Consider the following 72,089-nt stretch of genomic DNA (forward strand, 5'->3'; position numbering starts at 1 on the left):
CCCTTTTCACTTTTCTTAGGCCATACAGACTGATATTTTAGTGTCTTTACTGTAATTTGGGATGGACTGCTGAAGACCTCACTTCCAAGTGAAGAAAGGGGAGCAGTTTTCAAAATGACATTTTGCCATGGGCAACAAAAAGTATTTATATGCACTAATTAGCAGCCACTTTTTAAATGAGCACTGTGATATCATTTATTACTGTAGCAGACACTTCTGTCATTGTTCTCTGCATTTGTGTTTTTAGCAACTGCTTAATAAGTAATATATAAACATATGTGTAAATGGCTGGATAGCTTCCAAATCAGAAATCTTTCTTTTCAAAACAAAACCAAACTAAAACAAATTGACCTGGTTATCACTGAGATAGCTTTTGATTTTCAGATATGATTAAGCTCCTTTATTCTGCTGAATGAATCCTGGCTCCAATTGTCTTTGAAGCAGATGGGAATTTAGACACTCTTCCTGATAAAAGCATTGTTGAACTCCAAGTGTTTGAAACACTCTGAAAAAATTTCACTCCTCACCATGAATGTTGCTCAAGCTGATGTCTTGGACAACATTTTTACACAGTTGACAACTTACAGAGTTTGCAGTAAAATCAGTTGTTCGCAAATCTACTTTTGTATTTGGTGCAGCACAGCTCACACTGCTACAGTTTGGCAGGTTCAGTGTTTGTGCCCCTGTCAAAGTAATGGAAAGTGAGCCTCTAGATGTAGTTATACACCTGAGCATTGGATAGAACTGTGACCTAAAGATGACCCTCGTAACATCAGAAAGCACTCATTTTATAGTCTTTATGATCTTCGATTTTGTTGACTTTATATGAAGCTGCACTGACTTTTGTTTTTCTTCCTCCCTGATTTTCATAGCAACAAAAATCTTTACCCCAATTACTCCATATTTAAAAAGTAAGACTTAGGGCAATTGGGAAAGATAAATACCACTGAAGGCTATGAGTTCACTATTCGTGACAAATACTGAAAAAAATTTTGAGGAACTGCTTTGTATCTTGTAAATTCATTTTATCAACTCGTGTACATGTTAAGGGAATACCTTCTCTCCCCTGTCTTCATTGCAAAGATTTAAATATAATATGCATTTTAATGAGTCACATTTTCATACACATTGAGGTTAGACATTTTTGTATAGAGTGAATTGAATAAGTGAGAAACCAATCTGAGGTGGGATTTTTGCTTTAACATATCCAAGTAGTGCTAATCACTGATTTTCAGATTTTAGAAAGTGGGTGTGGGAAGGTTATGGAGTGTCCTTCAATAGAGCTTTATAAAAGCTGCCAGGACATGTTCCTGGGCAACTTCCTCTGGATGGCAGGGGCTGGACAAGAAGGCCTTCAGAAGTCTGTTCCAACTTAAACTATTCTGTATCCTGTGAAATTTTGTTAGTAAATTCTTCCCCCCCCCCCATTCTCACACAGCTATTAATAGCATCAAGCATGAATGCAAAGTTTACCTTCACATCAGGTCATTTGTTGGGCCATTTGAGAAGCTGGGCAGAGTTCTGTACTCGTACAAGGGCTAAAATAACCAACTGGTAATAATGTTGTTGCTAATCAATTGTTCCATGTTTGCTAAAGTGTGGTCAAAATCTAGACCCACCAGGGCACTGTACATGTAGTGGGCATCCTCTGTATTGTTAAAAGAGTTTGCCTAGTGCAATAAAATCACAGAATCACAGAACTGTAGGGGTTGGAAGGGACCTCCAGAGATCGAGTCCAACCCCCCAAAATAATATTAAGCAATGCTGAGTTTGATGTGAACTTGGAAACAAATCAGATGTTTCTCAGTAGTTTGAGTTCATTAGCATGAAAAATAAGTCTATCATATTTAAATTCATCTTAGAAGTTTGTAATGAAGGAATATAAAAAGGAAACATTTAAAACCCTTCTGGATGGCAGGACAATACCAGTTAAATACAATATAATGATCACAACTATCTAGACTCATATGCTAATTAGAATGGCTTTCTGTTCCCCATTTGATCTAAGATCTGAGTTACTTATTCTAGTGAACAAATACAGTTGGGCAAGGGCAAATAAATTTCTATGTCTATTCATCTGCCAGAGTGTTTTCACATGTGATGGTCATTGGCCACCCAAGTTGAACATTTCATTCAGTTTTTAAGCACCTAAATAAATTATTTAATTATTGAAGATGTAAAGCATTTATCCTTCTTACTAGTAGTAACCATTCTTTTGAGTAATATTTCCATTTTAGCATTTTACATAGGAACAGATACTGAAAAAAGCAGTCACTGAGGTATTGAATGCAGTGTACCAGAGCTGTAGGCAGGCATTAAATGCAGTTGTTTATACTATTTTTAGCATGAAACAGGCAGAAAAAGAAAGTAAAAAGACAGCCTCTAATGTAGGTTCGACGTTTTTTTCCCCCCCACTTTCATCACTTACACAATAACAGCATATTCTATTGTTACGGCTTCAGAAACCTAGGACCAGATGTTCTGTTGTTGAACTAATCAGCTTAGTTTAACCTTAGTGACTTTAGAGGCATTAGTCAGAATTGCAACAGTATTGTCTGGTGCATAGGTCAGGCTACTGCCAAGATATCAGAATATTTTTGTCAGCAGCACAGCGAATAGGTAGTATACCACAGTGTATCCTAAGGACTTTCCAACACATTATAATACTTACAGCTCCACTTGCAGTTGAAGAAAAATAATATAAAAAAGGGCCAAAAGTCTTAGAAGGGCCTCTCCCAGCTGGTATCATTAAATATGTTTTTTGTAGTTTTCTGAATCATCTGCCACACTTTAACACCGAAAACTTCATTAAAGTGCTTTTGCTATGGAAGGAACTGTCATCCTGTTTTATTTGATAGTTAACTAAAGTGTACAGTTTACCTTTCTTCTCTTTCATGGCCAATTAATTTTCCTTATAAACTCAATCAATTCTGTAACCGCTAACCAATGTTTCTCCATTAGACCAAGAGTTAGAAGGTGTTCCCAATCCGTCTCTGTGAACTCCAGTAATAAAATGTTCTTTCTTAGCTCCAATGAGGACCAGTCAGCTAAGGGGCTCCTGTTCATTTAAAGTGAATCAAAGTTGAGTAATTTTGCATGCAAACTATGGAGGGTGTATGTTCAAGTGTTACTGCCAGCTTTTTCAGAATAGCTGTGTGGTGCACAAGACACTATCTGCTTCCGAACTGGCTCTGAGGACTGCACTTTATCACACTAAGGCTTCTGTAAATCTGCTCCAAGACTGAGGGATTGATGTAGTGCAAGGACCTGTGCTGTACATCAGTCTGCATCAGAAAGTTAGAAACCAGGATTACTGAAACTGATGCCCCAAGAAAATGGTGCAAGTTTCATCGTGCTGGTAAGGTGGGAAGCTCCCCAAAAGAGAAAAACAGACTGCATTTCGAACTACAGAATGTTTTTGACTCAAGGATTGGTAATAACTGTCAGATAATTACAGAGGCTGTAGTAACATTATGATGTAGGGGAAAAAAAATATGAGCTGTTATCTGGTGAGGAGTTGCACCTCTTCTCTCTTCTAGGTGGTAACTTCTACTAAGAAATGAAGGAACATAGAGGTGAGGTTCCTGTGCATGAGAGTCAGATGTGAATTTTCTCGGAAAGCATGCTGTGGTTTTTGTTTGCTCTGTAAAATATCTAGTCATCAAAGCCCAAGAACTTCCATATGTATTTATGTATCACACTTCAGTGGACCTGGATCTGTGAATTGAGAAATGACTAGGGACTCAGACTAGGCTATTGCTTAATGCTCCGATGTCTAAAATATTTACTTGATAGATGACAGAATCATATTTGGGATGCCTTAAAACACAAGCTTAAACCAATTACATTTGTTTCAAGTCATGTTTCTATTAGGCTCCTGATCATCACAGAGTAAAATCTGCTTATTCATCTTTGTGTGATATTTTAAACTTCTAATTGAGGGCATGATGAAATTCTGAAATGTCTGGTCTTGAATTTTCATCCTTCTGACATCACTTGGGAAGCTGTACCGATCTCTCTTCCTATTCTCCCTTTTTTGAAATTTTCATGAGGATTTGTAGTAGTTTCAAATCATGGAAGTGATTTATGAACTTGCTTTGGCAGGCATGATTTTTCTTTTTCATAGATTCACTTAACTGGTAGGGCCAAAAAATATAATCAGAGAGCTGGAGTATGTCTTCTATGTAAACAGGCAGAAGAAGCTGGGCTTGTTCGGTCTGGAGAAGAGAAGGCTGTGGGGAGAGCACATTGTGGCCTTCCAATGTTTAAAGGGAGATAATAAACATGAATGGCTAGATACCGATAGGCCAAAGGGGAATGGTTTTAAACTAAAAGAGGGAAGATTCAGATTAGATGTCAGGGGGAAAATGGGTGGTGAGGTTCTGGAACAGAATGCCCAAAGAGGTTGTAGATGCCCCATCCCTTGGAGGCGTTCAAGGCCAGGCTGGATGGGGCCATGGGGGACATCATCTAGTGACTGGCAACCCTGACTGCAATAGGGATCTTGAAATCTGATAATCTTTGGGGTCTCTGCCAATCCTAGCCACTCTATGATCTTTTGATATGTAAAATAGGAATTTGTCTCTGAATCTCTGTTCAGAATATTTATCTAGGAATTGCCTAGCTGCATAACGAAAAGGGATAGAGACAACAGTGGAATCTTCTCAAATTAATCAAATTAACATATTTACTGACCTAAGAGCTAGTATCTGAACAAACGGATTTGATAACATTGAGCAGGTGAATTTTGAATACACAAGTTTCAGCGGTGGTAAAATTGCCAAGGATTAGTCCAACTTCAGATAAAAAGAAATTTCTACTGGTATTGAGATAGTTCATACATAGAAATCACGTCCTGAGCCTGTTGCAAAATGGTTAAGTTTAGAGGACTAGTACCTCAATCATGTACAAAAAAGTATAAATTTTTTCATGTGTGTGTTTTATCAACTCAAACTTCTCAGTGATCCAGTATGGACACACCTTTCTTTGCACAGTTCCCCCATGAAAATTCATGCAGACTCTGTTCACAGAAATATTTGGAGAAGAGCTTTTATGCATGTGAATAATTTTACTGGAGCATGAATTGTCTTATTTATGTGCAAAAAGGGGTATTCATGCTGAAGTTTCCTAGCTAGCTCCGTGTATAAACGTGCTTTGTCTATCTTTGTGTTAGGAATTGTCAGAAAGAGACAAAGAACATTTTAAAATACAACAAACTGTTGTGAGCTTACATGAGCAGAAAAGTTGGGATTAGAGAATCATTGGCCCATAACAGCAATGAAGAATCACTAAAAGAGCCATTTTGTGCTTCTATGAACTGTTTGAGGAAAACAGTACTATTCTGAAACATTTGGTTGGTAAACCACAACTTGATTTCCAAGAAGATGAGGAAGCAAGTAATCCTGGAAACCCTTTCCAGGTACGTGAAGGGCAAGAAGGTGAGCAGGAATAGGCAGCATGGATTCAAAAAGGGGAAATCAAATTTGACCAAACTGATAACTTTTTACAGTGAAATGGCTGGCTTGCTATAGTAATGGATATTGTTTACCTAGACTTCAATAATGCTTTTGGCACAGTCTCTCTTAAAATCCTCTCAGAGAAGCTGTTGAAGCAGGTTGAGGATAACCAGACAGTAAGGTTAACTGAGAAGTGATTAAAAAGCTGGACCTAGAAGATAGTGATCAGTGGTACAAAGTCTAGACAGTGGCCAGCAAGTAGTAGTGTACCCTGGGGCTCAGTACTGGATCCAATCCTGTTCAATATTTTCATTAATGATCTGATTAACTACTGATGACATACAACAGAGAGGAGTGGTTCAGAAACCAGAGAGCTGTGATGCCACTTATAGGAACCTCAACAGGCTGGAGAAATGGGCTACAGGATGTCAGGAGCTTATGAAGTTCAACAAGGGAAAGAGCAAAGTCATCCACTTGGTGAGAAACAAATCCAGACACCAGAATATTTTCTCTTAAAAAAACACATCATATAAATTTCAGATTCAAGAATAAAACACTAGGTTTCAAGACCTATGCCTTGAACAGAAGTTAGTAATGTCAAGCAAAGCGAAGGGAGGAAAAGGGTATAATAACTTGCTTATATTAACACAAACCTTCCAGTATAATGTCACATCTCTGGGATCTGGACTCACGTTGTGATTTTGAACTTTCTAGTCATACCTGATGCAGAGATCAAGTGATCATAATTAAAATATACATTTTAATGTTTGCCTGAATCACGATAGTCTAAAGTACTGAACTTTATACCCATATTTCAGACAGATCTACCATAGTTAATAAGCTAATCGTAGTTACTAACAGATGCAGTTGTACATAACTTGTCTCTGCTTTTCTTAGTTCATTTGCAGTTCTTTTAACCAATCCATTATAATGCTGAAAAATGTCACTGTTCCACAGGGCTAGCAACTCCTTTATTGTCTAAATCAGTGTTTTTTCAGATGAATGTTAACATTTACTAAGTAATCAATAAATGTTCACTTAAACATTTAAGCCTGCAAATACTTGAACCTATAACATGCACAATACCTTACTCAGAATGAATGTTTTTTGGAAGTGAATGCTGGAGTATTGTACATTTATTGTCACAGTTATTGTATTCTCATTTTGGTTCAATTTGAACGTGTTGGAAAATGAATTACGAATAGGTTTACATTTCCCAGAGGCTCTTCACACATATCTAGGCCAAGGTCAAGTAAATATTGTGACAATTAGAAAACGAGCACACTTCCAAAGGCTTTCAGGCTCCAGATAATTTACATAGCTTACAGAAAAATTAATGCAAATTTATATAACTTTTCTGTGTAAAGATTAGACTTCTTCAAAGCTGAAGTGAGAGTTTGAGGGGAGTTTGGCAGGATTCACTTAAAATCAGCAGCAAGAGTAAAAGGAACTGAGACATCAACACAATGGCAAGGAAGACTAATTCAGCAGCAAAGCTGCCTGCCTAGAGGAGGCAGCAGGCATGTAGTCTACTGATAATCAGCAGAAGTCAAAGGACAGCTGAGACAGCAAGTCACATCTCAAGGAGAAAATAAATAAATAATAATAAATGGAAAATAGCCAAGCTAAAAAGCTCAAGACCCCATAGACCTAATGAAAATGCTTCTATGGTGTAGTTTTGATCAGATTGTGGAATTACATAATTAAAGGAGAAAGATGTGAGACAAGCCTACCAAGGAAGATGCCATAAAATCATATGGGGTCAGAAGCTGTTGCTCATCTCTTTTCCTGTCAGTTGTGCCTGTGTACCTTAAGAGTGGGCTCAGACTCAGCATTTACATTAAATATATTGCTGATCTGATTCAGTTACTAAGAACGTCAGCACATATTCTTTTTGCCAGGCACATCTACAGCGATGTTAACTAATTCAGGAATGTATAGCATATATCCAGCTGAACTGCTATGAAATATTCCTGTTTCTGTTCCTTTGCAGCTTCTGCTACTTTTTCTTTGGTATATAGGGCTATATTTTTGGAGGGCTAACTCTGAAAATTTCAATAGTTTATCTACTTGTTATCAAGACTTGGTAACAGGAATCTCATCTTCAGGTTTCTGTACTTCACAGAAATGTGCAGTGACCTCTAAAAGCTATGATCTCTTAAAGTTCATGAAATACCTATGTAAAAATGGTTACAAATTGATTTCATACTGCAGGATCCCTGTCATATCATGCCTCTTTTGTGTCTTTATCAGTTTTTCTCGCTGCAAATTACAATTTGTTCTACTGTCTACCGCAGGTTTGCTAAATTGAGAATCTGCTTTCCCCTGCTAAACACAATTTCAATGGCAATTTACTGTGCTGTAAAGGTGATGCCCTTAAGTTGGCACAGCTGAACCCATTCAACCTCAGTATCTTTTCGAAAAACATTTAACTGACTTAATTTCTGTGTTCATCAAACTGTTCTAACACATACCTGTGATGTTAAAAGTAGAAGTACAGTCTCCAAAAAAAGAAATTTAAACTGTTTGTAGGAGATACTGTCTCTTTTCTTCACTGAACTGTGAACCACTACCAAACAAAAGCTTCTGGAATTTAAAGTTCTGTAAGTATTAGTTTAACATACACAAGGACTACACCTTTTTGACATTACAAATTTACACATGTACACTCATACCAACAGGTGAGGTTCTCTAAGCATGCAATCTCAAGTAAATGTGAATATTAACGCAGCATTAAACTGTTTTAGACATCTGTAACTGCAGAACAATTTTGCATCACAGCTTCAAGTTCTCCCTTTGTCTATTGAATTAAGCCAGCTGGTAAATGCTTAGCCTATTTATATGCTTAGCATTTACAACTTGTTACCTTGCAACTAACAAAATGAATTGCATTAATTCTGAAGCGATCAGGCAGTTGCACTGGATTATCTCTGCGTTCTAACTGAACTATTCCATTCCTCTCCACTTTTCCTTATTCATTATCCACTTCTGATTTTCAGTTCAAGATGTTGTTATTCTTCTGCATGAACTGCTTTTCCCTCTCAGAAGTGTTTTTGACGGGTCTTGTGCTTTCCCCTCAAAAGCTCACATCTTTATTTTCTCGTCTCATATTCATTCAGGTGTCTATATCCTATGTATAATTCAGAAATATTCCCCACTGCTTAGTGTCTTAAGCTTCTGTCCCTCTCTTCAGTTTTTGAAAGTTCTACCTCTAAAAATCCTCTTCAGTCATTTGAATGCTTATTCTCATGGTACAGAACAATGATCTGCTTGTTAAATTGCAGAAAAAGTTGCAAACTTTGCAGTTTTTAAGCTGATGGCATTTAAATGAAGTTGTTGGATGTTGGAATCAGTGCATGTTTCTGTAGCTAGTTTTCTTTCCATTACAGCTTCTTGCTTTTCTGTGAAGTTTCCTGCTTCATTTTGTCTTTGCATTTTTCAAGTTTCTCCTTGTGATAATCTGCTGAACCAGAGTAACTTCAGCTTGCTTTTTTTTTCTAGCATCTTTTTTGGCATGTTCTTACTACTTTTCCTGATTTAGGTTTCTATCTTGTAGCTGTCACTCCATTAGCTTTGTATCTATGATTCCCATCACTATTTGATCTCTTCTAATGGATCAGTCAGTACGCCATAATTACATGGCTGACTTTCTAAGTGAGTGTCAGTCAAGCGTTCCTCAAACTTAGAGAAATGAAAGAAATCCTGTTCTTTCAGAAATGTATGTGATGACAATGATATCCTTCAAAAGTTTCACTTTTCTTAGGAGTACAATATTTTTCCTACAAACTCAGAGACAGTTGCTCCAGTCTCTTGTAGTATCATACTAATAAGGAGTGGAGAGCTTCAGGTACTGCTGTACTGAACATCAGCTAGCTTTTGTGACTGCTTTTGAGTACAACTTCTTACGTGTGGATTCAAAAGCTTGTCTGAATCTTCTAAGACCATTCAGAATTGCTAGAGAGAACTAGGTACTTCTAACTTCCACTAGCACTCTTTTCTCTGTCCTTATGCCTTTAAAACTGACAGTTTCGAGAGCTCACTTTGATTTGGTGCAATAGGTGTAAGAAGTCAAGTGTGAGAGCGACGACTGTGAGGTCAGAAACACTGCTTATGTTTTATAAAAGTTTCTTCGTGTATGTAACCAATAAGCAACGCACTAAACGCTTTCAAAAAACTACTGGGGAGGGAAATAAAACTGACTTCTTGCAAGTGCAAGTGTTAAGATCCGAACCACAGCTCCGATCAGACTTGCATACCAGAGGCTGAATGTTTTTCCTCAATATTGCTTCCCCATCTCTTGCCCTTGGACAGTTCCAAGACTGTAGTCTTCTCGTGATGCCAGTTTGTCTGAATGCCAGTTTACCTCAATATACATACTGAAATGATAGTATTGTTGAATGTATGCTGTGATACTGATGTCCAACTGAAGCCAAAACTGTAGTCAGAGACCATGTTGAAGTCAGAGCTATAGACTCATGCAAGATTGTATAGTTACAGGCCACAATGGGTTAAACTGCATCACCGGTTTGGATTGCTGGACATCATGGCTGTCATTTGAGATGGTATGATTTATTATGCCATCTCTATCCATATTTATTTTAATAAGGGCATTTATTGAGCTTGAACTCTAAAGAGCCAAGCAAGTTCTGAAGTAAAGCTTAGAAGAAAAAAAATCTAGGGATAATTGCAGTGTTACCATTACATAACAGAGGGTTGTTCAGTTTGACATCGTGGCCTTGAATAACAAATTGGATCAAATTTAATTGGGATATCTACAGGATTTACTGACTGGAGTCACCTTGCTGACCTGAGCTGGAAAATTTTGTCATCAGTTCACACAGTTTGAGAGCAAAGTAACAAAAAGGTCTTTTCTAAGAATATTAGGACCTTCTTTCACCTTTTCTCTGAATCCCTCAGAGATGAGAGGAAGTCTAGCATATTAGGAATTTGCTTTGGACTGCATTGGCTACCCCACTCGAGCTTAGGTAGTGTCTAAGCTTCCCTGACAATAAAGAGATAACAGTCTTTTTGGTGTGCTTGGTTGTAGAACTGTGTGAGGAGGCTTGCCAGCTGCACTGCTGTGCAGGAGCCTCCCCACAGCACCTGGATGCAATGCAGAAATCTTGCCATCACTGCTATGCAGATGGAATGCTCTGTCCTCAGATGCAGTACACACTGCTGTCTCAGAGATGGCTCAAATTTATTTCATGTATATTCATTCAGCATGAAATGTTCAAAGTTTTAACAGGAAATTATAACGTAATTTAATTAATTTAATGAACAGTAATCTAAATCTCATCTGTAAGTGTTAATCTTTTCTAACTTGCCATTCTAAAAGGATGATATCCATGCTATTAATATCAAAACAACTGAAATGTTAACCCAGCTAACTTAACACTAGCTGTACCTTAAATGATTATCTGGGGTATATGTCAGGACAAATAATTTAATGTTAAAAGGCTGAATAATTCTAAAGTATTTTAGCTTCTGAATGACAGTTAAGATAATATTTTATTTTATGCTTACATATATCAGTACCAACACTAAGTGTTCGTATTTAAACCCTGATCTTTTGAACACTTTCACTTAATTACTTGTTTTATATTTAAAAAGCAAGGAAGTAGGGAAGGACCTTTGGGCCAGATTTGTGATTTTGTTAGCCTATTGAAGACTGATGTTAGCTGTTGAAAAGTATGTCTCGATATACGCGTAATTTAAGACTTCTTTTTTAAATGCTAGTAAATATGACAGCTACCCTTCATCCTGGTGAAATGGTAGAGACAATGAAGACTGGCAGATACAGGAGCATCTACTGACCTGCATTCAGAATTTCTACTAACTTGTGGCTTTTGGTCCTTAATAAAATGCATCTGTCTTGGTAATTATTAACTGGGAACATGAATGCTAAACAGCAGAGAAAGCAGCAGATACCTCCAGACAGGATTTCATAAGGCTTAAAAGAACACACCTCTCCAATTAGGGCATATGGTGTTTTGATACCCTGTAGTTCTTGGTTATATTCCCATGCATGTTTTGAAGAAAGCACACAAACCCAAGAAACTGCAGTCATCCCAGACATGCCTGAAGCTCTGCTAGTCTCCTTGGTCTTCACAGCATCCATTATTATGATTACATATTGTTTATTGCTGGAAATTCTGCTTGTTCAAGTGGACTTTAAATCTAGCAGTTTCACTGTAATATAGATATGAAGGTTGTTTTTAGAATTACTAAGATGTATGTTTCAAATCTGCCTTATCTGTTACATGAATTTTCATTCTTTGTAGAGCTTGAGAATAAGTGAATACTGTCATAACATCTCTGTTCAAATAATTCTCCTTAAGAAAATTATTTTTACAGAATTTCTAGTGTATGGGAACTGCTGAGTCACGGCCTGAACCCCTGATTGATCACCTGAGGCGAGCCAGGAGTCAGCCAGAGGAGCACAGGTGAAGGCAATTCAGCTGTGCTGCCTGGCTGCACCCCTCCTAGACCTATTGAAGAGCTGGCTACCAGGGGGGAAAGATCTCTTCTGGAGATTGCCCTGCTGGTGTTTTGTGAGTGAGCCCAGGATAGGGGTAAGCCTTCCACTTATTCTCTTTTGTTATCATAGTCTGCTTTGCCTAACTCTCTTGTGTATTTTGTGATTATAACATCCTAATATTCTTTGAATGTACATTCTTGTAATGTCAAGAAAATATGGAACTTGTCAGCATCAGAACAGATTAGATTTATTATCTGGAAAAGTTCAAGTTAACTTGGTTTTACTCTAAGCTATTTCAGCAGCTTTCCAGAAAGGAATGTCCATGCTTCTGCTTAGATGATGGTTTCCAATGTTGCTAGCTAATTTTCCGTTAACAGACTGGCATCTGACTTGAGTGGTTAATTAGCAAATATAAAATGTTTCCCACTTTTCAACTCTAAAATGTGAGAAAGGAGAAAAGTTATGAATGTATGAATGAGAAGGTATAAACGAGAAGAGCAGTGATGTATATGTGCTGAATCAGAAACTGAAGTTAAGCTAGGTGAATAATAGATGATGCTACACCCTAGGAAAACATCTCTGTCATAGTGACAGAGATCTCTCCTCAGCAGTGCTGATTTCATTCCTTTGACAGCATGATGGATAGCTTTATAACAGACTGTATGCCAGCTTGCCAGGAGGTGATGCGTACCTCTTTCGGCAGTTTGTGCCCTGCTTCACGCCAGACATTGGCTGCATTGGTTCATTAGCCAGGCAGCCCTCCTGGTACATTCTGCAGTATTACAGATATATCCACTTCATTTTCTCATGCAATAGATATGAGGAAATAGTTTTTCTGCTGATTTGTTTCAGATTTGTACACTGGTGTAGCAGCAGGCAGAAGCTCAAACTATAAGCCTGGGAAAAGAACCGTAACTCTGGCAATTATCAGTAATAGTGATTACGTACAAAACATTCATATCCCTTGTTTCAACTTGTTTCGAAAGGAAGTTTTTTGGCTCTTGAGTTAAGGGTGAATTTCATTTGTCTTTGTCCCTTTTCAGCACTAAATGTAAATAGAGGATGCAAAAAAACCTGTGGGCGGAACATTTACTCCCCCGCTGAGAATTATTAGTACCTACATCCCTTTGCATCTCAGATCCTTGTGGAAAATGAAAAAAAAATAATAAATAAAAGCCCACACATGCTCAGTTTTTAGGGATTTCAAGTTGATGTGGATTCTTGCTCAGGGAGATGAAAGTCAAAGGTTCAATTTCTTTTTCCCCTTGTCTCTAAGCTTCATGTTCTTCATCGTGCTAAGTGTAAAGGACCCTTAGGATATGCTTTGGTGTTTTGTGTGCCAGTGGGCATAACTCTGTTACCAGACAAGCTATAAGAGTGCTCATAGGAATTAGGCACTCTGACATAAAATCTATACAGGAAATAGTAGAATTTCTGTACTTGATAATCTCATATTTAGTTGCAGCTAGACAGAAACTCATGGTAACATGCATTGAGTAAGTATATTACTGAGCCCCACGGACTTTACTTTTCTATCAATGGCATCTAATCATCTGCATAAATAAAAATATTTAATGAAAGTTAAAATCTTTATTAGTCATTAACACATAATGAATTAATATTTAACTGGCATCTTTGATTGTTTAATGTGCTTGGTATACTATCATTTTACAAAGGGCCAAATTGTGTTAATTTGTTTCAATTTCTAATGGCACTCTTAATGACATTGCAGCAACCATGATTACTTGTGAAGATACAACTAAATTAAGGCATCTACTGCAGTTATTTAAAAATTTGATATATTTGAGTAATTAATAAACTTGAAATTAAAAAGAAAAATATTTTTGTCAGAATTGACTTTTTTAATGTGTTTGATTCTCTGAAAAACTAATCCCTTTAGTTGCTTTTTTTTTTTTTACTGCTCAGATTTATTTTACTTGGATTAATGATTCATTCTTCACAGATTATTTCAAATGAAGCTTTAAGAAAATAGGTTTTTTTGTTGTTTGTTTAAAAAAGTAGCAGAGAAGAATTTCAACCATTACTTTGTGGGATTTGTAATACTTTGCTCTGTTGTTCATATTTTCTTATTTTCCCAAAACTTTTCATCCTCTTCCTAGCAGAAAACATAATTGTACTTATGTTCTTTAAAATCATGATTTAAAAAAGATGTTAAAAACGAGCATCTTTATCAATAGATCTTTCTTAGTCGAATGCATCATGTGAGTATTTGTCAGTAAGATGTTGTAAGCCAATTTACTTAGACGACCAGGAGGATAAGAACTTCAGAATCTTTGTTGATACAGTGTCTTTCACACTCAAGTTCAATCTTCAACTTAGAAACGGTGAGGGAGTAGTAAAAATGATGTATTATCTACATATGTAATTAAAGAGTCTAATGTGAAGACAAATGAAAGTAAAATTCAGTTCTTTTTCACATATGTGGCCTCAAGTTGCACAGGGGAAGATTCAGGTTGGACCAGAGAAGAATTGCTTCTCTGAGGGAGCGGTCAGGCACTGGAATGGGCTGTCCAGGGAGGTGGTGGAGTCACTGACCCTGGAAGTGTTCAAGAAATGTTTAGATGTTGGGAGGGACATGGTTCAGTGGGATATATTGGTGATAGGTGAGCAGTTGGACTTGGAGGTATTTTCCAAACGTGGTGATTGTATATGAAATGTATTTCAAGAGCACTTCCTTGTTGATAAGATGGAAATTATTAAAAGTCCAATAATATTAGCATACAGAGACACTGACTGAGGGTCAGTTCTAAACATCAATTTAAATTATATTGTAAAGAAAATTTCAGCACAGGCCAGGCACTTATAAATTACATTTGTTACATCAACAATATCTCAAACGTCCAAGAATCCTGGCTGAAGGCTGAACCCCAGGGTTCAGATCAAATTAAGACCTATTTTTTTATCTTGTTTATTTTTGAGTGTAGGGAGAATATTTTGACGGAAACAAGGCGCATCAGTAATTGAGCACTTCAACAGAAACAGCAGGTTTTAGGTGACAGACTTCCAAGTTATTTTTCCTAAGCATATAATAATGAAGTTGCACACAAACACAACACAAGCGAAGGTCAAAGGCTTTAGATAAAGAGACTTTTAACGCTTCAGAAATAAATTCTCTGCTAAACAGAAATTATGGCATTAGTATCTGTGTGAAATATGTAAAAATACGCCTGCACAAAGTTGTTGGATTTTTAGATATAAATAGCTGTGTAGCTTCTTGACATTGTCCATCAATGTAATATCAGAGGGTTTTAATGAATTTGTAATAGCATGCTCAAATTCCTTTTGTGTTTATTCTCTGTGAACATCTGAATAATTGAGTTTTACTGGAATGGATTTTATGGAATACGAGTTTCAAAGACATGCTAGAAATATTAATTGTCTGAATATTTTATATCCTCTTTTATCATCTTTTTTTTTCTGGCAATAATTTCTTGGTCTCTTAAAATACAGAATGTCATTTGTCTTCGCTGACCAGTTACAGCTGCAGTGTATTTTTTTCCTGTGTTTAGAAAGATTATTAATCTGACAGTGCTGCTGGTCTCCCATGAAAATCTCCCTAGAATTTGGGTGTTAATCTAAAAATGTATGAAACTTAAGAAAATTGATTGAGCTACAGATATTTAATGAACAAAAGCTGGGGGTAACTTATTCATGAGTTTCATTAAGAAATTGCATTATAGCATGATCTCACAGTTTCAAGCAGGCTTCAAAACCATCATTTTTACTTCAAAGGCTATCAATCCAGACACAATGTACTTCAGAGAAGTGGCTTCCTCCCCAGAGCTTTTCTACTGTGGGAATGTTGATACTGCAGTATAAATACATAGCTTGTATGTTTTGCAGCTGTCATGAGATCTCCTAGCTGGCTTTAAAAAAGGTAGCTGAAATGATAATAGCAGATTAATCATGTGAATAATCTCATCCCATTTTACATGTGTACTTTGTAGAGCTGTACTTCTGAACTGATCGGTATAGGCTATTTTTACAGTCAATAATGATAACTAGGCATTTTCAGGGTGTAATTCATCTGACAGAATCTTTTTGTGAGCAATTGCAACATAGGAATATGAAATCAAAGACAGATTTCTTAAATCTTAAAGTTAGGTAGCATAAAGCTTGGATTTCCTTCGATTTCTGTTTCAGGCATAAAAGCTTTAAGACTGTGCGTACGAAAAAATTTCTTCAAGTCTTTTTTTCTCATGTTTTCATTTGATCTTAACAAAAGCTGCAGGTAAAAGCTTACTATGTTATGATTAGGAAATATAAGTATGCAAACAATTTAACGTATTATTTGTTTGTAATATTCCTTATCCATTTGGCACCCCTATGTGTTCGACAGGAACTTGTAAACCTGTGAATTTTTAACAGCTTGCCTTACACGAAAGAATGCATTTAAAACAGATGGTCTTAGGTTAGTCAGAACATAGGCAAAGAATCACGTGAGAATGTGTGCCCTAAGCAACTGTTGAAGAGATCCTAATTCCAAAGCATTTCAGACCTACAATTGAAGAGTATACTGTAAACTTCTGCATTATTGCGTCATTCATATGTTGTCACAGTGTTTTTCATTGATTCTGTTGTATTTGGCAATATTTTTCTCCTTTGCTATGGTGTTAATGTTTGCTTCTTTCATTTTTTGATTCATCAGAGCTGTTATGGACTGCATATAGACAGCCAGGAATGTACCTCGCATCACTGAGTGATCTCTCCGAGTGGGCCATGAAGGAAATTGCTGAATTTCAAGGAGAAATATCTGTCCTCTGCCAATGGAGAAAAGGAGGGTATAGGTATAAGTTAGTCTATATTATCTCAATTTCTTCAGAGGTCATTTTTAATTATGAGAAAATTATAAGTAGCTTTCATGAGGCAAAGACATAGTTCTGTTCTGTCAGCAGCTCCCTACATTTAAATCTTTAAAATGCTTAGCAGTAGAATAGCAAGTTGTCTTTTATCTGTTTCAGAAACTTAAAGTAACAGAAGAGGTGGATGAAGCCAGTTTCCATTGCTGCCTTCCCTTCTCCTGCATCCGCGCTGTGATGGCCACTGTGAAATACTGCTACTTGACTACTGCGTGTCAGGATTTAAAAATAAATAAGTAAAGTGAACAATCCTAAATTTTTAAAATCAACGAGATGAGGCAAAACATCAAGCTATTTTCCCATATTGAAGAGGGAAGGGAAACAAGCAGTTTTCAATGTCTCACGGAGAACTAGGTAGCAAACATTAAGCTGGCAATGGGCGGTTATGGAGTCATGTGCAAGATATGCTGAATGAGATCTTGAAGGCTATACCAGAAAGGATAGTGTTATCCTGGAAGACAAAGATGTTAATACCTGCCACCTACTGGAAAACAAAGATCTTGATACTTGCCATCTATTTCCCAGGGTGTTGATTTTAAATCAGTTTTAAAAACAGTGCCCTGATTTTTAGCAGAAGACTGGATGAATACTTTGATGAAATTTCGATCTTAAGCTAATAACATGCTTTTTTTGTATCTTCATATAACCAGCTGCAGCGAGTTCTGGATGAAAGCCCATTGCAAGAAAGATGAGTGGCATATGCATGTCTCTGATTTCCATAAGCACCACTCTGCCACTATATCCGTTGCATGTATAAAGATAACACTTTTTGCTTCAGAAAATCAAGGCAATTACATTCCATGTCTGATTTGAAGAATTTTGACCTAAACTATGAGGATACATTCTGAATTGAAAAAAAATAAGTAAATCAGGAAAGCAAAGTATTATTTGACTATTAAAAAAAAAAAATCCCAAGATCAAAAATAGTGCCTGTGGGTAGAAATATAAATGGTATACTGAAAGAAGACTGAAATTGACTAAGTCATGCAGGCTTTCAGCTATGGGAAGCAAGAAGATAAAGCAAGCAGCTAACTGAATTTGATGTTACAGCTGAAAATCACTACATTTACGGAGACGCTCCTTCTGTTGCTCTTTATTCCCATCAGGTGATGAACACAGGATGAGCAGCTTAGTGGCTGTCTTCAGCCACTTATTTTGTAACCTAAGGTTGTAGTGTAAACATAGTCTAAATTTTTACTGCCATTTCCTTAACAACCCCACCATGAATGGTTTTTATGTAGTATCTCCAAATAGAAATTTTAAATTCCTTCTTCGCTTTTCTAGCAGGAGAATTTTTATGAAAATGAACAAAGTAAAATATTTGGTACGGATTTTTCTGCACAGTACTCTGCGCAATTCTTCAGTTCCTCCAGTTCACACCCAATCACTCCTGCTCGTAAATAGAATTTTTACTTGTCCAACTAACTGCAGCTGTGATGCCAGCACATGAAGACTCACAGTGTCATGTTATCACAGCAACAATAGGATCACTGGATTTTAGCACAAGCAGAACAGACAGAAAAGGCATAATCATATGATATGAAATGTTTCATGTATCTTGGACAGTCAGAAATCTGAATTTGGGATTGATTTAGCCAAACTCAGAGGAATCTTTGCTTTTCTTCTAGGCCGGAACAACTTTATGCCTGGCTCACCTGATACGAACACCAAGGAACTTTGAACTCTGCACTCCTGTGGGTATGCTAAATATATCTTAACTATTTTCTTCTGAGTAGGATTTCACAGGCAGGACGCAAGACCGGAATCATAGCAACTGTTTTCCTTTCTCATGCTAAAAATATTCAGATCACCAATAGCTGCCAAGCTGTCTGCTACAATTTTGCCCTGGGAAAGATGGAATAGGGTTACGATTTTCTAGGGAAGCTCATAAAATATTTGCTTTTAACATACCGGGCTGTACTTCTGCATCCTTTGAAGAGCTCATGGCTGAGTCTTCATGGTCTCACCTGCCTTTATTTCAAAGAGATAAGTCTACATGTTACATCTCATATATGAAAATCTGATACCCAAAAAATCTGATTTGATATACATATTGAAAACAGCAACAGTAATGATCACTAATATCTCCAGCATTACTTTTTGTCTGGCTTTTATGATGAGAGCTTATGTTCCAATATAATGAATGTTATTCCTGAGAATTTGATTGTTTTGTTTAGAGCCTGCTTTTCATTTTCTCATCTGTGTTTCCAATAACACAAATAGATGAAATTCTTACTCAAGGAGTATTTCTTTATCTGTTTGCTAGATATGTGCTGAACTGTAAAAATGAAAGTGTTGAGTGCTGCTTGATGTGATCTGAGGAGCATTGGAACTCCAGCTGGTAAGACACCCATATAGTGGGACTTAGTCCTTTTCTACCATACTCCTCCTTTCTAGATCATTCTCTTTCTTATTGTTGAAGGCAAGGTAATCTTTTTTGGAACTAAACAGAGAAATTCAATATTCTAATGATTGAACTCCCAACAAGAATTTAAACTGACTTCACTCATCAGCGAGTCATCTTTAAAATAAAAAACAATAGAATAAAATTTTTTCTTGGTGTAGCAAAAGCAAGTTTTCATAGATCAGTGGATGATTTCCTTTATGTGCTTGAATGCTAAAGTAAACAGAACTTTCCTTATGTGCCAAACAGCAAGACGAGCTCAATGAGCTGACAATTCTGTAAGCATTTTTACCACTGCATCAAGAAATGGTTGCTATGGAGAGAAGTTGCTATGGCTTCTGAAGTGACTCAAAGCAATATTTCTTTCTTTCTTTCTTTGTTTTCTCAAAAGACCTTATGTTGCACATTTTGAAAATTAAACACTCTGTTTTTCATAAGGAATAGAAGGAAATATTCAAAAACATCATGCATTTAGCTTGAATCATTGAGGATAAAATCAGTAATGGCTAACTTACTGAAAATCTGTTCAAAAACTGCTCAGTCATTGTAATTTCCACTAAAGCGATGAGACATGTCTGGTTCCTCACTGTCCCCAGTTCTTCTATACTTCTTTCTGCACATCTGATATGCTAATTGCCTAAAGATATTCTCTCTTTCATCTGTTGATCCAGTTGAACTCTTTTCCTCAGTATTAATTATCTATATTCAGCTCCTATTGACTGCTCTCAAGTGCCAGCTTCTAATGTGGCAAAAAGATGAGCTAATGCTTTGTTTTGAGTGTATTGAATCATCATATGAAATACGATGACCACGACGCAACTATGGTCAGTTCTCTATTACAAGTAATGAAGGTGACCTCACTTTTTGCTGTTTTGTAGACTCTTGCAGTCAAACATGTTACAGATATGGAAAAAATATTACTGCCTGCAATTTAAACTTAGTATTCAATTTTGTCGTCTTTTTCTGTTGGCCTTTCTGTTGCATAGAGATAAGTATTAGTAGGTTTTTCATGTAAGGAACGTGCATTTTTCATATTACTAGTATTTAATTTTAAAGTGTGTATTAGCTGTCATGCAGTTATCTAGATCTAGAGAGTATCCAAAACCAAAGGCCTTACTCTGAATTGAAGGTGAAATGGCTGGTGAGCGTACACACACACACACACACACACACACACACACACACACACACACAAACACAACGAAGAACATTAGGTATGCCATAGTAAGCCATAGCCTCTTCTTAGAGGTGATTATTAATTTGCATGTGAGGATTAAAATGCAATAATCTAAAAACCATGGACTTCGTTCAAAAGAAAAAGAGAAGATTTCTGATTCTTTCCAGGGAACAAATTCGAAACGGGAAAGTCTTACTCCTTTGTACTTGCTTTGTGCTTATGCCATGAATGAAATCAGATCCAGGATCAGAAAGCAAATTAAAACATATTCTACAGCTACAAGTGAATAATAGATCCTCCTAGAACCATTCCTATATACGTTTCAGTGTCCTGAACAATATATTGAATGCTAAGCCATTAAAATAATCACCCCTCGTGCTTTTATGTCTCTATTTGTTTGTCCATTCATCCTCATTGTCTGCTCTCAGGGTTACAGAATGACAAGAATGAAATGTAAGTGTATATGTATATATACATAATATATAGATTATATATATATATATATATATATATATATATATATATATATATATATATATATATAAATAATGTATGGTATTACATGTATGTAATATCAGCATCTATCTATCTAAGGAAAAATATTTCATTTCCTAGAATTCAGTAGCCATTCAAAAGAAGCTATTACTTATCTGAATAAAAATTTGCTAGCTAACAGATCTTAAAGTAACCTGTTTCACCTCTTCCTGTTTTTGAATTTTTAAATTTAATTTTTTTTTTTTTCCCCTAGAGTAGTGCACTGTATGAACATGGGTGTATGTACTTTCAAGTACATATGTTCTTCAAAGCTCAATCCTGTGAATCAGCATTAAGGATGATGCTGTAAGTTTGCATATGGTGAGTAAAACTATCCATAACAAAAGCATAAGTCCATCTCCGTAGATGTGTTTCTCCTCCTTTGAATAGGTATGTGAGACGTTAATAAAAAGAAAGATGTTGTGGAAAGTATTTCATCCTGAATAGTGGTAAGTAAAATCTGTGGTTTCTTGTTAGTTCCACAGTACTGTTAATCTATAGAATCTTCTTCTAGGGACAGACCAATTTTATCTTGGCATTATGGACTAGCCAGCAAGGATAAATGTTGCTCCTGTAAAAGTGCCCTGTGTGGTCCTGCTAGAGCTCCAGAATTGGAGCAGCTTCTTTTTGGTACTCTATTTTCTGTCATTATTAAAGAGTTAAAAACCTTTGTTGAACAGTTAAAAAAACACGCTGCTGCAATAATATCCTCAGTGTATTTTAAACATGGCAGTTGCATAGTAATCAGCACTGTGAAGGACTGCACATGCTTTACTTTGAAAAAATGCAGTTTCAAAAAAGGTGAGATGCATATAAATATGTGTGTGTGCAGCCTGTGTGGTTTGTATGCAAATGCATGTATTCTGGAATAAGTAACTGGAAAAAAATAGAAATCTTTCTTGTTCTATGCTCCTCTAAAAATATACTTGCATTCCGAAACAAGCTGTTAATGTTACACTTACAATGAATGGAAGTGTAACCATACTGCAGACGCAGAGTAATCACTAACATCTGCAAGCACTTGTTATAAACCTCTTCACCTAGCCTCTCATGATGTAGTCTTGATGTTCTTGCTTCCCTCTCACTCTTCTATTCATTTAGTGGCTCTAGAAAATCTTTTAATGAAACAGAGGCAAATGAGTGCTTGATGTTCTCATCTTTGAATAAAGCACTTGATACGGAAATTCATTTGACCCTCTTCATGACTCTATTGTATGTACAACAAAAACATGTGCAGCTTTCCAAGTAATTCTAGGCAGCTCTCTCATCGTAGGCTGCCATAGTCTTCCCTAAATTCCTTGCTCTAAAACTTAATTTGCAATATAAATGTGTAATTTAATTTAAAATGTGTACATAGGTATACACAAATATTTAACAAAGATAGATGTACCCTTTCTTATTTCTCAAATGTGAAAAAATGTGACGCTTCACAGGTATCAAAACATCTTTCTCTTACGATGTAAATATTAAAGGAGAAGGGGAGAGGACATAAGCACTATGGGCTGGTCCAGTACAATTATCACTTTTTATCACAGTTCTGATGCTTTGTGAATTAAAACAAGAGAATATGACCGCAGCTTAATGTAAAGATTCTCTGGAAAGATCTATGCAAGTCAGTAGAATGGTCCTTTTGGGTCATCAGTGTAACGCAACAGCACAGCTGAGGGGTTATGTTAAATATGTATATATATACATATATATACATAACGTTAATTATATATATAATATATATATTATATATGTTAAAGTAATATATATATTATGTTAATTATGTATATAGTAATTGCTACAAAAACATATCTAGCTTCTTTCTGGGATACAAGTTAGTGTGACCACAGGGCACAAGGCTGTGCTGCATGAGCATTCAGATATATGACAGTGCCTTGCATAGTTCATGCGACCTCAGGAACTATTCAGATCTCATAGCCTTTCAGGTAAGTTCCAGCTTGCCATTTCTCCTTCTGATCTCCTTTCTGTATCTGAAAGTGATTGAGTATATTCAGTGTATGCTGAGAAATATGTAAGAGAGATAAATAGTACATTTTTGTTTCATTTTTAAACATGTGAATATCCCCCAGTAAACTGCTGTCCTGAATACTTAAAAGAGACTTCTGAGGAGATATTTTGAGTGTCATCTCTATCTTTGCAATCCCTTGAGTGAAACTTTGGGGAAAAACCCTCAACTTAAGATTGTTATCCCATTCTTTCCCTTTGGAACATCTAACTGTGAATACATAACTGTATTTCTGATTCTTTATGAAATATGAGACACTTTCTCTGGTATGCAACTTAGCTCACTTTTTCTTTGTGCTCAGTATCATGTAGTGGTCCATTCACATTAGCAAAGTCTTAAAAATTTCATCGTGGAATATTTTCCTGATGCTGAAGAGCCCAGAATCTTAAGCTCCTTGGTGTATTTCATGCCTGCATACTTGTAATTCACTTTGCAATATTACACTTCTAAACATCCGAATCCTCAAAATATGCAGCTTTCCAGGATATTATGTTTTACAGTGGCAAAAATGATGAGAATAGTAGATTTTCAATTTGAAGTATGATACTGTTTCCATTTGTTGATGCCTTTCTGTTCTTTTTACAACCACTTGGATAAGATTTTGTTTCTGAATGCTCATAAAGAAGTATCTGTTGGGAGTTGATGCAATATAAGCTGTAGATTTAGAGTTAGTGGCCCTTGGAAGGATGCTTTCTCTTCTCTAGTTCAGTTTTATTTTGAAATAAGTAGATGCTGTAAAAGTCCCTTACTCACTCATTCAGATTTCAACAACTCCTGCTTTGGGGACAGTGGTTCTTTTCCTTAATAGCCATCTGAATAGTGCCACAAGTTATAAGAACATTTGTTTGTTCAGCTTTTTCTTCTTGTTCTGCTTCTTGGTTAACCATATTCCTACATTCCCCCTCCCCCCCCCCTTTTTTTTTTATCTTATGAAGAAGACTGAAAGCAGATAAGCAGATTTGCTTTCTTAAAACACAAGAGGAAATAACTGCTTTACCTTTTGCATGTAACTAAAATCTTTTCAATTATTATGTTCATATAAGGTTGGTTTTTAAAAAAAAAAAAAAAAAACCTGTAACCGTCTGTAGTTCATTTACAAATCTGCAGTTATTATCAAATGAAGTTTATGAACTCTAAGATACCAAAAAATAAAAGTTTGTTCTTCTTGCTCTAATCATGCTTTATTGCTACAGAATCCTACCACAACGGACCAAAAAATAATTTCTCAAGATCAGAGGAAATCCTCACTTAGTACAGGAAAATGTGAAATTGCATTTTATCAGATGAACTGGAGAGGAGACATGCTGAAGGTTTTTTTGCTTTATTTCTTAGCAATATCATTTCAATTTTCCCTGCCGCAGAAATGGCACAGTACAGAATTGTTGATATTCCACACAGCCTTGCCCTGAGCAACTACTTCATCCTACTAATTGTCCCCTTCATCCTCAGCTGCTCTACAGCTGCAAGCTTTGCATAGAGCACTGTCCACTGCAAACTAAACAAGTACACAATGGTTCTCAGATCTGTCTCACAATCCACTAAACAGCCATAAATAGAAACTAACTTTTCTTTATTTCTAACTGAAATCACACTCGAGCCAGAATATTATGAAAGTTATCTATGATGATCAACTTTCTGATCCACCTCCTATGTCACAGCTTGTGACTTTTATATAACTGATCTAAGAATCTTTTTATTATTTTAAAGCAGTAGTCTTTGATTCACACAAACAGCTCTTGAGGGAAATTCCATAAGATTTTCTCTCTCGGCTTTTCTTTGTCAGTGATAAAAACTTTCTAAATTGATGGAAATAGAAATGCTCACTCAAACATTCTGGAGTATTTCTTTGTCCTTGTGTTATACTCCACATCTTCTTCAAAATGTTTCATGCTTTTTCTTTTCTACCATACTGTTTTCAGTATGATTGAGCCCCAGAGAGAACGAGGTATCTTAAAATACAAATTTTCTTCTTCTTTTGCCCTTATCGTGTCTTTTAATTTATTTAGATATTTAATCTCCGCCATCCTTTCTGCCCGAATACTTGACAAAATGACAAGATCCTGATGTCTGATCTATTACATGGCATAATCCTCTGTCCTGATCAACAGATTGGTAAGTTGCAACCATGCATTACAGCCCGGTATGCAGCAAAAGAACCTTGTTTCCAGCAGGTTGCTACATTTTACTCACTGGTCCTAATTATTTATTTTGTCTTAGCTGCCAGTACATGGGAGGCAGAGTTAATGGAGAACAATTCTTCCACTGACTCCAAGCACTGCACCACAGAGAACTTCTGTCAGCAGCAGAGCTTGCTTTCCTTACAGTGCACTGTTGCTTGTCTCAGGTACGTACAGCTCTTTTGCATCAACCAGCAAGAGATTTATGTTCTTTTGGAAGAACACACATGGATACAAGAATTGATTAGCCTCTGGATGGAGGGAGGAACAAGTGGAAAATAAATGATTCATATAGTTCCCAAGTCAGGTTATGCCAGGCAATGTTTTTGTCAATTTACTCTATTTCCGAGAGGGGGAAAAAAAAAAAAAAAGATAAAAGAGAAGATATGTCTTTCCCAATTTCAGAAGGAAAACCTTACTCAGTTTAAAATGGCACACACAATACAGCATAAGATTTCAAACCTCAGAGAAAAACGTGTAAGACTGTTATTAACGGATGCCAGTGCACAGGTTCTGGCAGCAGGGTTTGCATGGCCTCTGTGAGAAGAGGCCAGGATTGCCCTGTGTTGGACCCAGCCATTCCCAATCCAATTGCCCCACCATAGAACATTCCACACAAGCTGGAGTGAAATTCTACGGATGCATTTTACAGCATACAAATTATCCACACAGCAAGGAAGTAATGATGACCCATCTGTAGTTGTTCAATCAAAAAAGGTCTCAAACTGGAGTTAACCAGGTGCCGAAGCAGTTACAAAAATGCATCAGAGTGGAAATTGTTTCTTCCTTCTTCTTCAAACTCAACATTAGAAGTGATCAAGAGGAGGTCACCAAAATAGAAGTGGGAGAGATCTCCATTGACTGAGAGAATCTGTACTGCTCTTTCATCTAGTACTCATAGATTTTGGTGCACTGAGTATGACAGATATTTTCCGCAGTGCCAGGAAGGATTAAAGGATCAGAAGTGCCATTTGTAACCGTAATCTTTATTGCAAAACCCGAAGAGGACACAGGGAGGGCTTAAAGCTGCCTTAACTGCACTAATTTTTATTTTATCTTAGTCTCCATTATATTGCTAAATGAACACCAGGTCTCTGAGTATTTTATGGCAGCAGATAAGTTTATAACAGTGTTTTGTCAAGTTAAAGATAAATAGTACAATTCATGTAAAATTTTTTTAGACATACTGGCACAGAATATTTGCATGTGTATGTAATAGCTCCAATAGATTTATACTGCCAATATTTAGGTTTATTTTGGTTTATTTAGGCTGTTAATTAATAAAAGCTCTACAAATATGTTAAATAAACATATGGTCCCTTTACAGGTATCTTACAGTATGCAGAAATACTTGTTTGTTTCTTTCACAGATATAAATTTGTGTTGGCTAAATTTTGCTGTTTAAAGTATGGGTGTGGTTTGTTTTATTTTATTTTTATTTTTATTTAGCTTCATGTGCAATGAGATATCAGGAAACTTGCCTAGGGAAAATTTTCTCCATAGTCACAGGAACAAATCACTATTCATTGGAAGGATAAAAGTGTACAATTTCCAAGGCCTAATAAACATTATAAATTAATGTAACTGCTAAAAAGGATCAGAGTTGTTTCAAAAATTATCATCTGGTGTTTCTCATTAATAAAATATGATTTCAAGTATGAAGTAGATCAAATTGATTTTGTACCAACTGACACAAGTGCCTGTGGCAATAACATTATGTTGATGTGCTCAATGAGACTGGTATGAGATCAATAACAGCACTTAGCACAATGCTCTTAATTGTCTGCTAACCCAGCAAATTATATGAAATAAATGATATTAAAGCTATGAGAAATGAAAAACGATGCAGATTTTCTGAGAAGGAAAATAAGTCAGACTATTATTTGCACTAGTAGTATTCATTATTCATCTACCCCAACAAGTTCACGGTTCTTGTGTTGTTCTTTTTTCTCTCCTTTTTTTTTTTCGTATTGTTTTGTTTTTGTTTTAATGTTAAAAGGCAAGAACAGAAATAATTTTTATGTTTTCTGGAATGTTCCACTTACACTATATTTGGTTTGTAAAATTATATGATCTTGTTAATCTGAACATCCAGATTATTCTTTTGTTTTTTTGTTTGTTTGTTTCAGTATTTTTTTGGTGAACATTTATGGAGTTAAATTTAATTCCATTTAGACTGCAAGGCCTTTGAGACAGACACGCTTTGACATATTTTTGTGCGAGCACAGTGGTGGCGTAATACGGATAAGAACCTCCAAATTCACTTGCAAGATAAATTGCACAAAAATTGAAACTGATTGTCAGAAGTTGCTGACTTCCAGTGACCTAGGACAGATTTTGTATGTTCAGTTTTAATCACAGACAAGAAAAAAAAAAAAAAGAATTAAAAAAGTACAGTGTGACTCCAGTGCTAGTAATGAAATCAACGTCAGCTCAAACACTGGAAATGTTTTTAAAATTCTAACTCCCTTACGGTGTGATGCTCATTGACAACTGGGAAACCTTTTAACTGGCAGTAAAAAAAAAAAGAAAAAAAAGAGAGAGAAAGAAAAAGAAAGAAGGAAAAAACACTCTATAACCAGTACCCAGCAATTACTAATGTATAATAACTAGCTTTGCTAGGAGCAATTAACTTATCCCAGAATATGTTATATTTGAAATTACCAAGAAATCTCCATACCCCAAAACATATGAAAGAATTATGGCTGAAATGACAACGAGGCCTAGATCAGTGCAATCTAGTAGCTCCCTTGCGTTTGCTCTCCAAAATGTTAACAGGTCTAACTGGTACTTAAATATTTAGAGTAGAAATGAAATTTTTATAGTTACTATGAGGACTGTGGGGAAACAAGCAATAGCAACCTTGCAGCAAAGACAGCTTTTGATGAAAACTGACATTTAGATCATAAGTGGCAGCATATGCTTTGTCTACTTTCTTCAGCTGTAAAAATGCCCCAACTTTGGCTTTGTTCCTACCAGATTATAATGACCCTCAAATCCCCATGGGCTAATCTGCTGTTCTTGTTTATTGAACTAAAGTTGGAGACATCTCATTTATCCAAACTCTTGCCATGGATTCACATCAGCGTAGCAGAATTTGGGCATTTATTTACGTTGCAATGCAGGATCCCTCAAAACATGCAGAGACCCTTAATTTGCCATATGTTTGAAAGAGCAAACTTTCATCAAGGAAATTAGCATACATCTTTGAAATTTTGTCTTGGTAGAATTGCTGCATATTATCTTGTTTTTTTTCTCCCTCTCTTGTCATAACGTGCCCTTATAGATCAAAGACTGTACAAAATACAAAAAATAAGCACACGAGCTCCAGATTGCCAAGACTGTCTCAGATCAGCATACTTTTTGGACATCATTCATCTACAGGCCCGTGTACAACCTTCTTGTAGTGCTGCTGCAGCAATGCCCTCCTGCAGTTTCACTCTCCCTCCAGCTGCAGTCAAATTGCACAGACAGTTTTGTACCCCTTCCTGTTCACTTTATGGTATTAGCGTAACTCTCGGTTTGAGACTTTAATTCTGACTTTTTTGCCACCTATATTTTGGACAGGAAGAAGGACAAGCCAGGCAGGTATATTGCAGTTCTAGTATGTTGTTGTTTTTTTTTCCAGTTAAAAATTAAAAATTTATAAAGAAAAAAAAAATCACCATATCATGCAACCTTTTTTCTTCCTCAATTTGCGAAATCAAATTCATGTATTGCAATGATCAAAGTAATTAAGAACACACAGATAAATCTATACATCACTTTGGTTTCTCAGTACTATAGCAAACCACTTAGTAAATTAAAACCGGGCTATTAGCAGTTTTGTTAAACAACCCTTTACTTAATGCAGTTATTCTTACTCACAACAGTAACATCACAACTGTGAATTAAAGCATCAGAGGGAGATTACTGCTACCAGAAATAGTCTTTTAAAGATTAAGAGCCAGCTTTTCAACTCGGTTATTCAGGCTGATAGCCAATGGTAATTTGGGTCTTGATGCTTCTGTGGAGTGGGGTATGCAGGTCTTCCTCTCGGTGTTCTCCAGTATTCTCTGAGTAGAACTGTTGCTACTTTTTACTGTCTTCCTCAGGGATTTTTTTTCTTTCTCAAAGTTATCATTTATGCCAGACACTCAAGGTAACACCATATTCAGAATTCTAAAGTAATAACATCATGACTTGTGTGTGTGTGCAGGTAAACTGCAGATTTATTTGTCAGCAATACCGTCAGTGGAAAGCACAAACAGTTTCTCTCAACAACACTGCATCTGCTATAAGAAGGAGAAAGCCTGCATGACACTTGCTCCGTCTAAGAAATTTCTGGGATCACCTTCCTACTCATGTAGGAAAAATCTTTCAGGTAATGGATCAAGTAGGTTTAAAACAACTTTGGCTTCATTTAGAACATCTTTGCTTTCAAAGACATCCTACTACATATCCTAACATATCCTAGTGTCCCTATGTTTACAAATATTATTAATTATTTCTATGAAACTTTGATTGTAAAGAAGAGAGAAAAAAATCTAGATACTGTGTTTATTTTCTTGGAAACAAGACTTCTAATGAATAATAAGAAACATACTGTTGATACAGTAGACATGATTTATAGTGTCAGTCACATACATCCATTTTCTTAATTAAGGAAATATGGATATGTAGGTCGCATATATTTGTTGGGAACCTGATTGTAACAGGGGGCTTGAACTTAATGATCTCTTGCTGTCCCTTCCAATCCATGCAGTTCTGTGAATTGTGAATGTATTTGTGCCATAGTTACTGGAAGTCAGATTCAAAAGTATGCACAAAATTGTACATAGGCAAAATGAAATATAGTTTTTGTATTAAACATATCAAATAAGAAGCAATTCTGCTTCTTTTTATATTTACTTCACTTTTTCAACTGGATTGTTATACTAATAGCTAGTCATATTGTTAGCAAGTAAGTTCAGAGAGAAAAGGAAATAGGTTTCAGGTAAGGACTGGTGTTAGCCCTAATCATTCAGAAAGGAAATATGATATGACAGATTGGTATTATTGTTTGGTACTTGTGGTGTTAAATCTCCTGAATTTTCTGTTGGGTAAATCAGGTAAATTAGGTAAAATAGATAAATCACCACTTCAACAAGTATGCCCATAGTGTGGTACCTCTTAAGCCTCTTCAGAATTGCATCAAAACTAGAAATAATAACTGTGAAAAGAAGTTTTATAAATCTGCCTCCAGATGAAAGCAAGAATTTCAGCTGAGGAGGGGCAAGGTGTTTATTTTCAAATTGAAATTTCACTTTCTTAGTTATAGAAATAACTATCACGTGGGCATGAAAAATAACATAAAATTCATATTTATTTGGAGCAGAGCAAGAAAATTATTCTACAATGTCATGGATGTCAATTAGAGGTGATGCAGTTTTAGGATACTTCCAGCTACATTTGCAGTTAGATATTTCTACCATCATAACTGTTATTTTCTTTACTTTGAACTGAATAATTAGCAATACTGATTCAGCTTCAACTACACTTAATTTGAATTAACTGTTGCAGAAACAAATTGAATATGCAAAAAAAAAAAAAAAAGAGTTTAATTGTTGATAATATTAATTACAGAAGTATTAATTGAATGTTTAGGTTGTTAAAATGAAGAAATATATGTTTGATCCACCATTAAATTGACAATGTCAGCTCCCACAATGCATGGAGGAACTTCAGCATAAAAAAAACCTGATCAAATTATAGGCCACAAGAACAGGACTGCATCGCTCAGAGAAATACAGACTATAATTTAGTTACTAGTCAGGATGAGCTTAGTGGCTGAATGGTGATTTGTATTTTTGAAAATTCTGTTATATGACACGCACCATACACTCATACAACACTTAGCCCCATCCTACTCAGACCCACAAGAAGGACCCAGGAGAACAGGGCACCCATTCTGATTGGCCATAGGCTGTGGCACTTCCACCCCAGACTCAGCATTCTGCACCACTTTGTTCCTCCAAGTTCAGTACTGTAAGTCAAACATTCAAAAATAATAATAAAACAAGGGAATATAAACTTGAGCTTAGACTTTCCACTTAAGCTGAAATCACTGTCCTTGTAGTTCTATTCTGTGTTAATTTCTTCAATACAGAAGAAATGTCTCTCTCAACTGCAACCGTTCAGTCTCTTACTTTCACCCTCCTTATTTGATGAAGAGTTGAGAGCTGTATTTAATGCACAAAGTCTGATTTATACATGTACAAAAAAAAAAAAACCCTCTATTTTTAGACTTAACTATGTTAGAAACAATACAGATTTATAACATCCTAGTACTGTAGAAACATTGATAGTTCATTTTTAGAAAGTGAAAACTTCTCAAGTGTAATTTGATAAATCTGCCTATTGGCTCGCTGGCCTTTTTTTCTTTTAAATTGTTATAGAGAAGGTGACTGACTCTGGATGCAGTCAGGAATGCTGAGTGATTCTACAAAGGTAAGCTCCAGATGTCTTCCAGTTGGCAAACAGAAAATGAGAAATGCATTACTACTTACAAAATTACTTTCCCATTTGCTCAGCACCCTGCTTATGGACAATGTTTCTGTCCAGTTGTCTATACTAACATACTAACAATTTCTAACTATGAAATTGTCTCTTTTCCTGCCTAGCCCTGCACGGTGCATTCCACATTTTTCAACAGTAGCAGTAACTGAAATGGCAGACTCAAATCATTTTCTAGCACACAGATAACTTCAGTTCTCAGACTTCTGTTTTTATGAAGTCATATCAGAGTAGTTAAATAGCAGTAAAATCTTTAACAATAGTTAAAGATTGTGTGTAGTAAGCATTTCTCAAATACAGTATTGAGCCATCTCCCATATATAAATTATACAAAAGAACAGTTATCTTTTATGGAACAATATAAGTTGGAAAGAAAATGTAAGGAAAGAAGGATCACAAACCCCATAAAGGAACTGTCAAAAGACAATTGAAAGAGGCAGTCTAATGGAAAATATAGCACTGTCTGAGCTGAAATCTTATACCTAATCAACACTGTCTATTATCATTTGATGTGCATCATCAATTTCTATTTAGGCAGCTTAATTCCATGTCAGAGATTGCAGCTAGCTGAAAATAAAGAATAAAAAAACAAACAAACAGTTGGCTAAGAGTTTTGAATAATACTGCCACTATTTATCAAGTAATTTATTTGACAGATAATGCTTTGGTTGCTGAAGTATTGGTTCAGTATAAAGTAGTATTTGTTTAAATGCGTTAGTCAAGGGAAAAATACAAAATCAATGAATAACATATTTGATAAATGATATTTGACAAGCAATGAAGACAACTTTTTCTTTTCTAATCTTGTATTAAGTAATTTTCTTTAAAAGCAGAAACTCTTGTTGATTGTGTTTCTTTTGTTTTGTTTTGTTTTCCCAGATGATTCCCTTTGGCCATTTGTAACAGAGTGCAGAGCAATGGATGCTGATTTTGGCTTTTGCAATACTGCTCCTCCCGTGTCCATAAATGACACAAAATTAGGTAATTTAACTGGAAAAATGCTTTGTAGCACCCCATGTTTTAAATGTAGTGACTAGCGTTGCTTAAAACAAAAATTCAGTTTAAAATGCTTCTCTTCTACTCTTCTATGTTTTAAATTCACAGCGATGTTTGGAGATAAGATTTAATAAAAATATATTTCTTATCACGATAATAAAAAACATCAATAAGAGCTAGAAATGAAAGTAGTCAAAAAATCAAATAAACTGATATTTAAAACCTACTCTAAGACTAAATATTATGTTGAAATTTTTAGTAAGTTTATTTAATGCTTTCAGCTACTTCAGCTAATTAGGTGATGTGTTTCCCTTACTCTTACGTGTGTGCATGTCTTTTTGCCCTACAACCTGGAAATCATGTAATTAATTCCTCAATGATTTTTTTAATCAACTTCAGAAAAACTAAATAAATCTCTTGGAAGATATAATCTAAACTAAAATTAACGGTGGTTACTTGAAATCAAGGATCTTTTTATTTTTTTTTTCCTCTAATGACATTTCAAAGATATTTCAGAATCACTATCAGAGACACGTGATGTCCATATTCAACTCTCAAACCAGGCAGGACTCAAATCAACATGTGTTCCAAAATGTATCCCTTTTTAGACCAGATGATTTCAATTCTTTGTTTTCTCGGACATCGTGATTTTTAACTTTCTATCATTCTCTCAACTTTATCCATTCCTTTCTCTACAACATGAAGTGAACAAAACCTGATACAATATTCCACCTGAAGCATTTGCGGACTACATCAGGATGTGTAAAAATGTCATGCTTATTTACAAATCCAAATATGCTTGTTTTGTGGCAGCTCGACATTATTAACCTATCCTTTCTTTGTGATCTGCATGGCCTACTGAATTGTGACTAACGAGCCAACTCATATCCGTTTTTCATTGCGGCTTTGTTTTACCTTGAACTTTTTTATGTTCTACACACTTTTCTTTATACTATCACTTAAAAAGAGTGCATAAAAATTGAGATCAGTTTTAGTTATCACACGGGCAGCTTAGTATTTTATTTCTGATCGTCACTGTCTGCCAATGACAAAAACAGCAACAAAAATTATTCCATGCGCTGGTGGAAGACAGCATCTACATGTACAACGCTGTACATTGCTTACCAAAATGTTGTATTATGCATATTTCTTCTGGTTTAGGTCTTTACCAGTCCTTTTGTAGGAAATCAGTGTATCTGGATAATATTGTTCTCCAGGTACCAGTAAGATGTCCTGGAGGCATTATAAGATGTGAATTCAGCTAGAGATGCAGTTTAGAAGAAGAAATAAAATATCAAAGATGTCAACCCCTCTGGCCTCACAGAACTTCAGAGAAAAGGGCAGAGGTGGAAGGAGAGATTCTCCATTCGGCTGGGGCTTCAGGCACAAGTAGTCTGTTATGATCTGCCGCACTCATCTGTAGATCGGGCTTTAATTTTTCTGAAGACTGAAATATTTTGCTAACTAAAGTTTTATCACCTACTAGAGCATATCTGAGTGAAACCTGGCACCTTTTGATGTACAGAAGGACAGCGGATGTAGGAAATTAAATTCCAAAGATGAGTGGCGCTACAGGGGTTAGAGATGAAAAGATGTTTTTCAGGCCTTGGGCTATCTGTGTGTCTCGTGTATGCTGCAGCTCCCTCCGGGCTGCATGAGAATGCAGATTTTTTCTGTATCTCATTCTGCACTCACATCTTTTTAGGAAGGCAGTGGTACTTTCCTTGCATATTGTATGGGAACTGCTGAGTCACAGCCTGAACCTGATTGATCACCTGAGGCGAGCCACGAGTCAGCCAGAGGAGCGCAGGTGAGGGCAATTCACCTGTGCTGCAGGAAGGGGTGGAACCTGGCTGCACCCCTCCTAGACCTATTTAAGAGCTGGCTACCAGTGGGGAAGGATCTTGTCTGGAGATCTGCTGTGCTGGTGTTTTGTGAGTGAGCCCAGGATAGGGGTAAGCCTTCTATTTATTCTCTTTTGTTATCATAGTCTGCTCTGCCTAACTCTCTTGTTTATTTTGTGATTATAGCATCCTAATATTCTTTGATTATACACGTATCCGATCATGTAACGATATCTCTGTTAATAGATTTAATTTACATGAAGTTACGAAGGTTTCTACTGAAGCAGACGTTTTGTGGTATCTTATACAGGAGGAGTTCTGTTCTGCAACTTTCTGTTGACATAAATTGTATAAGGAGTCTATGCTGCATGATGAAATACTGTTTTTATTACAGTCAATGAGAAGTTTATGCTTGACTTAGTCAAGTCAGGTGGTCACCCACAGAGCCAAAGCTGAAGCTGAAATAAGCTTTCATATTGTTCAGATTCAGCAATTATTCTAGCCACCATCCAAGTTGGATAAGAAGAAGCAGCGTGCATTTAAACATCTACTTGTGTAGTTTAAAAGTTATCCCAGTGGAAATAGTCTCATTCTTTCTTTACTCTTATTGAACTAAAGTACAGAATAACATGCTTTATGTTCCAGAGTAGTGAATATTGTCTGGAAAGTCTCAAGAGCAACATCTCTTATTTCTTTGTGATATACTGAAGTATACTTTACCATTTCCTTTCAAGCTAGCTTAACCGAAAAAAAAAAAAAAAAAAAAAAAAAAGTGAAATAACAAGGAACAAGCATACAACATCAATACCCCAAAATAACCTGTCTAAATATTACCTTTGCTCCTCGATCTGCGAACAGTGTTGCATTAGGAAGCAGCTGACAGAACAGCTGTCATTAACCTGAATGTTACTCCATCTTAGCAATACTGGTTTGTCAAGCCAATGCATTTGCTAAAACTGCAGCACTTCTGGCGTAGCTCCACACAGTTTTTAGGCTTCAGAGTGATGACAATAGGATTCACTCGCCTGCGCAATCAGATGACTGCAGACCTATCAGCTGTCATGGATGTAACAGCTTTGACAAATGTCACAGGCACACAGAAGCTTGTGGGGTGTGTTATCTCACTTTCCCTCTCACTGCATACAGAACAGAGTGAAAAATATCCAGAGGACCTCTCTGAGGCCAAAAAAAGAGTCATCACAGAGTATTAAGAGGTTGTTTTTTTTTTTCCCTGAAGCTACAGGGTTAGGATGCTTTTGTTTATTTCGCTGGAAAAACTAGGGACTTGAAATATTATCTCCTTAAGTCTGGTTTCTTAAGAAATGAGTGCATTCACGTGTGTCATCTCTAATTTAACCACAAGTAGTCTACCTTCCATCTGTCACGTTGTGCTTTCAGGCTAAGATACAGTGGTTTAGACAGGCATATTTTCCACAGTTTCAGCTTCAATCCTTCTGAAATTTAAAAAAGTGTTGAAGTGCTGTGGAGGCTATTTAGTTTTGTTAATGCAAAACAGAAGTGTCCCACATAAGGATGCAGTGCTTATAAAACACTGATATCTTTGCCCAAAGCTGAAGCCATAAATTGCACAATATCCACTGTACAGACTTGGAAGAGAAGTTTATTTTTATGTAAATAGTGTATAAATGCCACTGAAAGTCAGAGAGTAATATGTTTTCACACACTTGTCATGAAGAGCGAGAAAAAAAGAGACATTAGTTTTCATGATTAGCCACGAGCTTTTCCCATTAAAGTCTATCTCAAAACTGATATTAACTTCTGTGCCATCTGAGCAAAGCGCTGACACCCTACAATGTCAAAACATGTTTTGACATTTTTTTTAAGTTGTATTTTCCTCCTAAGGCTTCTTCACTTTTCCTTATCAAATTCTCAACTTTTTTGTCCCTCACTTGCTTCGGGAGAGGCATCTTGCTAATGAGAACAGTGTTTTTGAGCCATTCAAGCATAGTTGTCATCAATTTACACGTAAAACATTTACACAGACGCACCTTTCTATGAGAAAATGGGTAAGAGAGGGTGGGCAAGACATAACATGCCTCATATTGTTCTTAAGAAAGCTGAGGAAAGGAAAACACATTTTTCAGGGGCCTGTAGGCTAGTCATGCCGAAACATTATTTTGTAGGAACAAAGGGGAAGAACAGATAGGAACGAGTATCGGAGGTGGCCTCTGGGACTGTTCGAGGTTTGACATCAAACCCTTTATTTCAATACATAATTAAAGAATAAGTAAAATATTCTGTATTCATGGCAAGAAATAGATTACATGACATAGAATCATAGAATTGCTCAGGTTGGAAAAGACATTCAGGATCATCAAGTCCAACCACAGCTTAACCATACCACCCTAACTCTTAACAACCCTCCACTAAATCATGTCCCAGAGCACCACATCCAAACAGTTCTTAAACACATCCAGGGATGGTGACTCAACCACCTCCCTGGGGAGCCCATTCCAGTGCTTAACAACCCTTTCTGTAAAGAAGGTTTTCCTGGCATTCAACCTAAACTTACCCCTGCACAACTTGAGGTCAATTCCCTTTGTCCTGTCACCAGTGAGAAGAGTCCAACCCTCTCGCTGCAATCGCCTTTCAGGTATTGGGAGAGCAATAAAGTCTCCCCTCAGCCTCCTTTTCCCCAGATTGAACAGTCCCAGTTCCTTCAGTCTCCCATCACACACCATATTCTCCAAGTCCTTCACCAGCCCTGTTGCCCTTCTCTGGACCTGCTCCAGCACCTCCGTGTCCTTTCTGTACTGAGGTGCCCAAAACTGAACACAGCACTCGAGGTGAGGCCTCACCAGTGCCAAGTACGGGGGCAGGGAAGGTAAATGGTACTTTTTCTGGAGTTCTTGCTGCCATGCTAAAGGGACAGCATGAACTCTTCTGTAGATTAAAATATAAAATACATTGGGGGAAAAAAACAAACAGTAATATGGCAGTGGGCTATCCAGCTTTCTGACATCGGCTTGCAGAAGCACTGAAACAAATCACTCAGGAATTTCAAGTATCAATCGTATTCTCACCTTCCCATAAAATGTGATTTGTTACCATCCTTTTCTAATTTGACTCTGGGGACTGAAGATGCCTTTGCAGTATTAATTGTTAATCTAAGTAACGTTGTAATTTTAATCTGTACCTAAGGCATCCTGAGGTCAGCAAGAACTACTCACTAGATGCTAACAAGAAAGCAAATTCAGTTTCAATATATGCAGGCTAAGGAAGAAGTTCAAGCAATTGCTGTAGTTGAGAAGAAAAATGAGATGCGTACATTGACAGTATTCTTACCACTCTTGAGCATGTTTAGAGTCAGAAATACATTAATTTTCTGCTTTAAATAACCAGTACAGTAGCCATACGTTGTTTATAAAAATGTTTCTAATATTTGTAGCTGTGGCCTTCCTGTTGTTTCTCATGGCTGTATCACAAAGCAGCCTTGAACAGGTCACAAATACAAGCATGAAATACAGAACTTACGAATTAGCAAGACTGTCAAATATATATCATGACAATCAAAGAGTTTTTTTCTGTTTTATTCCTACTGTATGAAACATCAGACTATTTTTTTTTGAGAAAATGAAGCTCACAGAACAGAAAAATGGTGTGGTGATTGCTAGCTACTTTGAGAAGAAATGGTGCAGACTGTGTAATATTTTGTTTTCCTGCATTGCATCTCTGGACTAGACTGGAACAGCACACAGTAGACCACTGTGTCATGATTTAAATTTACTAAAGGTATGGTAATCGTTACCAATAGCAACTGAGGGAAAATAGAGACTACACAGATCATGTCTGTCCACTAGTACCATAATACTTTCTTTTCCTTCCAGGAGTTTGTTAATATTAAAACCTACTCAATTTTAGTGAGCTGTGCTCGTGGTGTTGCCAAAGCCAGAAATCCAGGTTTTGTGTTTCTAGAGAGCAGAGAACACATTCAGAGCAAAGAAGGAAAAGACCAGTTTGCTTTTCTAATTCACACTGAAATAACCCATGGCATGGCAGCATGATGGCAACAAAATATAAGTCCAATCAAGTGTGTTGCTGAAAAGCAGACAAAAATATTTGTTGCTTTTTTTTTTTTACATTGTTCTGGGCAGAATGAAGTATATTCTCACTTCATAGAATGACTAAAACAAATGTTGAATGATGCATGAAATAAATAAAAAAAATACCTCTTGTGACCTGCTAGTCAGAGAAAATGTGGATAGCATTGTGCTGTTATATTTAGGAGAGGTAGATCTGCTAGTGGTTGAGAAATATGCTGTCTGTCAGCATGATCTAAGTCCAAGAAACCTCTAATATCTTTATATTCAAAACAAAATAAAAGCTACCCACTTGACATTTTTTCTAGTTTTTTTTTTTTTTTTCCTTACGAAGTCAGTTACCTGTAATCACTGCAAAATAGAAAACCCTTCTCACAGACTGCAACTGCACCCTTTAAACTTTAAAATAAAAAGTGAAAACTGGAGAGTGTGTATTTCAGTTTAACCTTGGAAAGATCTTTAACAACTTCTGAATAATTTCTTTTATTATTATTATTTTTTTTTTCATTTGACTGATTCTTTTTTTTTTTTTTTTAAATTTTTTCCTCATTGAATCCATAAACCAATTTGTCTAGAGAAAAATAAAATGGAGTTGGGAAGTTATATCGGAAGATATAACCTGTGCGACCTGGTGTAGGGAACCTGCTTTGGCAGGGGGGTTGGACTCGATGATCTCTGGAGGTCCCTTCCAACCCCTACAATTCTGTGATTCTGTGATTCTGTGAAGATGAAGAAAGCAGCTTCTCAGGGAAACAGAAAGGCATTATTTATCCTGTTGCGGCAGCGCAGCTGGAGTGCTCTCAGGGGCAGAAAATGTTCATGCTGAAAATGCAGTGGAAAAATCAATAGTGATAGGATCACACTTTTATCATTTTAATGACCATACACTCAGCAAAATTTTAGAGTTCTGACTAACAGCATGATCATAAGTGAGAAAGGCAAGTATTATTGGAAAAAACAGCATAATACCTACCAAATCTTTGTTTTTTATTTTCGGCACCCTTACAAGCTGAATATTTGTTAATATTATTCATGACTAGAGAGCATGAGGTGTAATAGAAACTTCTTTATGATGATTTAAATTCAGACTTCTAGCTATCTGTAGAACACTGCATGGGGCAAGTCCTGTTCTAATTATCATGTGAAAGTTTTGCCAGCAATCAGACTGCAGATTTTCTGTGACTTAAGTATAATGTGCAAAAATACAAACATGGCAAAAGAAATCTCTTTCAGGAGACATGCTTAGCATCCCTGGGTATCTCTGAATCACAGACAAAATTTTCTCTAGCAAGTCTAATGCCTACCCTCTCCACAGGCTAGTATGAACTCCATATTTCTTTGTATTGCCTTACTCTTTCTTGCATCTTTTTCCTACCCTGATCACAAACGTATTTTTCAGCATACACATGAAACACACATAAAGCATCTATAAAATGAACTCCTGGTTCATGAAAAATGATGTCTATTTTATATCTACTCTGCAGAAAATCATCCAAATCCCATTATGTGAAGAAATCACTATGTTTGAACCGTCATTATTTACTGAAGAGATTTACTGGAAAAGAACATTGCTGGAGTTTCTGACATCTCTGATTTATCAAGCGGACTGTGATACTCTCAGGCATTGACTCCATTTAAGTAGGAAATGTAAGATAATATTTTTTATAAATTATTTAGAAGATTAGTATTTCAGTTTTATGAATAAGCAGTTTTATTTTAAGATGTACTTTATGATCCTATCTGGTAAGTCCACTCAAAGATGTGTATTGGTGATAAATAGGGACATTTCTTGACTGTTACTATCCATCTGTCAGCTACTACAGTTTGTTTACTTAGTAAATAAATTCATTCCAATGGAGAACTGAATAGGATATGAAGAGTGGAGGGAATGATGAAAAATGAGATGTTACCATCTTTTACTTAATCTGGAATTGTATCCTAGTGAAAAATCATGCTGTCATGATGTCCAGTTTTGCTAGCTACTGAGTTGATACATAAACAGGAGTTTAGATTTGAGAAGCTTGTGGAAAAGAGAAGCTTCATAAACACAAAAGATAGAACAGAAGACTTCTCTTGAAAAAAAGAAAGTCATATTAGATGATGAGCAAAAAAAAAAAAGAAAATTAAAATGACAGCTATTGTTACAAACAATAGAATGGGATAGTGGGGGATAGCTGTAGCCTAGAAAAGCTGGAGAAAAGGAATAAAACGATATGAAAGAAGAGCAGTAGATATTTATGAGGATGAATTAAATTCCCAGTTGAACACAGCAGAATCTGTTACTGACAGGACATTTGACAGATTCCTGCTAAAGTATCAGAAATGACTTATTCAAACTGATATAGTAAAAAAATTTTAAAGGCTTTCAAGTGTTATATTTCTCTTCTGTTTAAAAAAAAAAAAAAAAAAAAAAAAAAAGAGTAAGTGGAAGAAGTAAAATAACTGTGAAAATAGTCAGATGAATGGCCTGTATCAAAACCAAACTGAAAAGAGAGAACAAATTGTAAGAACAATGGCAGGACCTTTTTGGGACACTTGATTTCTCACCTATTTCCTTCACCAAATGATAACAAACAAGAGGTGATCTTCTTTTAGAATCACAAAGTCACAGGGGTTGGAAGGGACCTCAAGAGATTATAGAGACCAACTCTCCTACTAAAGCATGCTCCCTACACTAGGTCACACAGGTAGGCATCTAGACAGGTCTTGAGTATCTGCATAGAAGGAGATTCCACAACCTCTCTGGGCAACCTGTTCCAGCGCTCTATCACCCTTACATAAGTGAGTTCTTCAACATGTTAGCATGGAACTTCCTATGTTCAAGTTTTTTGCCATTACTCCTTGTCCTATTACAGCACACCTCTGAGAGGAGCCTGGCTTCAGCCATTTGCCTTCCATCTTCGTTTAAATATTTATGAACATTAATAAGATCCTCTCTCAGTCTTCTCTTCCCTAGGATGAACAGACCCAGGTTGCTCAGCCTTTCCTCACATGGGAGATGCTCCGGGCTCTTTATCATCCTTGTGGCCCTCCTCTTGACACCTTCTAGGATATACCTGTCTTTTCTGAACTGGGGAGCCCAGAACTAGACACAGTATTCTAGATGATGCCTCACCAGGACAGAGAAGAGGAGGAAGATGAACTCCCTTGACCTGCTGGCCACACTCTTTTCAATGCATATCAGGATACCATTGGTCTTCTTGGAAGTAAGGACACATTGCTTTCACTCAATATCTGTAAAAAGTAACCAAGAGCTACGGATTGAGGATAATACGTTTTTAGGAATCCAGAAATTTCTTCACGCTAAAGAGACTGCGTAGAAGACCTGAAAATGTCGTATGCCTGGAAATCTTAATAATAAAGTATGCTTGCCTAAGGTAAGTTATTATTTTAAAAATCGCAGTTCATACATCTACTAATGATTTGTTTATTTAGTGCTTTGGGTCTATTGGTTTCTTTTTCTTTGTTCGTTGTGGTTGGTTTGACTTTCTTCATTTTTAATTGCTCTAGCCTGTATGAAAGCATTTCAGGTTATCTGATTCAGGTTATCTGATTCTGAAAACCTATCATATAAATGCCAGCACCTTCTTCAGTTTATTTCACGCATTCACAATGATTAACTACTGTCAATATAACTTCAGATTTCTTCCAATTATTTAGAAGAAAATGCTGCTGTTATAATTGCTAACTACATATAATTTCTCACTGTTCTTAACAGGAACCAATTTTTGTGACATTTCAGGATAATCACATATGAAGCAAGCTTGAATTTTAATCAAGGATTCCTACCTTCAAAAACATGAGCCTTCCCAATACTCAAATTGAGAGCACTAGATTTAATGCGCTTGTTTGTTACTGAAAGGTGTGAGAGGGTCAGGAATGAAAACACAGATATTGTGCTAATACCGGCAGTTTCAATTTTGTGTCTGTTGGCTTTTCCATATTGCAGCTGAACTCTGATGAATTATACCAATTTATAATTCCAAAGCGGTCCCACGAGTATCTTTTTCTTTCGCATTCTGGCATATCTGCAGTAATACAGTTTTACAGGTTCACTTTACATAGCAAATCCAGCAGAGCATTTTTCACTGTAATTGTCATGATATGCAGAAGGACTGCATTAGGATTTGGGTAAAGGCCATTGTGAGTATCCTTTATGACACCTCTCACTTCAGATAATGTATTTTTTCATCCTGCAAGTCCTGGCACGATGCGAAAGAAGGCACAGAGAGTTATTTTTTGGTTAAAGAAAGTTATTGGAAAAAGCCTGGGAAATATTTCGGGAGGTCAGTTCATCTCTTCATCCCGAAGACTACAAGAAGCAGTCCTCTGCAAAACAGTAATATAAGCCTAAAGCTTTCTGTGCTATGTCAGTAATAGAGTCAATCATGTGTGATTATACGTTTGCTTATAATTATGCTTTCTTATCAAAACGCACATGACGAAATCTTTAAGAAGAAAAATTAAATTAAGCGAAAGAAACTTTGCGTAATTCATGTATTTCAAAATTATTATTTATTTCTCAAGACTTTCTTCCAGCACGGCTTTTTCCAAAATTTTAAAGCACGTGAGTTTCACTCATCTACAGTTCTTTCTCTCTTCAGCTTTGATTACATTTTACAAGAAGGAATTGGACTGTTTTAACAATATTTCCTGAGCCAGCATTTTCTGCGTAAGAAGAAATACCTCAAACATGGTGAGGATTTTGAGGCTTTATACTGCTTTTTTTTTTTTTTTTTTTTTTTTTTTTTTTTTGTAAAGAGGTTTGTAGAATAGGAACATAATTTAAAATAAAATACTAAAAGTCTTCCCCGATGTATTACTCCATTATCAATAATGCATTTAAGCTTAAACCATGTTAAACTATTATTTTACAGTTATTTTAGCTTGATTAATTATTAGTGGATCTTTATAATTTTGTTTATTAATATTAATCCATATAAATTTAAAGAGAATTATGCAGTTTTGATTCCCATGAAGTTGACTTAGCTAACAAAAATGTTTGATCAAGAATAGGCTTCATCCTACATTACAATTCATCATTATTTCTGTCACTTCGGGGTTTATAACGGAATTAAGTGATGTTTATATATTTATTACTGTGTAATTTCATTATACGCCACTGAGTTTTATGACATTTCTAGGTAAATTAATTATGTCTATCTATTTCACCGGTCTCCATTTTGTACACATGATTAGTGGCCATTTGAATTAATACCTGTAACTATGCTGAACAGAGGAGGTGTATTTGAGGTGCTTTTGTAGAAGCTTGACTATGGAAATGCCATTAAAATGCTAATGAAATAATACAGGAACACAATTAAGCAGATGTAATCATGCTATACTGTGTGCAATGTGAGAGTTCATGCCTCTGACGAACACACTGAGAACACATTTAAACAATAATAATTCCGACCAATGTAAAACTTGAACAGAACTATTAAGGATTTACTTAACTACTTTTTTTATTTTATTTTATTTTATTTTTTGTGGTACACGAGATGTTTGTAGCACGTTAGTTGCTATCCTGTAGTAATTCTAATTAATACTCATATTGGAATTACTTTCTTCAATAATAAAGTATATGGTAAAAATGATTTACTAGTCAGTGACAATCTACCGTAAAAATCTCACCAAGGGTAATTAGATTTCTTTTTTTTTTTTAATAGAAAACAGATGTTATTTGAAAATTCTCCTCTCTGTCATATAACTTACAAATGAAAATACATCAATCCCATTATTTTGAACAATGTTGAAGACTTCTACTTGTTTACATACCGAAAGCAGAATAAATATACAAGTTGTTAGCCTCTGGACTGCATTAGGTTTAAATGTGTATATATTTATATTATAAGCCCGCAATTGATCCACATTTTTGCTGTCAGCTACCAGCAGTTGCATGAGAACAACTGCAATCTTGAATGTGATGTTCAGCACTGAGCAGGTTGCAAAGATCTTTTCCTAAAACTAGAGACTAGATTAAATGCTGTTTTTCATGCCTTAATATATCTATACATGCATTATCAGTGAGACATTTCAAGTTAGGCTTAAAAGGTTACATTATTAAATTTAAATGACTGCTGTTTGCAATGACCATGGATGGAAATAACTTCCCTCAAATTATGTTGAGGATGGAAAACTAGATTTAGGACTAATTTTCCTGTTATTTTTTATTGGGTTTTAAAGACAGAGCTAGGAATTCACCATTTGATAAACAGGGGTCTGTGAGTGGGTCATTTGCAAAACTAATTGATTTAACCTCTCTGCTGATGTACAGTCTTGTGCGTAAGTAATTTTGCAGGACTAAGAAATAATAATTGGTCCATATGTACTAGTTTCAAGGTAATATGTTTTGTAAAATTATAATGTCATTTCACAGAATCACAGAACTGTGGGTGTTGGGAGGGACCTCCAGAGATCGAGTCCAACCCCCCTGCCAAAGCAGGTTCCCTACAGCAGGTCACACAGGTAGGCATCCAGGCAGGTCTTGACCATCTCCAGAGAAGGAGATTCCACGGCCTCCCTGGGCAGCCTGTTCCAGTGCTCCGTCACCTCACTGTAAAGAAGTTCCTTTGCACATTTGTGCGGAACTTCCTGTGCTGCAGTTTCCGGCCGTTTCCCCTTGTCCTGTCTCCACTCACCACTGAAAAGAGTCCGGCCTCGCCATTCAGTCCCCCACACCTTAGATATTTATAGACCTGGATCAGGTCCCCTCTCAGTCTTCTTTTCTCAAGGCTGAACAGACCCAGTTCACTCAACCTTTCCTCATAGGGGAGATGCTCCAGGCCCTTCACCATCTCTGTGGCCCTCCGCTGGACTCTTTCCAAGAGATCCCTGTCTTTTTTGTACTGGGGAGCCCAGAACTGGAAGCAGTACTCCAGATGAGGTCTTACCAGGGCAGAGTAGAGGGTGAAGATCACCTCCCTCGACCTGCTGGCCACGCTCTTTTTAATGCACCCCAGGATGCCATTGGTCTTTTTGGCCACTAGGGCACACTGCTGGCTCATGGCCAACCTGTCATCCACCAGGACACCCAGGTCCCTCTCTGCAGAGCTCCTCTCCAGCAGCTCATCCCCCAACCTGTACTGATGCATGCAATTATTCCTCCCCAGATGCAAGACTCTACACTTGCTTTTGTTAAACCTCATCCGGTTTTTTTCTGCCCAGCTCTCCAGCCTGTCCAGGTCTCGCTGAATGGCAGCACAGCCTCCAGGCGTGTCAGCCAATCCTCCCAACTTCGTATCATCAGCAAACTTGCTGAGGGTGGCCACTATCCCCTCATCATTGATGGGTCATTGATGAAGATGTTGAACAAGACCAGACCCAGCACCGACCCCTGAGGAACACCGCTGGTTACAGGCCTCCAACGATGGAGTTGGGGTCCCCATTTATGGTTTTTGGGATGGGTTGGGGTCTCCATTTGGGGTCATGGAGTTGGGGTCCCCATTTGGGGTTTTTGGGATGGGGTGAGGGTGTCCGTTTGGGGTTTTTGGGATGGGTTGGTGGTTCTCCATATGGGGGTCTCCATATCGAGTTACAGGATGGGTTGGGGGCTCCATTTGGGGTCTTGGAGTTGGGGTCCCCATTTTGGGGTCATGGGATGGATGGGGGGTCTCCATTTGGGGTCATGGGATGGATTTGATGGATTTAGAATTTTGTGATGGAAAGCAAAGAAATACCACAAATTGTAACAGCAAAAATTTATTACTCTGGAAGATTAAAGCAGATTTTTAAATTGACAGTAGTTTTCTATACTGAAATAACTGACAGATAATTAGGATGGTCTTTTTAGGTGAAGTTTATTGCCATAATCAGTGACTAAGGTGTACAAATGGTGCTCGGTTCCAATGTAACACTCAGATTCCTGTACCAGAATTTGATCTAAAATGTCTGTTTGTATATCACTTGAATGAATTTAGAAGAAAGAACTCCTGACTTGTGGCTGAATATACATCCAGATTGCATCAGCCAAGGAACTTCTGAAATTTTAAATGGCCAGTTTTTGAATCTCATGGTAATGATGACAGTGATCAGATTAAATGCCTACAACAGATAGGTGGGTCAACAGTGGCAATTGTTAATATTTTCCATTATTTTTATTGCCCTAGATTCCTTGAAAACTGTTCTGTGGGATTTCAAACTCATGAATATATACACAGAAATAACTACATACCAGCGGAATGTTTTCAGCTTGGATTTTAAGGAAATTACATTGAAGCTTAATATAAAATAAAGGAATATCTTTCCCATTCTCCAGGACTCCCTCCCTGCTTTAGTAAAGTAGGGTAAGGATCATGCCAACTTCTTTCTTAAGATGCAAAAAATATTTTGCAATATGTATGCATGCATTGTATGATAAGCAGAATACTGATTCTTTACGTTTCCCATACCACAAACAATGAACATCAGCATATCAGCCTCAAGTACATTAAGTCTGTGGAAAGTTGTTGGTTGGTTTTGTTTTTTTGTTTTGTTTTTGTTTTTGTTTTTTTGCTTGAAATTTCACTTTTAATTTTCAAGCATAACATAAGACTAAAAAAATTTGTTTAAATATCTCTTCAGCCACAAAGAAAATATGAATCAATTATTTTTATATCATCATCCCTACATCTCATCAAAAAGCACTTAAGATAGAGTCAGTAACAAGCAGCAGAGTAATTAAGTGGGATTTAAAACAAGAAACTGATCTAAAGTACGGGTGAAAGTTAGAATTTCATATTCAGTGACCATCCCTTTTTTATAGGATCTCGTGCTTAAAAATAAGTCATAGTTTAGCAGTGAGTGGAAGCTGAGTTTAGGTGACTTTTTGCAGGTAGGTAAAAACATTTGAGAGGATAATAGGAAAATAACTGCATAGGTTTGTAACATATCATTATCAACTGTGTTTGCACAATTGAAATTCCTTTTTTTTTTTTTTTTTTTTTTTTTTAAATAACAATGAATACAAAGAGTAATGACCAAATCTTTATAGACTACTAGAGCTATTGATGTAGGCTCAAGTTTGAGCTTTTGAAGGAAAAGGGATTAGTCTATTATTATTATTATTATTTTATTGTGACATTTTTCTTAGAGTGCATGAGGACACAGAAAAATAGTCTAGTAGGACTGTACCTTTCTAGTAAGAACTCCAATGTACTTGTTTAACAGAGCATGAATAATTGCATCTTTTTTTCTGGGGAGTATAGAGGAAGAAGGATTCTAAATGCTTTAGAGGCATGATTTATGAAACAGAAAAAAAAAAAGCCTTCAGAAAATAACTATGTCAGAATGTGGGTCAACATGCAAAAGAACAAAGGAAAAAATCCATTCAGTGATAAATTATGGCACTTTCATACCTGCAAACTTATTGATGGTGCACTCAATCCCCCCCATCAAGATCATTAATAAAAATTTTAAATAAAGTTGCCTGTATGGGAACTGCTGAGTCACGGCCTGAACCTCTGGTTGATCACCTGAGGCGAGCCATGAGTCAGCCAGAGGAGCACAGGTGAAGGCAATGCCTAGACCTATTGAAGAGCTGGCTACCAGTAGGGAAGGATCTCTTCTGGAGTTCTGCTCTGCTGGAGTTTTGTGAGAGAGCCCAGGATAGGGGTAAGCTTTCTATGTGTTCTCTTTTTGTTTTCATAATCTGCTTTGCCAGAGTCTCTTGTTTAGTTTGTAATTACAACACCTTAATATTCATTGATTATACACAGCCCTAGTATTGAGCCCTGGGGCATACCATACTTGACATTTAAATGTATTGCTTGCATTCTTTGTTTCTGTTGCTTGAAACTGCCTCTGCCTTGCCACTGATTGCAATGACAGTGGATATGTCTGACATGTCTTTTGATTTATTCTGGCAATAAGCATCCACAAAATATTGTTGTCTCTGGACAATAAACTGTGTCTCTCAGTTGGGAGCATTTGCATAGCTAGAACATAACAGGCTAAGTCAGTAAAGGCCTCTAACTGTCAGAACAAAAATGTGTTGTACTAGACCTGTGCATTACTTTTCTGCTGGGCACGATCCTCCTATATGCCAGCTGTTCAACAAAGGTATAACTTCATAAACATAAGAAAAAATTGAGATATATGTCTAAGATAAACTATTTTATCTTTGTGATTGGAAGAAAGCAGCTGTGGTCTTCAGGCAGTCAACTAAGCAATGACCAAAGCAGTTGGCAACTGTCAGAGAGGAATGTTTAAGAATACATTCGAAGTCTGGAGAGGATTTATAACATTTGAATAATTTTGGCTTGGACACAGCAGAAAAACTGTAGAACAGAGAGGGTAAGCTTCTAGTCTAGAAGGGAAAACAGCAAGATCCAGGTGAAATAATAGTTGCACACAATACCTTCTATTTGACACAAACAATGAGAACGTGAATATACAGGATCTAATCATTCAGGAGACATAAATCTAATTCAGGTGGCTTAGCAAATCTAGACTCTGTGTATAATAGGAAATCCACGTTACCTCATGTGGCATTTTTCCTTGTATTTCTCTAACAGAGCTTGCTTTTCCACTTTTTTTCAGGCCAATGTGCGGCTTTAGCACGTTCTGTCACAGTAGAATACACACATGAAGTACACGTTTAAAATTCATGGTGGTGTTTTGGAGAAAAGGTAACTTTATGCTAATAAATGAAACAAGGCTGTAGTATGCACACAGCATGTAAATGCTTATTTTGTTGCATTTATGGAATTGTTGCTGAAGCATGTCAGCTAACAGAGCTAAAAAACAACTCTTTTCCTCATATGTGATACGGCACAGGGCTGAGAATAATGCCTGTGAGCTTTATGGTCAGCTCTGCATCATTTTACCTCTCTGCCTTTCTCTCCTAGATACATATTTCAGTATAAGTTGAATCCCCACACACTGCTCACTCCGTTCATTCATCACTCTGAACATATATCCTGTCATATTTAAAAAACAAAACAAAAAACACCGCTCCTGACAGTTACAAAGCATCCCCCTAGCAATTTTTTTCCAATTGTTCCAGAATGGAAGAATCCAAGGAGAAGACAATAGTTCTGATCTCTATTTCAAGGAAGTTGTCCCAGAGGCAGACAATTGGATTTAGCAGATCTCCACTGCTGTTTAAACAGGGATGACCTAATGCACGGAGGTGGACAGGTATAGTTCTGTGGTTATACTCAAGAGGCTTAAGTTGGTCTGCTTGAAGTTCAAGCCCCAAAATGGCTAATGCTGTGAAAGTTAGATGTCCTGAGTGCTCTAAATTGCAAAAGATTCCCTTGATTCTTGGTTATCTTGCGGTCGGTCCTGTTCCTGATGCTCCTCCCTTCTTGAGTTAACACAGAAGAGGCATTTCAAGTTGAAAGGATGAAAGAAAAGTTCTTGTGAATCTGCCATCATCTGCACTGCAGCTGGCATAAAGAACACTGCTGAGCCTCACAGTGAAAACAGGCCGTGAGCTAGATCTAGTGAGGAGCAAATGCTTCTGAAGTATGCTGAAGGGAAAGGGGTTCTATGCAAAAAACCCATATAGATGTCTGCAACCTCTCTTCGCAAAATGTTTTTTTTAAGACACTCTGATAAAATTTAAATGATCGTGATGGAATTTTATTGAATGTATGTTTGACAGATTGTATTTTAAACTGTAGCTCCTTGTATATAATTCAGCTGCTAGGGGACTGGGGAGCTAAATTTCACTGATAAAGCAGAAATCTGCTTTCATATTTTACCTGAATGATGTAGTAAAATTGACTTAATGACTTTAGACGGAGATTATGATATAGGTTGGTTGTGGTCCAGGCAAGTTATTCTCTGTTAAAGTAAAAATCATTCTAAAATAGATCCTTTTCCTGTTGATTTCACATAATGGAACTGTGCTGAACATCCTGTAAGTGCCCAGTCATTACATTTACTATCAATTGTTTCACACAAATAATTTATAGCAAATGAACTCTGGAAAAAAAAAAAAAAAAAGAAAAAATCAATTCTGGACTTTTGATTTTCCAAAGCCTTAGGATAAAAGCTTTTATATTAATTAGAAATAGATCTTGCTTTTCCCCTCCCATATAACGAAAACAAAAATACTTTTCTGACTCTTAGTAAATATTAGTACTTATTATATACTAAAACATAGCATGGCATCCTAGCATTGCTGCTGGCAGTGGTTTCCTTATCTGCATGGTAAGCTCTGACGCACGTGCATTTTGAGTGCCCATTATTCCCTTCTTACAAACTCATCTACTGGGATCTCAACAGGACCTGCATAAAAAAGGGAAATACAGTGCTTATTTTTGAGACTGGTAGGTAAAATTTGCTTCAGTGTGCAAATGAGCAGTTGTGGCTGTGGCCTGGAATGCAGGAGAGCTACATCTTGCACCCAATTCTTCCAGTATTTGTTGTGGAGAGTGGCACTAAGTAACCGTGCAGCACTTTGTCACGTTTTAAAAAATGTAATTAGCTTGTATACATATACCTGTAGAGAAAGCAATTATCGTGCGTAGGAGTGTCGCAGCTCAGTGCTAAATGGCTGAAATGTTGGCAGTCCCCACTTGTCTGAACCAGAGGCTCGAGGTAAGACAAGCAGTTACTGGAGCATTCATGCACTTGTTTAACAACAGAAACAGTATTTTTCCTGCTTTTGTGCTTAGACATTTCTAGGAAAATACTATCATAGGGAAGATTTTTCAGTTTAGGGAATTCATTAAGTTGACTAAATTAGGAAGGCTGTATCAGGGAGTGCTTTGCACACACATACACACGCACGCTCCTCAGTCCCTCAGATCCCCCTGGCTCCCTCAGCCAGGCTTGGTGAATGCAGCATTCCATTCAATCTCAGCATCCTGTGAAGCAGCTCAGCACTGCCACTGTTTTCCCCTTGGCTGCACTATCTCTACATCAGCTAACCATGAAACATCTCCCAGTCTCAACTATCGAGAGCCTCTACAGCCATGTGGTATCACTCCGAACGATGAGCCCACAGCAATGACACGTCATCCATTTCCCATGGGTTCAAGTATTTTCTCCCATTAGTTCTTCACGGCTCAAACCAAAGCTCTAAAAGTTGTTTGCATTGTACTCAGCTTTTGGTCAGGGAAAGGACTTGGTAGTCCAATATTACATGCATACAACACATCTTTACATTACAAGGGAAAATTCTGCACTATACATCATGCAATTTTCTGGAGGAAATGTGATTTCAGGAGGAAAAAAAAAAGTAGAAACAACAAAATGCAGTCCTGAGTTACATTGAAAGAGAATGGAATGTTTTTCATAAACATATGCATGTCACTGAGTGATAAGAGTGAATTGATGCATAACTGTTTATGCCCAACAGCTGTTTGATTCCTTAGTTGCTAGTCTTGTAACTGCCACCATCTAGTTTTGAATCATTTTGGGAAGGGATGAAAATAAAAGAGCTTATTATGAAGCTAAGAGCAGACCTTATGCAGAGCACCTGTGAAACTCTGGATATGGTAAACAGAATATTAAGTTAGGCTTCTTTATTTAGCAATTAGAATACTTATAAAGAGGGGAGGGTTGCTCTTGCCTGTTCAGGCCAGCTTTAACTATTCCCTTTCAAGATAGGAGAATAGGACTAATAAGAGAAGAGTCCTAAATTCATGCACACAAACACGCTACTACATGAATTATATATTAAAGAGAGAAAAAAATATTCAGGTGACTTACAACTATAGAGTTCAACATGTGTAATGACAGGGGCTCACTTCTTTTCACCTCAAAGCATTGCTTTCCGATTATGTTTGTAGGGCTTTTTTTTTTTTTTTTTTTTTTTAAGTATTAAAATACAAGCTGTTATGGAAAAGAATGCATCTCTTGTATTATAAGAAAAAGCAAATGGGTTTTATGATCTTTGCTTCTACCTTCACACTAACAAAATAAAAAAATTCAGTTTAAGCTATATTCTCAGAAGTGCCAGATCTCCCATTGTTTGGAAGGCTGCTAGATATTTAATTCCTCTTCACAGCTGTAGTTACTGAAAATTTTGTCCTGGACAACTAATTTTCTTACTTAGTGAAATTTGATGCAATTATTCATAGCTCTAGGAGCTTCCTAGGCGTCAGATACCTAAGACACTAACTGTGTCCAAAACTATCCTTCTCCGAGCAACTAAATTCTGTACTAAATTTGCACTGTATATCTAATTCCCACCAAAACCAATGAATTGGAAAGAGAAGCTGAGGTGAAGCCCTCATTAGGACAGGATGGTACAAATAGGTCTTTAACAGTGATACATATAAATAATCACTTCTGACTCCATGATTATGATGTTTCTAAGTTTTTCTTTGAATTCCAGAAGTCCAGAAAACAAAATATGAGAGAAATGGTAACTTACTACTTTCTTTTGTTAAGTCTGTCAGATATTGAGGAGAGTGAGAATTCTGTGCAGTAACTGAGTTTAAATAATTTGGTTTTTAGTAAGCATGTAACAAAGCATATAATTGAAAGGGTATTTTTTTTTAATCTCTTTCTGCAGTATGAAGACAGATAGATATTATGCAAGCACCCAATGAAGTGTCCTTAGCAACTAAAACTATTCACATTTTAACAAGTACAATATGGTTGTTGTCTTCAGAGGAAAATTAACTGACCCTAGCATAGCATCTATTATACAGTTTCCAATTAGGTTCCTGTAGACTTGATTAGGCTTTTTATTTCAAATAATGGTGATAATAAAAGGGACTCAGCTTTCACATGTGAAAATCCTTCATTAATCAACTATTTTTTTTAATAATTCAACTGCTACTTACATAAGTATTTACAGATTAAATCAATGTTGTGGTTGACAGTGCTATTTCACCCTTTGTGGAAAAGCATTCCCCTGAGTTATGTAAGATTAATTCTGTTATGCATGAATGAAGCATCTTAAAAAATGATGTAACAACAAAAATAATTAGTACTCCATGCTCCATTTGAATTGTCAAGGCGTCAAAATCTAACCAGTGAATGAAAAAAGAATCATTAATGAGACGATTTTTAACAAGCACCCGGGAGCCAAAATTGTTCTTATTCACCTGTTTGTATTGCTCAAGCAGCAGGAAAAGAGTGATCTACAAGTGCAAACAAGTGAATAAGATCAGATATTATAAAGATAATATAGATAATATAAAGAATAATTGATAGAAGGTACGTATTCAGAGAAAAAAGAAGTGGTATATAGAGGAAAAAGTGGTAGATTGGGATATATAAACAGGGTGATAAACATAGAAGAAGTTGACTGAAGCAGACATGAATGACTAACATAGTACTGTAAGTATTATTACTGTCTTACCTACAGACATAAGAGACTGGAAAGAAACAAACAGTCCCAGCAGTATTTATATAATTGAAAGGTAACAATTGAAATCAACTATGTGTTGATTAAAGCTGAAGATTCTATAGTTGCCAAATAAATATATTGCCTCTATCATGCTGAGTGAGAACATTAACAGGAAAGAAAACAAAGAGAGACTATAGCTGCACTGGATCAGAAATTTGTTTGTTTGTTTTTAATGTAATCAGCAATATGCTTTATTTGAGCACAATGCTAGCAAGGTTCTTTTAACTCCTTATGAACAGTTCCCATTTGATGACCCCCTAACAATTAATACTTGCATGGCTTCAGTGACAGCTCATTTACCTGTTGATCTTTGACTGTATGTTGAATTCAGTTTTTTAATTTAATTTTATTTTCATCTATCTTGAGGAGAAATAGCCAGTCAACTTAATTTACTTATTCACAGTAATGCAACATCAATACAAATTCCACAATCATCCTTCCAGGCAGGAATAAATTCATCTGACAGTCATGACCTGCTATTATTGTGACTGACGGTGCTGTGAATCCCTGGTACAGTCACAACAGTCTGATTTTATGTGAGATCCCTTTTCAGAGTAACAAAAAGAGATTTTTGATGATTATTGATACTTACGATACATCTTAGTATATAACAATTATACATTATTGGTAAGAAAGAAATGTTGTCTCTTCATTTAACTATATATTTTATTCTCTGGGTAAATACTGTGTAATTTTAAAGCTATTTGTATGTTCTGCGATACGTCACATATATAATGGGGAAAAAAAAATAACGTGTAAAAAAACAGATCCATCTAGGGTTTTCACACAATTACATCATCTCACATTGTGCTCTGTTTGTAAGTGCTTTCACACAGTAACTGCTCTTAACAAATGATTTCAGCAGAATAAATATAGGTATGCGTTGATAAAATTCCACAGAAATGTGGGATGATTGCAAACATTTGAGGATGTAACTGAAAGACCAGATTTGAACTCATTTGAAGTACAGACTAATATAACCTTCAGAAATAACGGAAGTATTACATATAGCCCATAAGACAAAACAGAAGTGCATCATTTAACTGCCTACTGAATCCCGATCATGTGTGTTTTACTCCCTACTTAGTTGCAAAAAGTGTGTTTGTAAACAATATTATGACCAATTACACAGAACTGTGCAACTAAGAGACAACGCTGTAATCCAGTTATTTATGTCAGGCCCTTAACACTGCTTTAAAAACAATCGGACTCAGCTTTTATTTATACTACTCGAAGCCTTTATCTTAAAGTTTCTCCTTTCATTCTACGATGAATCGCTTCTTTTTTGTGTTGTTCCAAAATTACCTTTTCAGAAACTGAATATGTAGATGCAGTGTCTTCAGAGGAGGAATAAAGGGTAAAAGACTACAGACTCCTGTAGAAAGAATGAAGATTTTATGTACGTGGCTACGCAGGAAGAAGCATCCTCCTGCACTTCCTTTGTCCCCCCAGAAGCTATCCAGACAAGTCCATAGCCTGAAGTAATTCAACACATCTTCTATTCCAATACCTTAGAAAATAGCCTAAACATTGGGCAGTATCTCAGGGCGAGTTTCAGGGTGAAAAATAGTCCCTTTCAATGAAACAGTTTTAGCAGTCATTAGAGAAGACTAGAAGCTGCATATCAACCAACCTTGTACTTCTTCCCTCTCCTCCTTCTTTGTTTCAGTGACTGTTTTTACTTTCTTAAGCAGAAAATTAATTAAATATCATCAGCTAAAAAAATCCGGAGCAAGAGAGACCTGTCCCAAACTATCTGCTAACATCGCAATTAGAGCACTCTGCTGAGATGTAAAAGACTTTCAACAAAATGCTATCAGGTAAGGAGGAGATATTAACCGAGTCCCAGCTGAGCATTCTGTCAGCTTGCAGCTGTGCTGTGTGGGAGGAGTGGACACTTCTCCAAAGTTCGTTATTGTTTTTTTTTCCTTTTTTTTTTTTTTTTTTTTTCTTTTCCCCAAGGAATGTAGATTGCTCTGAGCATGCCTGTGAGATCAGGCCGTGGAGGTCTACTCTGTGAATCCCACTGTCAATGAGATCCAGTATAGACAAAGAGCAGCTTTACTGCTGGCATTGTTCATCCCCAGCAGAAGAAGCGTAGGCATTGCTGGGTGTTCTAAAGTTTTTGGTGATTTCACCTGCTGTGTGCCCATGTGTCTTTCAGCGCTCAATGAGGAGTTGCAGTAATGGTCTCCCACTGCAGACTGCAATGCGCCGGACAACTGAAGCACCTTGCTCGCTGTGAGTAAAGATGATCAACTTAGCACACTTTGTGACTTAAACACTCATCGCAGAACATGCTACTGTAGTCTGACATTAGGTTTTGTTCATTTGTGAAGTAGCGTGCCCAAAAGTCAAGACATCTTGGCCAATTTTAATGAGCAGTCTGCACCTTTGTATTGCCATTAGGTTTGACATTATTTCTCAGTCTGATGGAAAACGATTTGCGCTTCTGTACGAGATATCAAGCTGAGATGTATGTGTGTGATGCGTGAACTAGACAAAACTCTTTTGCCAGAAAATTCAAAACAGCTTCTCTTCAGTCTGCCTCAGATTTATCATGTCCCTTATTACTTTTTAAGAGAGGAAAAACTAGGTCAGAAACTATGACATCTAGTCATAAAAATCACCGTAAAATGTACCTGTGAAAGGAATAAGCAAATGATGGCCTGAAGAGGAGCAGTAAGATAGTCTAAGTCTGTGCAAATCTGTTTAACACACTGGTGTCCTGAGACTTTGCTTGTTCTCCATCTTCCTTGATGTCTAATAGTTTTATATTTTAAAAATCTGTACAAAATACATTGAAACTTTCAGTGTTCTTATTTCAGTTTCCTTCTTAAGGAATCCTTTTAAGTCAGCCTGCTTTCATGCTTGTCAGTAAGTGACTATTTAAAAGGCTCCTGCAATCCTGAAAGTGACAACCATACATCTCCATAACTAAACCCCACTGCTGGTAAGAATCAATCATTCATTTTCTTTTCTGTCATCACTGTGGTTTATACCTTAGCACGAGTTAGAAAATCACATCTTGGCTGTCTGCACTGGAGGGCTTGAGCAAAGTTTCTGATGAACTTACATCATTGAAATGAAATGGGAACGAGCCAAGAGTTAACCAGTTGTATTTACACGCTATGATATTTCGTAGATATTGTTCCAGTCTGACAGCATCTGGCCACGTCGTGGAGAATGGTGTCAGCATAGGGAAATAAGAAATAATATGATTGTGTTTTTCTTATTTTACTACCTACCCTTTGCTCCTGATGTATGCGCATTGGAGGCTATATAAACCACAACCAAAAAATAGACTGCTCACTTTTATTGGGAACCTGTAATGTTCTCCTGTAAGTTGCTGCTTCTCCACTTCGATCTTCTGTTCTTTAACTGCATTTGCTTTCATTGTTTTCTTTTGTTCTTTTCTGTAACCTTCCCTCATGAGAATTTTTACAACCTACTCTTCACATACAACGTACAAAACCAGTCAGAATAGACTCTTCCAGATGAGACCCATTTATATTGCTTTGTTTAATTTAGTGTTTATTATTGGCTTAAGGATGAAGCATTTTATACTTTGCAGAGAAAGAGCAGCTCCAAACCTTTCCAAGCCTAAATTGCACATTGAATCTAGTCCAGAATATGTGAATAACTGCACTTTCCTCTGTTTCACAAAATATTCAATTCTAGACAATGATGAAGAGGAACACAAAATACTACATGAAGATGGAGAAAAGCAAGATAAGGGCAAAGTGAAAAAAATATTATTTCTAATTTTTGTCAATGTTAGGTATCACAAACCTGAAAATAACTAGGTTAAAAGTTACCTGAAAGAGGATAATGATTTCTGTATTTCTTATATGTTCTTATGCAGGTATTACACGCTGTCATTTTGACTGCTTTAGAAATCTAGAAATACATGCGTTCATATCCCATGAATATCCCATTGAACCATGTAGGTTCAAAATCCAGCACCGAAGAACTCTTTGAAAGACATCAAAACTGAAATTTCTTAGTGGGATGAGTAGCCTGTGTGCATAGGCATACTGCCATGTGCAATACCGAACATTGTTTGGGTATGACATTATTTAAAATAATAATAAATAATAATATTTTTAAAAGATTATTTCTAACTCCATAAGCCCATAGCATTCTCTTAGTAAGTAAGGGCTTCTTAAAGACCATAACTCTAGACATTAATGTGCCAAGAGTTAGGGCTGTCAGTTTGTCTTGTTATTAGTGCAGTGGAAAGAACATTAATACAGCAGTTATAAGTCTTAAGAACAAGTACAAGACCATGAATCTTTTCTGTGATTCATTTTAATCTACTGTGTGCTTATCAGTAGCTGGGAGCAATTGTCCCATGTTAACAGGTCTTAGTGAAAGTCTCGCCCTCGGAGAGTGAGGAGAGCTTTCCTAACAACAGTCCAATTCTTCTTTATTTATTTTCAACCATTTCATTAACATTTTAATTTCACATGATTCAGAGGTGCAACAAAATCATCATGCACACAGTCAAATACTCGGAAGACATAATTTCACAGAACCAAGCCACACTTAATGTGTTAGCTGTCAGTTTGAAATATTGTTATATAAGGCAGCATTTTAATGAGCCTTGAGGCCAAATTTATCAGGAACTTAGAGCAAACATTTGAGTATTTTTTTAGAACTGCAGTGTTAATCTTTTTACAAGAGCAATAATATATGCGTTATGTTCTTTTAGTGAACCCGATTGTCTTTTATAATATCTTTCATTCAAATAATATTGTTTTCTATTATTTTCAATTTTCGGGAAGAATAAGAAGTGCTTAAGAGAGCAGGATTAAGAAGTGGCAAGGTGAAAACGACAAAAATACTTCTGCATAAGTTAAATTCTATTTTTGAAGTTCTGTGGAACTGGAGAAGTTAAACAGAATCTGTCTGAAAAGTGACCACATGAAAAATTCTGCAGAATGATAAAGCAAACTGGGGAGAAGCAACTGTATGCACTGAAGGAAGAGCTAATGAAACTTCCACTTGTGTTGTGATTGTATTACTGATCAATGTAGCTGTTTTATTTTTTAAAAATGAGATCGAAAGTTTTAGGGAACCATTATAGAATGATATTTCTATCACTGTCCCTTCCAATGAAGGGGAGCTTGTAACACAAGGAACAAGGCACAAATTGCCTAAGACATAGTAGGCCAGCATATAGGATTTTCTGGCCACAGCCAGAAGGGACTGCACTCCGTCACAATGCTCTTTTCTATCTTGAATCCCTTAACAGACTTCTTACACACGATTAAAGAAGTTCTTGCTTCTTGCTTGAATAGAGAATTTAAAGGAAAACTTTATGAAATCTTGGATTTCTGGGTCAGAACCAGTCCACAATAGTACGTAAAGTCAGTCTCAGTTACGAATCGCATACTATTAAAAAGGAGATGCAGTGAACGTTCAGTTATTCAAAACCTTGTCTCAGGCCTTTAAATCCTCTGAATTTTATACAGGACATCTGTGATTTATTTTAAATGGCTTTTTTACCCCCCTCTGTCACAGAACAATAACATTCAAAAGATTTCTTTCTGCATCTGACAAATTTTCTGTCTTATGATTTCTTTCACCATTTTCATACGCACAAATCTGAACTCCAGGGGTCTCCATGAAAGCTTATTTCTGTTACTTGAGATACTCTTACTTTCATCGCACAGCAGCAAAAATGTAATTTTAATGCTATATTTTGAACTACGTTAATATGTTGGAAAAGAATGATAAGACATTTACTGTGTGGGAAACAGCCTTCTGTAGGTAATCTTTTTTTCAGTCGTTCAATGTCAGTGGTTAAATGTTATTGCTAAAGCTATTGACATGCACTTGAGTACTTTAGGAAGAACAGAGTAAATAGCTCAAAGGAATTGCTGAACAGGTGCTCCTCCTTCTAATCTCCCTCCCACCCCATCCCTGAGCTTACTGGAAACAGTACTGAATTGTCGTCTACGTATTTGTGGAATATACAGATGAGTTTGTGTTGTATTTATAGAAATGCCACCCTCATATACCTAAAGATGAAACAACGGCCACTCCCATTATTGCAGGTGAAAATGATGTGCTAGAACACCATAAAATAGTGAAGATACAGTGCACTTCAAATAGAACTAGAAGGAAATGATAAAACACAATAAAAACCTGAAATGCTAAGTAGGGCACGTAGCATAGAAGTGGAGATGAAACTGGTGTAGCTGTTTCCTTATGTGGTATCCTGTAAACTGAAGGAAAAAAAAAAAAAAAAAAAAAAAAAGGATAATGCAGGTAGACCTGTGGTAACTTCAGAGATAATTTCTTGAGAAGAGGTAAATATCTGAAAGAAGTGATCACTTAGCTTAGAAAATGTGCCGGTCACAGGCTGTCAAAATAGAACAAGGTTAAAGGATACAGTTTGTGAACTAGTCATATAAAAAAGAAAGCAGGAAGTACATAAAAGAGAGGTAAATTCTAATATTATTCTAGAGTATCTCTGTGGGAGATCACAGAATTAGGAAATAGAACTGGAAGGAAACTTGAGATGCCATTTCTTGGTCAAAAGATATGATCCACTAAACCAAAGCTGTTCCTTAGAGATATTGTCTAATCTTTTCTTGAAAGTGTTGCAGAAGCCCAAGGTCTGAGAAAAGCTGTAGTGGATAATCAGTAGGAAAGAATTCTGTGACATTTGCAGTGCACCATGTTTAATAACATCCAAAATAATTAATAAGCTGCTACCAGAGGCAAGGATTAAATTTTAGGAGTAAGGCATATATACCGATGTGCTTTTTACAATATTTTTTTTCTCAGTGCTACTTATTCTTTTTTTCTTTAAGCTTTTATCTTAAATACAAGAAAATAATAAGCGGATGCTTCGATTCTTAAAAGTAATACAGCAAAAATAATGCTCCTAATAGAAACATTAGCAAAAATTAATCTAATTATTATTATTATTATTATTTTGAATACAATTAGCTACTGGAATGGCTCTCAAAAGTGATTTTCCTTACTACGAGACCATTTTGAGTTCCACTAATCTCCTTGGGATGAAGCTGAATTGCCAGGCATCCTTTTCCTTTTTCTTTTTTTCTTTCCTTTTTTTGTTTTTTTTTTTGTTTTTTTTTGTTACATATATATGTGTATATATATATATATATATGTATATGTATATACTTATATACTTACTTATGTCAAACTGTTAGAAAATTAGATTATTTACCTATTTTTGTGAAAATGGCATTTTCAGTAACAGGTAAATTTGGTTACCTGAGGTTATAACATTACCTTTGAAGTATTTGAGCTATGGTTTCCCCCTCAATGTTTGGAGCATTACTTTTAGTTTAAACAAGCCTACAGATTTGAATATAGCATATACCCATAGAAATTAGCATAGATTCTCAAGAAATTAGTTCTGCATCTCAAAGCAAAACACTTCCCTCTGCCACACAAAAATGTTAAAAAGAAAATGTCAATACAGATTTTTTTCAAATAAGATTATCTCAAATATTGGACCTAAATGAAGAGCATATTCTGTTATTTTTTTGCTGTTTTTCAAAGATGATAATGTTACACTACTGAAAAATAGGCATGGAGCCCACCATGCATCTATCCTTCCTTCTTCTCTCTGCCTCCTGCCCCTCAACACACCTACCTATCTTTGAACTAAGAGTCTAAGGAGAATGTTAGAACTTTCTTGAATTCATTTAAGAACACTTTAATTACAAATATTTTGACTGAATATGTATATGAGGATAAATCACATTACGGCTTTTGCAAATGAAAAATTAAGTAGTCATGAAATAATGGAGTTTAGATTTAAACTAAAAATACCCACAACATATCAGAAATGGACAGAAACAAAGTAAATGGACAGAAACAAAAAAAAAAGACAGTAGTTAGGTAAGAAAATAGAATACTAGGAAAAGCAGAAACCAAGCTCATTAAGAGTTATAGGAACTGGAAACGCACAAATAATTATCACGCAGTCATAGAATAGCTTGAGTTGATAGAATCATAGAATAGCTTGAGTTGGAAGGAACCTCAAGGATCATCAAGCTCCAACCCCCCGACACAGGCAGGGCTGCCAACCTCCATATCTAATACTAGACCAGGTTGCCTAGGGCCCATCCAACCCAGCCACAGCCTCTCTGGGCAGCTGTTCCAGCACCTCACCTCTCTCTGTAAAGAACTTCCCCCCGACATCCAGCCTAAATCTTCCCTCCCTCAACTTCAAACCGTTTCCCCTTGTCCTGCAGTTATCAACCCTTTCAAAGAGTTGTGTATGGTATTGCATATACTGTATTAGGCGTCTAGCGTTGAAATTGGAATGTGATGTGTCAGGAGTTGGCGTTGACGAGGCGATGTCGGGATGTGATGCATTAGGACCTCCCCTGCACTGTGAGATATGCTCGGGGGCGTAGATGAAGCACATAGGGTATATAAGTTAGAGTTCACTTGTAATAAAGCGCATTTTGCTGTTCACCACATTGGTGTGCATGTCCAGTGATTTGGCCCTGGCCCTGTCGCAGCCAGTATCGTAGATCCTTAACACCGTAGTATGGGAACTGCTGAGTCACGGCCTGAACCTCTGATTGATCACCTGAGTCGAGCCACGAGTCAGCCAGAGGAGCACAGGTGAAGGCAATTCCTAGACCTATTTAAGAGCTGGCTACCAGTGGGGAAGGATATCTCCTGGAGATTTGCTCTGCAGCAGTTTTGTAAGCAAGCCCAGAACAGGGGTAAGCTTTGTATCTGTTCTCTTTTTGTTATCGTTATCTGCTTTGCCAAACTTTCTTGTTTATTTTGTAGTTATAACATTTTAATATTCATTGATTGTTGTACAAGCTGACTCCCCTTCTGTTTGTAGGCTCCCTTTAGGTATTGGAAGGCTGCAATGAGGTCACCCTGCAGCCTTCTTTTCTCCAGGCTGAACAAGTCCAGCTCCCCCAGCCTTGATTACTTGATTAGGAAACATAAGGGAATGCTAACAGCAGCAAATTCAACTGTTATATCTCAGTATATTTGCTAGAAGAAGTTTTCATATGAATGATGTCTGTATTTATTAAAATAACTTAAATATAAAGGCCTGAAATAAGAACTTCAAGGTGATGTGCGGGTTGCTGGTCAGTACTCTGCACTTGCTTTTCCTAAGAGGTAACACTACGGAACATACCTTGCAGAATGTTCATAGCATGGAACACAGAAAATATTCACAGAAAATATTGCACAAGGTGTTTTTTTTTCTTTTTTTTTTTTTTTTCCTGTCATCTGCAGGTATTCTAGTTACAGAGAGTAACCTGCTTTCACTGTTGCGTACTCATGTGAGTAGTGAAGGTCTTAGGAAGCAGAAGGGCTAATATGCAGACCAGAGCCTCCAGAAAGGGCGGTCTGTTGCCTCCTAGGAGTCCAAGTTAAAGACATAAGGAAGGAACTTCTTCCCCTAGTTCGGCCCTCAGATTCCTATCCCCTATTTTTGTTTTGTTTTTTTGGGTAGGCAGCGATGATGTAGGAAGAACTTCCCTAAGGACTATGAAAAAGGAGTTCAGAGCCTGTGAGAATCCTTCTTTGTTTTTTTGGCTCAAAGCTTGCTTCCTTAGGTATTTTGTTAAGGAGGCAAGTGATGGATGTTGTGTGGCAATCAACATCGCTGTGTGGACAATTTTACATCTTTGGAGCTGTTTGCCTTCGGAAGATAGTGGTCAGGACTGTTTACTGGCAAAAGATCTATCCTGTTACCAAATAAATAACTCCTGTTTGCTATGGAAGACTGGGGGACAATGCCATTGTATCCTGCAAAGGTAAGATACAAGTTGGCACCTCCCTGCTCCCTCTTATCTGCTGGCAAGGCCAGGAAGATAAGAACAAAGGAGTTTCCTGCTGAGATCCCTGAGCCAGAAGGTGCCACTCAAAGGAGAGCTGACTCAACCACTTTGGATTTGAGCTGTCACTGCAAAGACAGCTGACTCAATCACTTTGAAACCATTGAAAAGGGGCCATCATCGCCATGGTCGTCGTTGTCAACAGAACAGCTCTGCGTGACGACCCACCGCTACTGAAGATCAAAAACTGAACTACGAACCTCGCTGGATCCATGGTGGTCACTATCTCCCTCTTGCTTCCTATAAAGACTCCTTGCCTCTTCTTTCCTATCTTTTCTATCACCCTCCTTCCCTTCCCCGTTACCCTAATTCATAACAGTGTCCGCCCTCTCCTTCCCCATTTCCCTGATTAAGATTTGTAATAAACTGGTCGGACCAACATTCGAACCATTGTTTCTTAATCTCACGCCAGGTATATAGATAATAAAAGAACCTCCTCTCCCTCCTATAAATTGGAGCGAGACAGAGCCGTGGGGTGACAGGTAAAGGGTTTGAGAGCACAAGTTGTATTCTCCTCTGTCCCTCCTGTTATAGGGAATGATAAGGGACTAAATATGATGGGCCAGCAGATTAATACCTGGCTCTGAGCCTAGTATGCCCAGCAGGGTTTTGGGGTTTTTTGACTTCTGCTTGATTCACATGAGACAAGGCCTGCTGATAGGAGTAGCTTATCACATCAAGGGAAAGGGGTCTTAAGGCAGGATTTGGGAAGGTTCATTGATAGAGCTTTAAATTAGGTATGAAGAGGAGTGGGGGTGTAACTGGGGTCACTAGAATGGAGTTGTATGTAACATGCCATTGCTTGTAGGAGAGGGATGTGCTAGAAAGATCCCACAGTCTTGTGTTTTGCTGAAGGAGAAGAACGACTCATCCTTTTGATGGAAGAACACAAGGGTTGGCATGAGGTTGGTGGCTATGGAAACATCTGAGTATGGTCACGAGGGTATTAGGGCTACTCCCACTGAAGAGGTGGTCCAGCTCAGGTGCTTTTACACTAATGCACACAGCATGGGTAGTAAACAGGAGGAGCCGGAGGCCATTGTATGGTCGGGAAGCTATGATATAGTCACCATCACGGAAATATAGTGGAATGACTCGCGCAGCTAGAGTGCTGTAATGGATGGCTACCAACTTTTCAAAAAAGATAGGCAAGACAGGAAAGGCAGTGATGTAGCTCTCTATGCTAAGAAAAATGTGAATGTATGGAAATGAATGATGGCGATGATAGGGTTGAGGTTTTGGGAGGAGCGGCTTGAAAGCTACCTGACAGAAAGGGACCTTGGTGTACTGATGGACAGTGGGATGAATATGAGCCAGCAGTGTGCCCAGGTGGCCAAGAAGGCCAATGGCATCCTGGCTTGGATCAGGATCAGGGAAGTCATCCTGCCCCCGTGCTCGGCACTGGTGAGGCTTGACCTCGAGTGCTGTGTTCAGTTTTGGGCACCTGAGTACAGAAAGGACACGGAGGTGCTGGAGCAGGTCCAAAGAAAGGCAACAGGACTGGTGAAGGGCTTGGAGAATATGGCCTGTGAGGAAAGACTGAAGGAACTGGGACTGTCCAGTCTGGAGAAGAGGAGACTGAGGGGAGACATTATTGTTCTCTTCAAATACCTGAAATGTGCCTCCAGCGAGAGGAGGGTTGGTCTCTTCTCACTGGTGGCAGGACAAAGGGGAATGACCTCAAGTTGTGCAGGGGTAAGTTTAGGTTGGATGTCAGGAAAACCTTTACAGAAAGGATTGTTAAGCACTGGAATGGACTCCCCAGGGAGTTGGTTGAGTCACCACCCCTGGATGTGTTTAAGAACTGCTTGGATGTAGTGCTCAGGGACATGATTTAGCGGAGGGCTGTTAGAGTTAGGGCAGGATGGCTAGGCTGTGGTTGGACTTGATAATCTTCAAGGTCTTTTCCACTCTGAGTAATTCTGTGATTCTACGATTCTATGATTCTTCCTACTGATGGAACCAATGGCTACATATCTTGGTGGAGAAAAGACTGCACAGAGAGAGAAGGATGTATCTGTGTCATCTGGAGTTATTCCTCATTCGCCAGCGTGATACTAATGCTAGTCAGAGTGAAAGCTCGAAGAGCCCCAAGGGAAGCATAGTGATAATGGGAGGGAACTCATAAATCCTCCTCCCAGGACACAGAGCAGCCATATGGACACTAGCTGTGCTTGTCTTCATTCAGGGGGGCTATGCACACCTCAGGCTCTGCAGAGCCATGAGGGTTGACTGATTAAAGAACATTTTCTGAGACTAAACATTGCACTTAAAGCTCCATAACATTCAATACAAACACAACTGAGAATGTGGGCTCAGCTGAGCATGGGTAATCGTGGCTTTCAAAGCACTTGCTGATTTTGTAACGGCTCACTTGAAAGTCCAGCTGTGAAATACAGCTACTACACATTATAATTATTAGAAAGGGAATACACTAAATGTGAATAGAAAATGCTAATGAGTTGTTTTGCTTGTCATTACATTTTATTGTATCTTCCACTGGCAGCCTTCTCATAGATTACGGTTGTACGTCTTTCAGAATTACGAGCAGTGCTTTGTTTGCTATGTGTCAGAGAAGAAGCCTCCATAATGAGAAGACTGTACTTACTCCAGAAAGAGGGGGGAGGGGGCGGGGGGGGGCTAGATAGTGGGAATATCTTGCAATCCCCATACCACATGGCAGAATGTTTCTAGGGAGTAGATAAAGACGTTTTAGTTGCAAAAGAGCAACAGCTGGCCGCATCCACTGTGGCGTGGCCATTACTGAATCACGCAGAGCTCTGAAATAATACTGTAGAGAATGAGAATCAATTATTATATGATTACATTGAGGAACTACAACAACAACTTGATATATTAACAAAGAAAAAAACCAAGCTTAACTTTCTCTATGAAAGAAATCTGAAATATTGGGATGGAAATCAACCAGACCTCTGAATCAATGGACATAGGTAATCCAAATGAGAAAATTTCAAGATCCAATCTGAAAGTCACTCCTGAAACAGGCCCCTTTGAGACCCGACTTACAGGAACACAAAAAACAAAGTACAGGATAGGCCAGCAGGGGTGTCCCTTGATCAATGGTCCCTTGTTCAAACCCACTTTCACATGACAGCCTGCTCTTATACGGCACCTGACTTAATGGACGTACTGCAGTGATTTTCACAAAACCATGGGAAAGCATACCAGCTCAGCTCTTAAGATTATGGGACATGGAGGTAGAAAGTGTTACAGTTAACAGACCAGAAATTTCTAAACACACATCAATCATCTTACACCCTGCCCTTGGGTTAAGATCATATGCTGCTATACAACACAATGATGAAAACCATTCGTTAACGGATCGGTTAACGGTGGTATGCCTCATTACCTGGCCTAATAAGGCCAATATACCACCAAATATGGGTTTATGGTCCTCCACAGAGGACCTTCAAACATCTGTGAGGTAGCCGTGAAGGAGGCAATATGTGAGGAAGCATTTGAAAACCTGGATTTGGTAAAACTTCTGGCGGGGATGAGAGATCAAATATTACAACAGGCACTCTCCCACCATTATGGAACATTAGTATCCAAGTTGAACTTCCTGGTGGCCTCGGAGGCCACTGTCCAGCAGTTGGTGGGCAATATGGGGGAGACAGAGCACCGAGGACCAAGGCATAATGTTAGAGCGGTAGAAGGAGTAGAATATTTCCAGTTATTAAAACTAGATAAGCTGCCCCACGAATCCCCCAATCAAGCCCCATACAAGTGTCCTAGAAAGATGTTCATTTATCTTATATAGGCCAGGGTGGCCTTTGCTAAAGTTTTTTTACTTCCATTATGGAAACAATTAAGAGATGTCCATAAATTTCAAAGTCTCCACAAAAGTACAGCTAATTTACAAATGCCAACAAGAACTTGGATTCTGGAGGACTTCATAGTTTCTAATAAAAGGAAAAAGCCTCCTCAGGTGACTTGGGCAACGATGCCCGAGCAGAAAGAAAATGCTGATTTAGTAAAGCAAAACCTATGCAGAACTCTCTGAGTTTTCAGGTAGATTTTGTATTTTATACCTTGTATGATAGATATCCTGTTCTGCACCAGATACTCTCTGACAATGAAATGGGAAAAAAAAGTGGTGAAAAAAAAAAAAAAAAAGAACAATCAAGCAAAGGAAAGATTCGAACAGATATCATTAGGCAAAATGAGACTTGCATGCACTCAACCAACATATGAATAAAAGGACTGAACAAGGCAGTGAGATGCTGTGCTGTAAACGCTTCCCTTTTCTAAAATCGGGCATTGGTTCCAACAGAAATTTGACAAAACTAACTTTTTCGAAGCATTTGTATTTTATGAAAGATATAATTCCATTATTTTTTAAAAGAGAGCACAGCTTACAACATTAAAGAAACACTCAAGAAATACAATGATATGCATAACTACCAAGAAACTCATGATGAACAACGCCAAAGGAAAACAAAAGAAAACGCCAAGAGGAGTACGCTACGCTGCGCTACGCCGCCGAGGCACGCGTACGCTGCGCTACGCCGCCGAGGCACGCGTACGCTGCGCTACGCCGCCGAGGCACGCGTACGCTGCGCTACGCCGCCGAGGCACGCGTACGCTGCGCTACGCCGCCGAGGCACGCGTACGCTGCGCTACGCCGCCGAGGCACGCGTACGCTGCGCTACGCCGCCGAGGCACGCGTACGCTGCGCTACGCCGCCGAGGCACGCGTACGCTGCGCTACGCCGCCGAGGCACGCGTACGCTGCGCTACGCCGCCGAGGCACGCGTACGCTGCGCTACGCCGCCGAGGCACGCGTACGCTGCGCTACGCCGCCGAGGCACGCGTACGCTGCGCTACGCCGCCGAGGCACGCGTACGCTGCGCTACGCCGCCGAGGCACGCGTACGCTGCGCTACGCCGCCGAGGCACGCGTACGCTGCGCTACGCCGCCGAGGCACGCGTACGCTGCGCTACGCCGCCGAGGCACGCGTACGCTGCGCTACGCCGCCGAGGCACGCGTACGCTGCGCTACGCCGCCGAGGCACGCGTACGCTGCGCTACGCCGCCGAGGCACGCGTACGCTGCGCTACGCCGCCGAGGCACGCGTACGCTGCGCTACGCCGCCGAGGCACGCGTACGCTGCGCTACGCCGCCGAGGCACGCGTACGCTGCGCTACGCCGCCGAGGCACGCGTACGCTGCGCTACGCCGCCGAGGCACGCGTACGCTGCGCTACGCCGCCGAGGCACGCGTACGCTGCGCTACGCCGCCGAGGCACGCGTACGCTGCGCTACGCCGCCGAGGCACGCGTACGCTGCGCTACGCCGCCGAGGCACGCGTACGCTGCGCTACGCCGCCGAGGCACGCGTACGCTGCGCTACGCCGCCGAGGCACGCGTACGCTGCGCTACGCCGCCGAGGCACGCGTACGCTGCGCTACGCCGCCGAGGCACGCGTACGCTGCGCTACGCCGCCGAGGCACGCGTACGCTGCGCTACGCCGCCGAGGCACGCGTACGCTGCGCTACGCCGCCGAGGCACGCGTACGCTGCGCTACGCCGCCGAGGCACGCGTACGCTGCGCTACGCCGCCGAGGCACGCGTACGCTGCGCTACGCCGCCGAGGCACGCGTACGCTGCGCTACGCCGCCGAGGCACGCGTACGCTGCGCTACGCCGCCGAGGCACGCGTACGCTGCGCTACGCCGCCGAGGCACGCGTACGCTGCGCTACGCCGCCGAGGCACGCGTACGCTGCGCTACGCCGCCGAGGCACGCGTACGCTGCGCTACGCCGCCGAGGCACGCGTACGCTGCGCTACGCCGCCGAGGCACGCGTACGCTGCGCTACGCCGCCGAGGCACGCGTACGCTGCGCTACGCCGCCGAGGCACGCGTACGCTGCGCTACGCCGCCGAGGCACGCGTACGCTGCGCTACGCCGCCGAGGCACGCGTACGCTGCGCTACGCCGCCGAGGCACGCGTACGCTGCGCTACGCCGCCGAGGCACGCGTACGCTGCGCTACGCCGCCGAGGCACGCGTACGCTGCGCTACGCCGCCGAGGCACGCGTACGCTGCGCTACGCCGCCGAGGCACGCGTACGCTGCGCTACGCCGCCGAGGCACGCGTACGCTGCGCTACGCCGCCGAGGCACGCGTACGCTGCGCTACGCCGCCGAGGCACGCGTACGCTGCGCTACGCCGCCGAGGCACGCGTACGCTGCGCTACGCCGCCGAGGCACGCGTACGCTGCGCTACGCCGCCGAGGCACGCGTACGCTGCGCTACGCCGCCGAGGCACGCGTACGCTGCGCTACGCCGCCGAGGCACGCGTACGCTGCGCTACGCCGCCGAGGCACGCGTACGCTGCGCTACGCCGCCGAGGCACGCGTACGCTGCGCTACGCCGCCGAGGCACGCGTACGCTGCGCTACGCCGCCGAGGCACGCGTACGCTGCGCTACGCCGCCGAGGCACGCGTACGCTGCGCTACGCCGCCGAGGCACGCGTACGCTGCGCTACGCCGCCGAGGCACGCGTACGCTGCGCTACGCCGCCGAGGCACGCGTACGCTGCGCTACGCCGCCGAGGCACGCGTACGCTGCGCTACGCCGCCGAGGCACGCGTACGCTGCGCTACGCCGCCGAGGCACGCGTACGCTGCGCTACGCCGCCGAGGCACGCGTACGCTGCGCTACGCCGCCGAGGCACGCGTACGCTGCGCTACGCCGCCGAGGCACGCGTACGCTGCGCTACGCCGCCGAGGCACGCGTACGCTGCGCTACGCCGCCGAGGCACGCGTACGCTGCGCTACGCCGCCGAGGCACGCGTACGCTGCGCTACGCCGCCGAGGCACGCGTACGCTGCGCTACGCCGCCGAGGCACGCGTACGCTGCGCTACGCCGCCGAGGCACGCGTACGCTGCGCTACGCCGCCGAGGCACGCGTACGCTGCGCTACGCCGCCGAGGCACGCGTACGCTGCGCTACGCCGCCGAGGCACGCGTACGCTGCGCTACGCCGCCGAGGCACGCGTACGCTGCGCTACGCCGCCGAGGCACGCGTACGCTGCGCTACGCCGCCGAGGCACGCGTACGCTGCGCTACGCCGCCGAGGCACGCGTACGCTGCGCTACGCCGCCGAGGCACGCGTACGCTGCGCTACGCCGCCGAGGCACGCGTACGCTGCGCTACGCCGCCGAGGCACGCGTACGCTGCGCTACGCCGCCGAGGCACGCGTACGCTGCGCTACGCCGCCGAGGCACGCGTACGCTGCGCTACGCCGCCGAGGCACGCGTACGCTGCGCTACGCCGCCGAGGCACGCGTACGCTGCGCTACGCCGCCGAGGCACGCGTACGCTGCGCTACGCCGCCGAGGCACGCGTACGCTGCGCTACGCCGCCGAGGCACGCGTACGCTGCGCTACGCCGCCGAGGCACGCGTACGCTGCGCTACGCCGCCGAGGCACGCGTACGCTGCGCTACGCCGCCGAGGCACGCGTACGCTGCGCTACGCCGCCGAGGCACGCGTACGCTGCGCTACGCCGCCGAGGCACGCGTACGCTGCGCTACGCCGCCGAGGCACGCGTACGCTGCGCTACGCCGCCGAGGCACGCGTACGCTGCGCTACGCCGCCGAGGCACGCGTACGCTGCGCTACGCCGCCGAGGCACGCGTACGCTGCGCTACGCCGCCGAGGCACGCGTACGCTGCGCTACGCCGCCGAGGCACGCGTACGCTGCGCTACGCCGCCGAGGCACGCGTACGCTGCGCTACGCCGCCGAGGCACGCGTACGCTGCGCTACGCCGCCGAGGCACGCGTACGCTGCGCTACGCCGCCGAGGCACGCGTACGCTGCGCTACGCCGCCGAGGCACGCGTACGCTGCGCTACGCCGCCGAGGCACGCGTACGCTGCGCTACGCCGCCGAGGCACGCGTACGCTGCGCTACGCCGCCGAGGCACGCGTACGCTGCGCTACGCCGCCGAGGCACGCGTACGCTGCGCTACGCCGCCGAGGCACGCGTACGCTGCGCTACGCCGCCGAGGCACGCGTACGCTGCGCTACGCCGCCGAGGCACGCGTACGCTGCGCTACGCCGCCGAGGCACGCGTACGCTGCGCTACGCCGCCGAGGCACGCGTACGCTGCGCTACGCCGCCGAGGCACGCGTACGCTGCGCTACGCCGCCGAGGCACGCGTACGCTGCGCTACGCCGCCGAGGCACGCGTACGCTGCGCTACGCCGCCGAGGCACGCGTACGCTGCGCTACGCCGCCGAGGCACGCGTACGCTGCGCTACGCCGCCGAGGCACGCGTACGCTGCGCTACGCCGCCGAGGCACGCGTACGCTGCGCTACGCCGCCGAGGCACGCGTACGCTGCGCTACGCCGCCGAGGCACG

Source organism: Tetrao urogallus (assembly GCF_951394365.1).
Source record: "Tetrao urogallus genome assembly, chromosome: 4".
Lineage (NCBI taxonomy): Eukaryota > Metazoa > Chordata > Aves > Galliformes > Phasianidae > Tetrao > Tetrao urogallus.